The sequence below is a fragment of the Arachis hypogaea genome, chromosome 10 (assembly GCF_003086295.3).
Source record: "Arachis hypogaea cultivar Tifrunner chromosome 10, arahy.Tifrunner.gnm2.J5K5, whole genome shotgun sequence".
In the NCBI taxonomy this organism is placed as follows: Eukaryota; Viridiplantae; Streptophyta; class Magnoliopsida; order Fabales; family Fabaceae; genus Arachis; species Arachis hypogaea.
The window spans coordinates 20103469-20175557 of NC_092045.1; the positions used below are offsets into that span (position 1 = coordinate 20103469).

At 32.3% G+C, this 72089-nt stretch overlaps 2 long non-coding RNA genes and 1 pseudogene across 13 annotated transcripts; 2 read left to right on the forward strand and 1 right to left on the reverse strand.

The window, feature by feature from the left end:
- The first annotated feature begins 10881 nt into the window (after positions 1-10881).
- Positions 10882-11865, forward strand: LOC112718206 (uncharacterized). The gene is made up of 4 exons (XR_011866283.1): positions 10882-11003; positions 11214-11451; positions 11540-11561; positions 11654-11865. It is a non-coding gene; the product is annotated as an uncharacterized lncRNA (long non-coding RNA).
- A 6009-nt stretch (positions 11866-17874) lies between these two features.
- LOC112715342 (uncharacterized) lies at positions 17875-22847 on the reverse strand. Of its 12 annotated transcripts, none has more exons than XR_011866504.1 (9): positions 22363-22732; positions 21790-21900; positions 20657-20751; positions 20055-20133; positions 19856-19948; positions 19605-19693; positions 18829-18913; positions 18482-18574; positions 17875-18077 (listed from the first exon to the last, which is right to left on the reverse strand). It is a non-coding gene; the product is annotated as an uncharacterized lncRNA (long non-coding RNA). The 12 variants fall into 12 exon arrangements; XR_011866500.1 differs by having other exon boundaries at positions 20032-20133; XR_011866501.1 differs by lacking the exon at positions 21790-21900 and adding an exon at positions 20289-20429 and having other exon boundaries at positions 19856-19907; positions 20032-20133; positions 22363-22717.
- Positions 22848-37782: 14935 nt separating this feature from the next.
- LOC112717400 (receptor-like protein 44) lies at positions 37783-38595 on the forward strand (annotated as a pseudogene).
- The last annotated feature ends 33494 nt before the right edge of the window (positions 38596-72089 follow it).

A 72089-nucleotide genomic window follows, 5' to 3' on the forward strand; every position in this document is an offset into this window, starting at 1 on the left:
AAAGAAGCCGACACAATAGAAGGCGTGTGCTAGAAGGGACACAACTCGACCTAAAGAAAGCCACGACCTCACCAACTCACAGGAATTCCATGAGAATACTAAAAAGAATAGTCAAACAAGGCTAGCCTCAAAAAGTCACTTCGACCAAAGCAGGAAAACAAACCAACTTACAGGCAATCAAAAAGAGGTTGGACAGCAGAAGGCTCCAACACTCTTAAGATTCTTGGAAAGTTCTAATAGCGGCAGACAAGCATATCACAAAGAAACAAAGCTACCATAAAAGACTCAAGAGGCTACCCGAAAAGTCGACCTTAAGAGCTTAAAGAAACTACTCTGTTTTTCTAAATAGAGTTGATAAAGAAGAGCAACTAAAATATCCAAAGTCAAACAAACCACCAGTTACAAAAATTAGAAGTCAAAAGACCCACAAGCCGGGCCGTTGAGATTCGAAAGCAAAATCAACAAACTACAAGGGATGTAAAGACTCCTCAGTAGCAGCATCCCGAGGTGAAGGAGGACGAGTCGCAAGAGGGATGGCATCAACTATCCCATCTGGCCGAGTCAGGATCTGAACATCAGGATCAGACTCGGGACAACTAACCTCAGATGTAAGAGCTGGGGAAGTCGGGGGAACAGAAGCTTTAGCAGATGGCGCAGGAGGAGGATCTACATCATCATCATCATCATCTGGGGCAGGGACGATCTTCCCATCTTCTACAATATTGTCCAAACTGAAGAGAGTCAGGTCAAGCTCGGGTGCAAGAACTTGGACCTGAGCCTTTAAGTTCTTATAGGCAGAAGTCACACTGCCCACAAGATGGCCCTGGAGCTCGGCATAATCAGATTGAGCAGATCCCAACCTCTCTCTGAGCTCTATCATCTCACTATAAGTCTGGACATAGCTATCCTTTTGTTTCTGCGCCATCTCCTCAGCCAGATTTGCAGAAGCTACTGCAGCAGTAGCCTGAGTTTTCTCACCTTCCAACTCTTTCTCCAGCTTTGCCACCTTCTTCTCAAGTTCCTTCTTCAACCCCTTAATCCTATCATACTCCAACTTGGCCTCCTCCATGAAAGCCTTTGTTGCATGAACCGAAACGTCCTGAGTAGTCCGGAACAAGACCGCTCCCATATGCGCCATCTTAATGCTATTTCGGGTGATAAAATCCAAATGACGAAGAATGAAAACATCATCCGTAGGCACGACACCATAAGGAGCAATTTGATGATTAACAAACCCCACAGCATCAAAGTCGGAGACATCAAGGTTAAAGGGCTCAATCGTCTTTTCCTTTTTCGGTGGAGGACTAGTAGTATGAGAGGAAATAGCAGCATAACTTCGAGGAGGATCAACTAAAGGAACCGGAGGATTAGGGACAACCTTTCTCGGCCTAGACGTGTCCAAAAAGGGTTTCTTAGAAGGGACCTGAGAAGATCCTTCCCCCCACAGCCTTGGCCGAAATATTCAGATTGGTCGTAGCTTTCCTCGCCTTTTTAAAGGGCTTCATGGAGTCATTGTTCTTTACCATCTCTGAAAAACACAGTAAAACCCAAGTTACAAAATTGGAAAGAAAAGAAACAAAATCAACAAAAACAAAACAAAGCAAAACAAAAAGGAAGTCGGTTACTACGCAGCTCAGCTCGGAGAAGTGAGGGATCCCCTAAAAACCTCTTAGTATCAAGATGTGGAGGCTCCCCCCAGTTCCCCTCCAACACATGTACTAGAGCCTGCTCAACCTCATCCAACATCTTCCAAGTATATCTGGAAATAACTACATTCTATTGCCACTCTAAAGGAAAGGCGGGCTCACCATTTTCATCCAAAAAGAAGAGCCGAGCTCCTTCAACAGCTCGGACCTTGAAAAAATAGTTCTTGAAATCCCTAAAAGACTCATCATACATGGAAAAAACTTTCTTTCCCTGGGCAGCTCGAAAAGATACCCAAGAAGCCTTCTTCTTAGCCACCCCAGGTTTAGTCAAAACGAAGAGGTAAAGAAAGAGGATTTGAGATGGTGTAACATCCAATTCTTGACACAGTAATTGAAAGATTTTAATGAAGCCCCACGAATTCGGGTGAAGCTAGGATGGAGATACATTGCACGACCACAACAAATTGCTCTCAAAAGGAGTAAAAGAAAAGGTAATGTTCATCTGGCTGAAAAAATAGTCATAGGCATAAAAGAAGGGACGTTCCCCCTGGACCAAAGAAGGAAAACAAACCCTCTCGTCAGAATCAGGTGCTACTAACTCATAATCTTTCTTCTGCTTCTGATTACTACAAATCCTGTGATGTTTTCTCAGCTCCACACAGTACTCAGAATTTACCATAGAAACACACATCAACACGAGGGAGTCCAGCCAGTCCGACATGCCTTCGGGAACTTTGGAAGAGGTCTCGACAATATTTTTGCGAAACGACATGGGTCAACCAAAGTCCTACAACAAGAAAAAGGAAAAGGGGTTACTAATCAAACAGCTTGGGTAGTTCAACAAGAGCAACTCGGGCATAAATGGATACAACTTGGACTAAAGCACGCAAAAGTTAAGAAGTCAGATATAGCAACAAAAAGGAAACCCCAGGACTCACACCAAAGATCCAGGGGCATCCTTTGGAGGCAGTAACGGAATAAGGACTCAGAAAAAATCTACAAGTCTACATCTCGACATCTCCCAACAAAGAAAACTACCCTCTTTCAACAAAGCAACACTCCAAAAGAAAAGTCACAAATCAGAAAGTCATCAAAATCGCCACCTTTTTTATCTATCAGCAAAGGGAACTATCATGCATCAAACATGCCAAAAGGAAAATCATCAAAAATGCAACCATTTTTCAGAATTAAACAGTTCATCACTCGAAAACTTCAAATGCGAGGACACAATCAGAAGCAATAGCAACATTCAAAACCCTAGAAGCATCAACTACCAGGAAATAATGAAAGGTCCTACAAATTAAAAGGGCCCTAAAAAACAGCACACATGGCAGAAGCAATCAAACCCAACAAGCAAAGAAAAGATCTAAACTTTCCAACTTTTCCAAACAAAAGATCAAAACTTTCTCAAAATAAGAAGAATGACATAGGAGAAAGAAGACCAACCTGTAGCAGGGAGATAAACGCTGAAGAGATTGAAGCAACAACGAGGCCACACCAGGCGATCACCTTTTCGAACAAAAGAACGAAGCACCAATAGTCACCTCCAAAAGCAAGGAGAAGCGCGAAAACGAGAAAACTTGGGAGCAAATGAAAGTGAAGAGTCGTAGACGCAAGAACAGAAAGGTAAAAGATGGAAGCAAGAGAAGAAACTAAAAGCAAAGTCTTTTGGCAAATTCAAAATGAAAAGAGGGAAACGGCAAAAAAGAGTTGTTAATGGGCTTTAAAAACCCTCGCACATTTCCAAAGCAAGAAACACACGTTTTAAACCAAAAGGAGTGAAGGAAAAATGCTTCACATTCAAGAAGACACAGATAACCAAGATGCTCGAGTTCGGCTTCTCCGAAAAATGACCAAAGTTTAAAAGACTTGACCTTACAAAGACCACACTCAAGCAGGGGCACTGTTCATGCCCTAGGTCGAGCTGAATAACCAGGGATGATTGAAGACGAGTCGACCGACCTCTTCAGGTCAGGACTATCCGACCTCTTCTCAAAGAGTTTGGCCAAATCGCTGCAGAGGCCCAAGTAGGCCCGAAACAAAGGAACACGGCCCAAGTCTAAAGGCGGCAAAGGCCTAGAAAGATAAGGTGGTCCCCCTTTAAATACACTAGAGCACTGGAGCACCCAGGTATAACTCATACTCTGATTCCACTAAAAACCTGCTTAATACCCTTGCTAACTTAAGCATCGGAGTCCCTTGTAGGTACCACCACCCTCCGGTGACGAAGGATTAGCACCACCACCAAGTCCAACAAGTCGGACACGGCGGCTCCGATCACCATCATCAAGTCGGACACAACAGCGCCGACCAACATAGAAGATCTCGTCCGAGATCGACCTACAGTTTCAGGTAACCCTCGGAACAGGAACCATTTGGGGGTCCGGAAGCCAAGTTATGAGTCGCCGAAGTTCGGCCAAAAATCAAATATCACGAAAGCTTCAAAACCTCTTTTCCTTGAAATTCAGTTTCAACCTAATGTTTCATGCACCAAAATTAGCTCAACATCACATTGCCATTACCACAATAATCCTCCCATAACTACCATATTTCAACCCCACGATATCATATATCAACCTATCTACACATATATATACATAACCTCACACCAAACACTTATTGCCTAGTCTACAAGATTCATCAATCAACCACCTCAAACTCATGTTCTTCATCACTAATTCCAATAAACTCATATTCATCATCATACATTAGCAACATCATTAACTCATCATCATTAATTCCAACACCAACATCCCCATCAAACCAAAACCCAACCTTGTTCAAGATGTATCAATAAAGCACTAACCCATTCACATATTCAAACATTCATTCGTATCCTATGGTCATCTAACCTAAGTTTTCATAGAGCATTATATATTAAATACGAGAAACCTAAACCATACCTTGGCCGATTTCCACGTATTATCCAAGACAACCCACAAGGCAAAATTGTAAGCTTCAACCACCAAAATCCAGCAACTAGAACTCACTCCAAGCTTCCAATTAAGCTCCCAACATATCCAATTGCTTCATATCACATATTTACATGCACCTAACATAATTATCACTAGCATATTCCCAAAATTCAATACCCAAAACACCAAATTAATGAATTAATTAAAGTTCTAGGATTCTCACCTTACCAACAGGAAATTGGGATGAGTCTCAGTGAGTCCACAAGTTAATTTGATCCTAAACACCAAAATTGAACAATTTTCAACATAATTGCTCATAAATTTTTGAAATTGGAGGAAATTGGCTGAGAAGAGAATAGCGAGTTACCTACCAAATTGTTTTGTGAGTTTTGTAGTGCTTGTCATGGTGAATGCGTAGTCGCAAACAGTTCGTCAATCGGAGCTCCGGATCAAAAGTTATTGAGAAATGAAATTTGAGTGAGGGTTAGGCTTTGCTTTTGTTCTTCTCCCTCCATCAAATGTTTTCCAGCGTAAATGATGAAGAATAAGGGAAATAAGAAGATGTGTCTTCTTTAATGGGTTGGGTTCAGTTGGGCCTTGGGCCCATTTTGAGTTCGGTTCAATTGGTTCGGCCTGTCCAGCTCAATCTTGGGCTAAATTCTTTGAAATTAGTGTCAAAATTTTGGTTTTGAAGAGCTATATCCTATTTTAATATAATATTTATTTTTTTAATTTTTCTTATCAAAATTTAATTTATTGACTAATTATTCGCTAATTTTACGGGGTTTACAAAATTCAAGACAAAGAATCATGAAATAAAATATTATTAGTTTTTTCTCTTATTTTGTGTTTATGCAAATTAAAATTATACTCAAGATGTTTAATATTATATTTATGGATTATATGTATGGTTATGATATATGACTATTGATTGATATATAAATGAATTATAATTTACAAATTATGAATTATAAATTCTAAAATACCTCTATTGTTAATTTATTATATTTTTAAATTTATTGTTTTGAGTTATAATTCATAAAATAAAATTTTTAAATAAATATATGAATTTATCGGACTTTAAGCAGGTCGAATTCAAACCTTGAAAAAAAGTTTACAAGAGATAACAGATCTAAACTGTAAATCCCGAGCAATTAGTAAATAACTAACCAATAAATTAATTATTAATCAAAGTGATTAGAAAATATATTTGATAGTTTAATGTGATAGAAAAAATTAAAACGAGAATTTTGACACTAATTTTAAAGAATTTGGCCTAAAATTGGGGCGAATGGGTCGAACCAAACGAACCGGGTCCATAATAGGCCCAAGGTCCAACCCAATTCATATATACTCATGAGATTCAGCTCATTTGCTTCTCATACATAAGAAATAACGCTGGAAAAGAGGGAAGAACAAGGAGGAAACCTAAAACCCTCACCACAAATTCAAATCCACATAACTTCTGATCCGGAGCTCCGATCCGATTGACAAGCCGTCAGCGACCATGTGTTCTTCTTGAAAAATTCTCTACAAAACCCATTGAATAATTTGGTAAGAAACTTTGTTTTCGTGCCCAGCCTTTCCCTTCTATTTAGATTTTGTTTTTGGGTTAATGGGTATTGAGGATTTTGATGTATTAGGATTGAATTAACTTGAGAAAATTGATTGGTTTGGTCTAAATAATCTGTGGGTAAGGTAAGAAAACTCTAAACCATTGTGGTTATCCAATTATGTGAACCCTAGTTATTAATTTGGTGAATTTCGTGGAATTAGATTGAGTTTATGTTAAATTAGAGATTTAATCGGTGAATTGGAGTGCTTGAAATCAAGCTTTGGTGGCTGGACCTTGTAGCACTTGAATTGGAACCTTGGAGGCTTGAATTGAGGAGTTTGAGTTTGGGAAGAAACCAGCCAAGGTATGGTTTTGGTTTCTCGTATTTAATATATAATGTCTTGCGAAACCTTAGGCTAGATGACCATAGGATAGGAATGAATACATGGGTATGTTGAATGCTTGGTAATTGTTGATATAGATTGTGTAATTGTTTTTGTGGTTGATGTTGGAGATGAAATGGAATGTTAAATGATGACTTAAATGATAGCTGGTTAGGTGATGAGAATAAGTATGTATATGTGATGAATTATTGATGATGTTTGATGTGATTAATGATTCATGATGTGAATGCAACTGTGGTTGATGAAAAATGATTGATGAATGATGATTTTAATGATGATAAATGAGAACGAGGGTTGAGGATATATGAATGTCAATGTATTGATAAATGTGTTGGTAGAATTGAGAGTCTTGGTATGAAATAGTTTATATTGAGGTGAGATTGGTTATGAAGGGATGTGAGGCTGTGTTGGTTATGATAGGGTGTGTTTTACTTTTGGGTATGGCTTATAAATGTGGTTACTGAGTTATAAATTTGGTGGAAATAGAGGTTTGAGGAACTTTGTGAAAAACTGATTTTTGGCCAAATTTTAACGAGCCATAACTTGGCTTCCGAACTCCCAAATGATTTCAAATTTATCTTATATGAAAATTGGGTCTGTGAAGTTTACGCCGTTTGAAGAACAGATGAAAAATAGTTTGAAACAAAAATGTTATGCACGTCGGAAGTTTGGGGTTCAAAACTAAAGTTCTGCAGATGCGTATGCATACCCTTCCTACGTGAAAGGTCGATTCTGTCCAGTGTGTATGCGTACGCTGACAGGTGTATGTGTACGCATCCTGGTCCAAAAAGAGACCTATGCGTACGCATACCTATTGCATGCGTACGTATAGCTTTGTTTTTCAGCAAATGGAATTTTTGTATTTTAAACCTTTAAACTTTTAATTTTCATTCTTTTGGCCCATAAAGATTAGTTTAAAGTGTAGTGATGAGATTAGGCTATGGAAAGGGAGGTTACTAGGAAGTGAAGAAAGGTTTGACTTGTGATATGACTGAGTTGAGGGGTGAATGTTGAGATTGGCACTGATTGTGTGTGGCCGGAATGGTCGAGATGTGTGTGTGGCCGGAATGGTCGAAAGGGCAAGATTTGGATGCAATCTCGCTTGCTCGTTAACTTGAAAATATATTCGGATGGTAAGTTGAGGACAGAAGTTCCCTCTCTTGTCATGATGAGGGTGTGGGGAAAGTGGAAAGGCACTCTCCTTCGTATTGTTTCTCCCACATTTTTCTCTGGTTGCAAGGTGGAAAGGCACGCTCCTTCGATGTGGAAATGCACTCTCCTTTGTATATCCTCCAGGAGAAGGTGGAAAGACACGCTCCTTTGATGTGAAAAGGCACTCTCCTTTGTTTATGATCCTCCTGGAGATGCGCAACCTAAAGACCAATGTTTGGATTAGCTACCAAATGTGTCAGGTTCTGGCGATATAACCGACACGTGAGGTCATGGTTAGTAGGACAGTCATGCATCATGTTGCATTTATTTGCTTTGTTTGGGTGTGCATAATTATTTTGGTTTGTCTATCTGATAAATTCTGTTTAACTGATAACTGTGATACTTGCTGTCAGTGGTGGAGTTTAGTTCAGACAAAGGGGGCCATGGCCCCCCCAAACTTTTTATAAAAAAATTAGTAATACTTTTTCAAAAGATAAAAAATAGTTCAATTGGCTTACATACTTTACTATGACTTAAAGTACCCAATAAGTTCAATAAGCAACACTCTCTCTACATTTAAGTTCAAATAAAAAAATTAGATATTTTTTATTTATTTAATTTAATATTATTTTATATTTTACTATTTATTTAATTTAATTTTTATATGATAAAAAATAATAGAATATTCAATAAGTATTAATATTATTGTATTTATATAAATTGATAAAAAAATTCAATAAATATTATAAATTTTAATATTTGTCCCTCTAACTTTTTCTTTACATAGTATAGGATATATATTCCAATTTTTATATAAAATAATAATGAAAACTCAAAGAATTTATGTAATTTTTAAGAGGAAGGCTAATATTTAAGAAGAAGAACATATAACTTTTACAATATCAACACATGTAGATAGTTCTTTTACTTTAATGAATCACGAAGAAAGTGAGATACAACCTTCAAAAGTTCAAAAAGTTACATATGATGAGTTTGACCTTAATTTTTTGGAACGAGACCCTGAAAAAGGCTTTAAATTTGGCAATATCATCCAAATCAGAGAGATGAGATTAGACGAGCTTATCTTAAATGGGTCTATATCAAAAGTTTTTTGACAATTATTTTTTATCTGGCCTCCCAAAATTTTGTTTCAAGTTCCGCCACTGCTTGCTGTAACTGTTCTTTAAATGTGTTTGCCTTGTATTTGCTTGTTTTTGTGATTGTCTTTCTGTTTTGAGTACTTTGGTGGTGGACGGGTGATAATGTTGATTTTATTTGAAATGGACCAGAGGCCGGATTGAGTTTATTTGGACCGGAGGCCGAGCTGATTTTATTTGAGCCATAGGCCGTGACTGGTTGGATTAGTGGTAAGGGTTAGAGTTGAACGAGACAGCGAGTGAATTGTAATTTGAGAGATTAAGTTAGGATTGGGTTAGAACCTTAAGAACCTTAGATATCTGCTCCTGTTTATGGTTTCTATTTTAGTTCCTTAAGAATTATAATCTGAGTGACGGCGTTCTAGGATTGTCTTTGACTTTTTCGGGACCTTATTTATTATATATGTAGGCACTTTAACCATACTGAGAACCCGTGGTTCTCATCCCATACAATATTTGTGGTTTTCAGATGCAGGTTAGGCGATACCTCGTTGAGTCATGCTGAAAGCTTCAGATAGCAAAGATCTTTGTCCTTTTGGGTTTTACTTTTGGCTATATATATATATATGTAGATACTTATTATCTCCACTATTATGTATATCATGGCCGGTGTATCTTCGCAAACCGAGTCTTGAGTTCTATCATTTGTATCTTGGAACTCCTTAGTATATATCCATGTTAGTGTGCTCTATCCTGTTTCGTTTATCTTATCGTTTACGCGAGTGTTTGTGCTTTTCGGTTTAACGATTTTGTTTTACCCCTTTTTTTTTCAAGGCTCTTAGTTATAAATCTTTTTTTAAACTATATTATATATATTTTATTTTTAGAGGTCATAATATCTTGCTACTTCAATTTTATGACTTAAGCATAAGACTCTATATGGTAAGATATTACATAAACTTAGATTATATACTTAAAATCAGTGGTGGAATTTGAATAATATTACTAAGGGGCAAAACTTTTTAACATAAAATTATATAATGTTATTTATATTAATTATTTTTAAATTTGTTATCAGAAAAAAAAGATATATAAAAAAGTTATAATTGTACCAAATTTAAATATTATAGCGGTGAAATATATAAAAAAATTATAATTAGAACAATAAATATTAAAAATTATAACATTTCTTGAAGGTTTGAATTTAAAAAAAAAAATCAATTAAAAAATTGATTAAATATAAAATGATACTAAATTCAATAAATAAAAAATTATTAGACTACGAATACAATTAAATTAATAAAATTGAATGCGGTTTATTGTGGTTAGAAACATACGATGCTAGTCAATTTAGCGAATTTCATTTTCTGTAAAAATGCTACTAATACTTTTGTAAAATATTTGGGAGTCAACAGTCACCCATTGCCAGAGAAAAGTTTCACTTCTACTCGTAACACGGACAAAATTCGTCTAAAATAAAACTCGGCCTATTTTCACCACTAATCACGTACCCCTCTCCTGACACTGAGTATACCACGTGTCCAAAACTTGGATTAACAACAATTCAAAAAGAATAAGGTGTGCCAACTATCTCGAGTAGGCTACAAGCAACTTATTGAAAACTTAATACTAGCGTCAGTAAATCGATAATTTTTTTTTTAAAAAATTATTTTTTAGTGTGTTTAACAAATTTTTAATAATAAAAATAAAAATATTAAAAAATTTTAAAAATTATAATTTTTTTAAAAGATTATTTTTTTAAAAAATATATTTTATATATAATAAATAAATAAATAATATTTTTATTTTATTTTATTTAAATATATTAATAAATAAAAAATATTTTTATATAAAATATCCAAACATAAAATTATTTTTATTTTTATAAATTTTTTTTTAAATATCATTTAAAAAAATCTTAAACAAACCCGTAATAATATTGAAAGAATTTCAAGGGTGGCAAGTACTTGGTGTACTTATCTGGTTGCCTTGGTCCATTAATCTGTTGAAAAATAAATTAATTTCATGTAAATAAGATTCACTTCTCCATGTGAAAGACGATATTAAAGAACCATTCTCTTACAAATCAGATTCACTTATTTTAAAGTCCAATATAAACTTCCATGAGAGTGAACTTGTGGTCCAATAGTGATTGACTGATATGCACTTGTTAGCTACTATTCACGCTCTCTTTCTCTCATTGCCTGCGAGAACTTGTTTCGTCTTCCTCTTCTGTATGTTATTTATTCCCTTCTCGCTTAGGGTTCATTGAATGAACAAGTTTCAATTTTCAACCTTTTAGGTTTAATAATGTGTTTTCTGGAGGGGAATTAAAAAAGATCTTGAATTTTGGTGGTTAGATAGTTTGAATAATGTTGTAAAAAAAAATCAAGTTTTTGAAAGATTGATTGAAGTTTCTAGCTTTAATTTTGTGTAAAAATCAGGATTTGAACAATGGGAAAGAGGAAATCATCAGCAAAGCCACCTCCAAAGAAGTGAATGAATAAGCTTGACACTGTCTTCAGCTGCCCTTTCAGCAGTGTCGAATGTCGAATGTAAGCGATTTCAGGATTTCCTTGGAGGATTAATTGTTGGGATTCTTTTGAACAGTGATATGAAGAACTTGACAGGGGAAGCTTCTTGCAGGATTTTGCCAAGAGAGCTTTAGCACTACTGTCACAGGTTTGTTTCTGAAAACATCAAAGTTTTAACCGATCATCTGAACTCATATTCAAGTTTATTTTTTAAATCTGCTGACGATCTTTTGCAGCTTTATCTGAACCAATAGACATGTAAGTTAAATATTTATATAGCAAATTTCTTCGCTTTGTCTTACAAACACAACCACTTGATTGACTCAAGAAGCTTCATTTGAACAATGCAGATATAGTGAATGGATTGATGAATGTGAACGGGTGAACAACCCGGAAGATGATGGAGCTTAGTAGTGGATCGAAAATTCTGTATTTATGTCAGCTCCTACTGGTGCAGCTACCTATATATTACTCTTTAGTCTTTAATAGAGTTTGTAAAACTAGATGTACACTAAAACAATGAGAATAATTGCTATTGCAATGTGTGTTTGTCTCGTGTCAATTTTCAATGCGCAAATAACTAATTATGTTTCCCATTAAGGAAAGACAAGGTCTTACATGTTACGATTGTTTAATAAAACGTAGTTCTAAAAGTGTATCATTACGGACGAGGTTTTCCGTATTATCCTTGTCTTTTGAATGAGATTGGCTATATAAATTAAAGATCATTCTAGTATATAGATCTTCTTTGTATAAATGTTATACAAACCTTTTTAGATTTTTTTTTGTAGTTATAACTAAGGACACGTGACATTTTTTTTTGAACATTGACCACAGTTTTAAAAAAAAAATTATTCTCCACGTACAAACATTTTTCCATATAAGTCATACAAATCATTTACACACACATCGTTTTCACGTTTTTTTTCTTCTTCTTTCTCCGTGTCTCTTCTTCTTCTTTTTTCTAATTTTTCTCTCGTTTTATTGTCGTCATCAACACCACTCCTTCCTCTTTTTTTTTATTGAAATTTCTTCTCCTATTTTCGTTTTCTCTTTCTCTTTCATCAAAATCACCAGAAAAAACGAAAAAACATTATTCAAGGTACTGTTTTACTGTTCTTCTAGATTTTTTTTCTAGATTGTCTTTACCATGGACCTCATCCTTAACCAGCAAAACATTAAAAGATTTCAAGAAGAAATATATTGTCTCCCTCCTATATTGGGTGTATTTCTTAATTCTTTTGGGTGTATTTTTTAAATTCTTTGGGTATATTTTTGTAATCCTTTTGGTGTATTTCTGTAATCGTTTGGTTTATTTCTGTAATTGTTTGGGTGTATTTCTGTAATTCTTTGGATGTATTTCTGTAATTGTTTGGGTGTATTTTTATAATCGTTCGGGTGTATTTCTGAAGTTTCATCATCTTCAAAACAATTTCAAAACTTGATTTCAGAAATCATGAAAATCGAAAAAAACAGAAGGAGATCGAAGACAAAGAGAAAACGCACGAAGGAGATTGAACAAATTTGACAAAAAAACTCGAAAAAAAAAAACAAAGATAAAACACACGAAGATAGTTCAGTGACTCGCGTGTTGGATTTGGCCCAATTTATAAAATTTGTAAGACAAAATAACTTGTTATATATGTAGCACTCCTCTTAAAAAAAAAGCTATAATTCAAATATTTAGCAGTTAGTATATTAAATTAAATTAAACCCTTGAGATTAGAATGAGTTAAAATTTGTGACATACTCTTAGTTGGTTGACGAAAAACTTGTGTGCATACAAGTGAAAATAAATAGATAAATAATTTTTATATTTATTTATTTTTTAATTATTTATATTTTCACTCAATAACTTCAAATTTTAATGGGTTATAAATGAATTCAAATTTTAAATTTTAAGATCTTTTGTAATTAAAATTATATCTTATTCAATTTTAAATTTTTTATTTTGTAATTTAAAAATCTTTCAAATGGTTATATTTCTTCAATCAAATTATAATAATTTAAATTAGATTAGATTAAAAATTAAAATAAATTTAATCCATACAATGTAAACTACAATCGTATTAATCAATTATATTATATTGGAAAACAACATCAAATCGATACAATTTAAATCATAACAATTATATTAATTTTATCTTGTAAATCGATCTAAATAGTATTATAAATTTTTTTTATTTTTCAGTACTTTGATGCTTTTGTCACTATAATAACATTTTTATCAGATATACACTAAAATTAATCATTAAAATCTACTAGCATAATATTATATATTAAAATATAAAATACACATTAAAAATTAGTTAAATAACACATATATTATTTAAATATAAATAATATATAATACCTGATTTTTATAGTTAAATTTAGTGTAGATATAACATTTTTGTTATAATAAAATACATAACAATCGTTTAAGAAAGGCATATAAGTATAAATATAAATTTTAATTTCTTTATTTTTTAAATTTGTTTAAGTAAATTTATATCATAATACTATAAAATTCATGTTTTACATATGGGAAAACATATGCTCATATCCCAAAAAATGTAATTTATCGTTGCTCTGTTTTTATTTATTTCTATTTCAAATTATTAAACTTATATAATAGACCTTTGTTCTTTAAAAATAACACAACTAATATAAGAGAGTGCATTGTATATATAATCAGCTATCTAATTGTTTGATTGAGTTTTTAATTTTTTGATTAAGGTGATCAATTATCAAACATTTGGATTCACAAATAAAAGAAAAGAAGTAAAATAGAGAAAGAATGAATAATAAAAGAAGTTGTAATAATTGAAATAAAAATAAAGAAATTTAACTTTCTAAAACTTTGAAATTAAAGAATATAACCAAAGTGATAATAAAGAAGAAGAAAATGAAAGTAAAATAAAAAGTAAGACTTAAGTCAGTAAGAATTTTAATATATTAAAGTGAATTTTGTTTGAAAAAAATACTTGAATATTAGAGTATTTATAGAGTTGTAGATTAAACTTAGATTTTTTTTGTGAAAGTAACTTTAGATAATTATGAGTGATATTTTTTTATAAAGTAAAAAATTACCTTATGTTTAAGGCCGTTATTACTTTAATAGTGATAATTGAAATAGTGGAATCTATCTGATGTGCTTTTTAAATTGGATTGGATACTTTTTAAATTAAATATAGATTATGATAATCCATATCTAAATTGATATATATAAATAAGATCATATAATTAAGACTTGTTATTTGATCGAATAAAAAATAATTTAATTTAAAAGTTATTTATCTCTTAGTAAGCTTTTTTTAATCGAAATATTCTTGAGTCTAAATATGTATTTTAATTATTTAAAAAAATAAAAAATAATATTTTAAATTATTATTTAATATTTATTTTAGACTAATTAGTTTTTAAAAATGATAAATTAGTCCTTAATGATTGTGTGTATATATATATAATAAAATAAAAAGATAAATCGTATTGTAACACTTTTTGAAATGCGACAAATTTCATATTTTTTTTAAATAATATGATAAAATAATTAAATTATCTAAAATTTGAAAAGACAAAAAAAATTAATTTATCTTCTTTAATTATTTAAAATTAATTTATCTAATTTTATTATAAAATATCATGAACTATTATGTCAATATTATTTATTTATTAACTACTAATTTGTTTGAAGCAAACTTATTACATAATAATTTGGAGTATTAATATTGCATATTCATCTGCTAGTTAAGATAAAATAAATTCAGTTAATATTAAAGTAATATTATTTTCGTCAATTATTCCTTTTAAGTTGTTCAAATAAATTTAAACAATATCTTAATTATTTTTTTAAAAATATATTTAATTTATGTATGCAGTTATTTTGTTCTAAAAATACAAAGTATTTGATTCATTTTTTCATTGTAATAAATAATAACTGACTTTGTAAAGGAAAAAAATACAATAAACTATATTTTAATAAAAAATTTCATATTTTAGATACAATACCAACAATAATTTTAACATAAAAAAATAACGTAAAATATAAATAGTGCATCTAATATGAGACACTGTCTCATTCTTCCCTTTCACAGACTCATCCTCAACATGAGAGTGAGTTCTTATAGTTTCGTTTTCTTTTTTCCTTAACAAAAACAACTATCCATAATACACATCAATTATAAATTTTATTTTCTCTTTTTTACGTTATCGTTACAATACGTTGTTTAGCTTGTGAACAAAATAGTATCTCTGTAAATCTATATATATTTATATCTGTACCTTATAATTCTTTCTATAAATTAAATGATATTATTGTATCTTATAATGCTCATCATGTCCAAAATAAGTACATTTACACTTAATTATCTTCTGATCATCTCATACAAAAAATTTTTTAGGTTTCTTTTTGTCCATGACTAGTGATCTATTATCATGACCAAATGTTCTACAATTTCTTGCGGTTCACATCACGTCTAACTTACCTAACACGAAATTCCACCATCATTTTGATAATAAATTCCATTACACAATAAATATTATCATCTTGAATGTTCATTCTTTATCATTTGATCTTCTATTTCCATTCAACATAACTAATTTAACTATAGAAGGATAACATTTAATGATAATCAGATACCCCTCTTATCTGTCAACTTTAGTCTCCATTTTTTTTTTTTATCTCAAACCTATTGTTAAAAATGGATTTTTAAACAATAAATTTATAAAACCTAAATGTTTCATAATAAAAGCCAGAGCAAATTGGCGAAAAATTGCCAGAGAGATTATCATGAAATAACTTATGTACCAACAATAATACAAGAATAATACAAAAATACAGTACATCATTTAGTGTTATTCATTATTTTAAGCCCACAAATATAATATATGTTAAAAGAAAAAAAAGAAAGACTAATAATAACAACGGGTTTTGTTTATCAACCAAAGTCTAGCATTACAAGAAAATTGAGTATTTGTAATAAAATTCTTTTCAATAATTTCATTCAGTTTATACTCATTTTAATAAAATTACAAGAAAATAATTGAAATAAAATGTCTTTCAGTATAAGAGCTAAAGTATAAAATGAATACAAAATATAAATACTAAATTGAGTATAACAACTTCTACGAGGACTTGATCACAAACATCTTAAAATCTTACCAACATAATTACAAAATTTTATATCATAAGAACCTATAAAAAATTAGATAAAATTATAAATAGGATTTACTACTATCTATCTATACTCACAAAAAATTGTAACTGATCTTATACATAAAAGAAAAATTAGATTTTAATAGACAAAACTATCAAATTTTAAAAATTTATCCAAAATTCCTAAACTATTATTAACACCACCTCAGCCCTCAACTTCCAACACTTTTTACACCATGGAAAGCTAAATTTATTGATCGGACAGTGTTAAAAATAAAAATTGAACCATCTCTTCATCAATTTTTATATTCAAAGACAATATAGTGGTAACATTTATAGAAAATTCTTCCAATAATAGTAAAAAAATCTTGCAAAGACACCAATATTTGTACTTGCGGCGTTTAGAACTGTAATTTCATTATTGTTGAAAAACTTCAACGAGGATCAAGTATATATATATATATATATATATATATATATATATATGAGAGCATCTTATAATCACAAATCTAATTTCTATCTTCTTATCAATAAAAGAGCATTAGTATATTAAATTGAAATAGCTAGTAGGATGGAGCATGCAAGATCTGATTAATTAATCTATTGTAAATTGTAATTAGGAGTTTTAAGTGCTTCCTTAATCTTAGTGAGATTAATATTTTTTTAATAGAAAAAGGCTGTAAATTCAGATTGTTCAATAAAATAGATCTAAGAATCAAGAGAAGGCTATTCACAGAGGAGGAAGAAGAGTGGTTACACTACAACATTTTTAGGTTAAGACAATATTTAAAACGTGTTGCCTAAAGGCTGATAAAAAGTTGCTTTTGCTCTATGGCAACACTTTTGGACATAAGGCAACGTTTTTGGGCGGCGTTGCATATGCAGCCTTTGCCTTAGATCAAAGCAACATTTTTTGGTTTCAAAAGCGTTGCTTTTGAGAGCAACAAAAGCAACATTTGATAAGTGTTGCCTTTGGTTAAAAAACAACAACACTTCAAAGGTGTCTTTGAGACAACACTTTTACAATGTTGTCTTTTCTCATATTTTGACCACTACTAAAAAATATTGCCTATTTGCAATAAAATTCAACCCTTTTATATGTTGCTTATAAGTTTGAATTTGCAATACTTTAAAATGTTGCCTATTAGTTTTGAATATGCAACCCTTTAAAGTATTGTCTTTTCTTTAAGATATGCAACCTATACAAGTATTGTCTTTTTTTTTGGATATGCAACCATACAAGTGTTGTCTAATATTCAAAATATGCAACTAATAAAAGGGTTGCCTTTTTTATAAAAATAAAAGTTACTTTTGTAATAAAAATACAAAAATTAAAATTTACAATAAAATTTTTTGTTCATACATATGTAATTATTTTAATTAATAAATAAATTTGTGCACAACAGAAAAAATTTATAAAAAAGACAAAATAACTAATAATAAAGTAAAAATTAAAATAGATATTAAAAGGTTCAATTAGTATTTTAAATACATGTTCATCAAGAATTCTCGACAAAATAATAAAATTCTTATCTAACAATAATTGTTATAACAAAATAATAATTAATATTTGTAAAAAAAATGTCAATCTACTTGCATATTTTATATCCATGCTTAACTTGTCCCATATGCTAAATCTGCAAATAATACACAACAAAAAAATAAATAACTTATCATTAAAACTAAAAAATTATAATAATAGAAATTTTTTTATGATATTAAATACATAGATATAAAAGTAATAAATAGCTTGCCTCAGATTTTATTCATGCAAGACACGAAATCACTAAATACCAAATACATAAATTACTAAATTAAAACAGAGCTAATGTGTGAGGAGAGAATAGAAGACAGAGAAGAAGCTTCAAGATTCTGCTATATGTAAAGTGAGATCTCAATCTTCTATTCTTGCCACTAACTAAACTAACTTCTATATAAATATAGAGCTAACTAACAAAGAGATATATTACAAATTTAAACTTCATAATAACTCGGTATATTCAAGGTTTTTTTGCAGAAGAAAAAAGAACCAGAAGCTAACCATTATCTCGTCAGTTGCATCTTTCCTTTCAGATGCACCGCTTTCAGCAGCTTCACAGCTCTCATCTTTTCCTTTGTTTTCATGTTCTTCATCCTGGTTATTTAACCAAAGCATGGTGTCACTTTGTACGAATAAAACAACAATCATATATCAACATTAAAAAACACAGAAATGAACAACAGAGATGAGAAGGAAAAACACAGGCAAGCTGTTCGACTGTTTCTGTACTAAATATTAGATGTATTCATTATTCAAATTTAATTTTCAAAATATAGTTAGCATACTGAGAAGTTCACACATATCTACTTTTCACCATCTATTATGTCAAAATTATCCTTTTTATATACCTGAAGAGGGATTGATTCATTCAGGTATTTCACCGAGTCAACTTCACTATGAGTTTATTTTAGCCTCTGCTCCACCTTCAATGAACTGCACATAAATTTGAAGAGCATTAAGAAACAATCAAAAGCATGACAAATTGACACTCATGCGTATAAATAAATTAAATTAAACTAATCAATAAAATTTCAAATATAATTAAGTACCTCAAAAACATAATTAAATAGAAAAATAATTCTAAACTATTCACAATAATACATAACATATAAAAATATATATATATGGGCTGGATCAAATACTCACTTATCAATAAATGGTTTGCTAAGGTCCCTATTAAGATTCCCTGAGCCGAGGCATGGATTAATGGATTAATGCATTGGACGTAGTATCAACTATTCATATTCATAATCAGTAGTATATATTGGCACATAGGACATATCTAGAATGTTTCTTTCTTTTTGGAGATTAGAAAATTGAAAACAAAAACTTCAATTTATCGAAAAAAAACCAAATGCTCCAAAAAAACAGTTTAGTGTCTTGGGTAGTTTTAGCATTAACTGCTATAACTCTTGCCTTCTGAGAACTAAACTGGTGATCACCAGCTGTGAATGAAGGACATAGATGATTGTTTTATAAGAATGAGACTAATGGCAGGACACAAACTCATGATGACAAAAATGGATGTTATATAGATTAAGAGTTAGATCATTTTCCAATAAAAAGAAACAAGAAATGCAGAGTACAAAACCATAGTCTTGTTTCCTCGTATCAAATCAAGTACCTTTACAAAGTTTTTAGTCCATACTTAAGACCCTTGGAACTTTAATATACGGCTCCTCATAGCTTGGAATGGCACCAATCATCGCATCCCTGTAAACCAACACATTTGAATCAACAATTTTTCAACTATGTCCAATTGAAACATAATGATTAATGGATAACTTTATTTTCACCTGTGCTCAAATGTTAGAATCACTAGACTATTATCAAAATACAAAAATGCAGGTATATAATAATGTATATAACAGATACCGTAGCGTAATCATTGGCTATAAGATGAGCCGAAAGCAATCCTCCAAGAACTCTGATTGTCGTCTCAAACAAAGAAACAATTTTGTTCTATAACTGACCAAAAAGTAATTAAATTCATCCTTAACTCCAAATTGAGTACAGAAACTTGAAATTCAGCTACTTAGCCATTCACTCACAATATCAAAGCGAATATTTTTACCAATCCATTCAACGGAAGCGGCAAAGCGGTCACAGTCACCGAGTAGAGCCAAAGTGTCCAAAGAATCAATCAATAGCACCTATCACAATTATCATCAAAATTATCTTATATTAATGAATGAATTAATTAATTTTGGTGATTTTACTTAAATAATATAATTTAGTAAAGCCACTAGCAGCAATTAAGTAATGGGGCATATTCCTGATCAATTTAAAAAATTATGAAGAGGCCTACTCCTTGTAAGTTCCCATTATTTCCAATTCTAAATCCTTAGTATTCCTGTAAATTGGAACCTTCATTAACCAAATCACAGAAGTTGCCACCTAAGGTTTGAAGCTCTATGAACAACGACAAAGTTTTGCTAATATCAACAATCTGCCAAAATTCAAATAAAAAATCACTAAAGCATCACATTTTTCACAATTACAACAATTCAATTGGCTCCACATTTATGTTTTGATCACTAACATGAATTCAAGTATACTGAGAGTTGAAGAACTTGGCAAGAAACTCTCTTGAACTTTGCTGAATCTATCCATCTCTTTCTCCATAAAAAAATAAGTTACTTACATCCTGAAGCATCAAATAAAAAGAATAGCTACCTCTTAGCATTCTATAAAGCCTGTGCTGTCCAAATCATAGAGCTTAAATGAAACTGCAAGAGAATTGCAAAGCCTGTGCTGTCCAAATTATAGATCTGCATGCAGTAAAATTCTAATGTCAAAAGGATATCCAATTAATTGAAATGACTAATACTTGGAGATACCATGAAAAACAATGAAATTTATTACTAAGTAGCAACTAGCGAAGACAAAAACACTGATTTCTATATGAAAATTTAAACATAAAAATGCATGTGCTTTTATATCTAAATAAATACTAACCTCTAACTAAATGGGGAGATTACAATGCAGTGATGAGGTACCTAGGTTTTTTAATTACACTTAATTCAAATGGACTTCCCCCCTTAAACTAAATCAATAAGGCACAAACACACATATGATATATAATGAACATAAATACAAAGTTATGCAATGCATGTCTGTATTGTGTATAGTTCATCAAAGTTGTGGAGGCACATGTGCAATGTGTAGCTTAACTTTATGAACCATTTTTAGGTTAATTTCCATTAACATACATGGCTTACTTCTCGCCCCAATCTGTCCATACATATTATTTAGTAGTAGATGAATCACATGCCCACAAATTAATGTTTTAAATTAAATAATTACAATTACTAATGGCTTAAATTAAAGGAGTATCTATCTATGCATGTGCAATCTCAGGAAGAGCAAAAAACAAATGCAGGCACGGAACATTCTGATTTGTACCAATACTTTATATTTAAATGGGAGACACAATTTAGCTAAAAAAGGAAATAGAACAAGACTTGACCCTACAACTACTCAGCTAATCAAATAATATATAGATTACAAAATACTAAACAACATCATATATGTAAATTTCAAACTGATCAGTGATCACATTGAGCAGCCTTCAGGTTGAAGTTAAATTATTTTTTATAAGTTAAAGTAGTAAAACAAGTTTTTCATTGAAATAGCTATTGCACACAAAATCCATCAAGCAGCCAAACCATTGTTTACAACTTTACAAGATAAAATCATTGAAATAGCTATTGTACACAAAAACCATCAAATGTTTAAGCACTTGAGGTAGCTCTAGCCAAGACAAAGCTTCCAAGAATTCCCCAAATATTGTAGCTATGAAAGCAAACCTAATTTGCAAAGAGAGAAGTAGAAAAAAGAAGTGAACGTAATTGGAAGCATGGCGAAAAACTTAGCGCTAACTCAATTGAACTGAAGGAATTCCCAACCAACTCCAACATCTACAATAACAATGAATCCACTGTTAAATTCCCAAATTGAGATTCCACCAACAATAATTAAATTTCAATCCCTAAAATTGCCATCATTCAGTGATTAAAGCAGCAACAGATAAATATATCATAACAATGAAATATTGTAGCGATTTTACAAGACCAGAATTAATTAAGCAGTAGGCAATGAACAGATAGTGACGCGAGGAGGGACGAACCCAACGGCGAGGCGAGGCAAGCAGCGACGAACACGACGGAGACGCCAACAGCGACGCCAGCAATGAGGAACACAGGCAATGACGAGGAAATCGAATAGAGAAGAGTAAATTGCAAGCAGTGACAAGGAATGCGAAGAGAAGAGTAAATCTCACATCAATCAAAATTCAAAGTGGTTGGAGTAGTTTTGTTATTTCAACAATTCAACCAAATTAACCACTAGTAAGTAAAATTTGAGAGAAATTTTTGTCATACCTGAGAAATTTGAGAGGAAGATGTGAACGACACCACGGCGGAGCAAAGTGAATGTTTCAAAATGACGTGAGCTGAAGATCGAACATGGCGGAGCAGAGCAGAACACGATGCGAGAAGAAGCACATGACACGAGCAGAGCAGAATGCGATGCAAGCATAACACGACGCGAGCAGAGCAGTGAAGAACACCACAACGGCGAGAGAGAGGAACGCAGAACGCGAGTCAATATCGTGAAATTGGGGAAATTGAGCTAGGGTTGGGGTTAGGATTTTGATTCTAAAATGGTATGAATTGAGTTGTGTTTCTAAGTGTACTTGACATGTTAGTAAGGAAGGTGATGAATTAATTATTGCTCGTGTTTCCTTTTCTTGTTTTTGGTTTAGGAGCGAAAGTAAATTCTATTAAAATATTTGGAGGGAATTAAAATATGATGAAAAATATTTAAGCAACGCTTACCACCACAAGTTTATTATATATCTTTAAAGGCAACTCTTATAAAGTGTAATATATGAATATTATAAATGTTGTTTTTTTAATTCACTAAAGCAACGTTTTTTATATATTCTTTAAATTGATCAAAGAGAACACTTATTAATAAAGATTTGTAATAGTCTTATTTTTTTGCAATAAATTTTAAGTGTTGTTTTTGACTATTATAAACAATATTTTTTAAGTGTTGTTTATAGCATATGTTGCAATAGCTTAAAAATATTGTAGTGTTATTAGCAGCGCATTACATTCACAACAATAAATGAGTCTTCGTAACGAGACTGTTCTCAGGAAGAACAAATAATGTCCTTAAAAATCACTGGCATATCATAACGGTATGAAAACAAAGAGAGCATCTAAGTTTTGTGGGAAAAAACCCTTCAAAAGACATGATTTTCAATAATAAAGGCGGAGTCACATGAAGCTGGGTGGTAAAGAGGAGGCAACAGTAGCAGCGAAGACAGTAATTAACAGTTAACAGGATGAGAGTTGGATGAGAAAGAATTTGGGTAGCAAGAATAAAATGTTGGAGTTTGAAATTAAAGGTGAGGTAGGTTATAAAAAATAATTTAAAAATTTTGAATAATTTTTTAGAATTTAAATAATCTTGTTTATTAAAATTTCTTTTTCATAAATATATAGTCAATTATAATTTTTTATTGATAGATATTGAATATTTGTAAGTAAAAATAATAATTTATTTTTATAAATATTTTTAAAATATAATCCAAATTAACAAAGACAAGTTGAATGATCGAAACAAATAAAGATTTAAACAAATGAGAGATTCTATATGTAGTATGGATGGTATAAAATATCCATACCTATAGATTTTAGGTGTATCACCTCTTTGTGCAATGCGTGATTAAAACTTGTGAACACAATATATCATCAGTTTGATGAAACAAGACAGCAATAATACTTTTTTAAAATTATTTTGTCTTAGATTTTTTTAAAAAAAACCTAAGATAGGATTGTATTTATTGTAAAAATGAGTAGAAAGAAGTTTTTTACAAGACACACAGAAAATAGAAAGGATCATCCAAAAGTCAGATAATAAAACAAACATTAAGAGAAAAACGAAAATTTTAGTGCTACTAAATTAGCTAGGTTTTGAAACGATATTTTTCATTAAATTTCACTCCTTCTTTCCATACATCTTGAGGTGTTATTTTCCTTTTTTTAAAAATTTATTTGTTTTTTACTACTCATATTCTTTATAGTAGGGTTGCTACTAAACTACTCCTCATTCGAGTATTAAATCTTCTGTTTGACCCCTTATAACCTCCTTCTACCATGTGCGAAAAACCTCATCATTTTTTTCTCCAATTCCGCCATACATGTCAGCAAAGTGCCAAATAAGTTTCGAGTGTGGGTAAGAGACAAAGCAGTCCATAATTGACTCTGGAGCTTGGTTGCAGCAAGAATGACGAACGGATTCTTGCGTGGTCTAGAATTTTACAAATAAGTTCTCGTTGCAAGTATAGTTTCTAAACCAACAAAAATCCTTTCGTACAAAAGTTTGGTTGTCACAAGTAACAAAACCCTAATAAAATTGATAACCGAAGTATTCAAACCTCGGGTCGTCTCTCAAGGAATTGCAGGGAGGTGTTCTTATTATTGATTATGAGTCATGTAATTTAGAGTTTTGGGTTGAGAAAAAAGAAGAGAAAATTGCAGAGAAAATAAATAATAACAATAAAAAGCCTTGACTAGGAGAAGATTAATCGGAAGTTCTATCCTTGTTGGACGTTCCCAAGATCAGTTAATAATTGATTGTTGTTTCTACTGAGTTATCCCTTATCTAATAAAGGAAAGTTAAGTAGGGAGCCAACTTCTATTCACAAGTTCTAATCCTCTCCCTCGAGAAGGATTAGCGTTAGTAACTAGAGTGCTAGCCAACAACTTCCACTTACCAATTAATTCTTGAGTATTCCAACTCAAGGGTCTCCTCTTAATCAACTCCCAAGTCAAGTTGGGAGTCTACTCTATCAACAAGAATACCATCTTCCTTGTTATGAAAAAAGAAGTAGAAAAGAGACATGATAATTGGAATAAAATTAGAAGCAATTAAATAAATAATAAAATTAAATTCATAAAAAAGCAATCCAATTGTAACTCTAAACAAGGATTAAGAATATGGAAGAGTAAGTGATAAGTCAGGAAACAAACTAGAATGATGAAATCTTCAATGGAGGTAGTGACTCTGTAATATTCAATTCAACAGTATAAAACTAGGAATCCTAAATTCTAGAGAGAGGAGAGAGTCTCCCTCTCTAAAAACTACATCTAAATTATGAAAATTGAATAATGAGAAGTCATCCCTGATTTTTCCATTCTGCAGCCTCTAATCTGTATTTTCTGGGCCAAAAACTGGGTCAAAAATAGCCCAAAAATCGCCCCATACGTACAGGTCGCAACTCTGTCACGCGTACGCGTCGTCCACGCGTACGCGTGGATTGAACTTTCGCCAGGTCACGTGTACGCGTGCGCGTCATCTAATCGTAAGGCAACTATGACAAATTATATATCGTTGCGAAGTCCCGAATGTTAGCTTTCCAACGCAACTAAAACTGTCTCATTTGGACCTCTGTAGCTCAAGTTATGATTGATTGAGTGCAAAGAGATCAGGCTGACAGCATTAGCAATTTCTTCAATTTCCTGTATTCCTTCCACTTTTGCATGCTTTCTTTCCATCCTCTGAGCCATTCCTACCCTATAAACCCTGAAAACACTTAACACACATATCACGGTATCGAATGGTAATAAGAGAGGATTAATATTAGAAAATATAAGGCCAAAGAAGCATGTTTTCAATCATAGCACAAAATCAGGAAGGAAGATGTAAAACATGCGAATTGTATGAATAAGTGTGAGAATAATGGATAAAATTCACTAGATTAAGCACAGGATAAACCCTAAAAATGGGGTTTATCAACCTCCCTACACTTAAACATTAGCATGTCCTCATGCTAAGCTCAAGAGAACTAAAAGAGTGAAGAGGAATGGTAGAGTATGAAATACAACCTATCTATGTGAATGCAACTACATGCAAAATATTTCTACCTACTTGGTTGAAAGTAAACAAATCCTTCAAGAAGAATTATGAACTGGATCTCACTAATTCCAATCATGAAATAAGGTAAAAGTAAACTTGCAAAAGAAAATAGCTCGTAAAAGCCGGGAACAAGGAATCGAGCATCGAACCCTCACCGGAAGTGTATACACTCTAATCACTCACGTATTTGAGGTTTGATTCTCTCAATTCTCTACTAACCTTGATTTCTAAGACTTGCTCTTCATCTAACAATCAACAAAGAATTAATGCACAGATACACATATCAAGAGATCTTTTAAGGATTGTAATGGGGTTAGGGTCAAGGTAGGATTGTATTTGGTCAAGTGGACTAAAATCTGAATCCTTAATTAACCTAAACTTCTCACCTAACTTAAGACAATCCATATAATCATAATATAAAATCAATAACTACCCATTAACTGTGTTTACTACATATTCGTGCATCTCAAATTGAGTACAGTACACATGCATTGCTATCATCATTTACTTTGGGGCATTTTGTCCTCTTTATTATTTGCTCTTTTTCTTTTCTTTTTCTCTCTCTCTCTCTTTTTTTTAGTTTTTCCCAATGCATATGATTAAGGTGTTGAATGCACAAACATGCCCTCAATATTTTTCACATTTTCACAAAAAGTCTAACATACTCAATTCCCAAACCAAACGTTTCCAAACCCGCTTTTCCCACACTTAATCCATGAGCACTCTCACTAATCTAAGCTAACCAAGGATTCAAATTAGGGACATTATTGTTTTCCGCTTAGAGTTAATGATGTGCTAAAATAAAGAATAAAGGGGTAAAATAAGCTCAACTTTGGTTTGCAAAAGATAATGAAAGGGTAAGGCCATATGGGTATGTAAGCTCAATGAAATAAAGGCCTCAATCATATAAGTGCATGCATACATTAAACAATGGAAATATAGAATTAAGCAAGACAAATATCACAATTTTAAAGAGAACAACACACACCAAAACAAAATATTAGTTGATAAAATGCAACCAATCAAATAGGCTCAAAATCTCACAGGTTTTGTGTGTTCGAGCTCTAAACCATGTTCCAAAATAAAATTTCTTCAAACAAATTTAACAAAAATTTTAATTCAAATTAGTAAAATGCTATAACAAGTTTCTTGAAAAAGAAAATATTATTTCAACCAATTAGTGGTAAAATATGCACAAAATGTAACAAACATGCAATCAAACATGCAAATGCAACAATGAACTAACAAAGGAAATCCCACATTGGTGTTGAGAAGGAACTAACTAACCCGCGGAAGTTGGTATTGACCTCCCCACACTTAAAGATTACATCGTCCTCGGTGTATGCAGAGATGTACGAGTGGACGAGTGGCTCCAACTGATGTTGTTTCTCCAAAGATTGTGCGGCAGACTTGTTTATTGCCCCAGTTAGAAATTTTTTCTTCTCCCTCTTGGTGGCCATCCTGAAAGAGAAAAAAGGAGGAAAGGAACCCACAAGCAAAGATATGTAAAGAAATAAAATATATGTGGGCTAGTGCCAAATAATAAGGTTCTCAACTACATAGTAGCTACAACATGTAAGTGAGAAAATAATAGAAGCACAGAGCATGTCAACTAAATAGCAAACAAGTCAAGGAGCACCCAAAATAATGCAAGAATTATGCAACAGTTGAGCAAGAAAATTCAACACCAAAGAAAAGGAGAAAGAATAAGAAAGGAGAGAAGAAAGAAGTAAAATGGAGAACAGGAAGCGACGCGCGCGCAGGTCACGCGTGCGCGTGAAAACAGGAACAGCCATGTGACGCGGACGGGTCCAGTACGCGTACGTGTGACCGTAATGGTGCCAATTGCGTGAGTCCAGCCTCGCGCATGCACAACTTTCTGTTTGTTTCGCATTGGGGCCAAAATTGCATACGGCGCGTGCGCGTCAGGCACGCGCACGCATGAGTGGCCAGAAATTGAAAATGACGCGCACGCATCAGGGACACACGTTTGCGTGAGCTATTTTGGGCCTCTAGCACAATACCAGCATCAAGCCATCATAACTTTTGGGCAAACACCTTTTTACGCCAATTTTTAGGGTTACGCGTGTGCGTCATTGACGCGTACGTGTGACATGCAAAAATCCCAAGTGACGCGTACGCGTGGTGATGCTTGTGCGATTGGCACACTTTCTACACTGCTCCCACGCAACTTTCTGCCATTTTTTTATGCAATTATGCAGATGTAAATGCAGACTATTTGCAGAAATAGTGAGAATAGTCACTAAAAATAAAAACTAAGAAGAGAGAAAAGAACAATCATACCATGGCGGGTTGTCTCCCACCTAGCACTTTTAGTTATTGTCCTTAAGTTGGACATTTTGGTGAGCTCCTTGTCATGGTGGCTTGTGCTTGAACTCGTCTTGAAACTTCCACCAATGCTTGGACTTCCAATAAGCTCTATCAATACCGGGTAAATTCCTCAAGCCTTGATGGAGTTCTTCACAAGCTTTGAGCTCCCATAATTGATCCTCATATATTCCTGGATCCCAAATATTGTTTCTACACCCGTCTTCAAGTGGATCATGATGATTCCATCTGGGTGGTTCAGCCTTGGAATTCTTATTTAGGTACCCAAACATCCTCCTAGACCCAATTAATTGAGAATTATACCAACCCTTGCAATCAGGCATTGAGCTTCCAACCACAACGAACCTAGGATGGTGTTGCCAACCACTAACCATATCCCTTTTACTCTCAATGCCACAAAGAGCTCTAAGTTGACAATCTGTCTCAAGTAAACCATATTCAAGTGGGAAAGTAAAGGTTAAGGATAAGAATTTTACCCAGTTGAATGTTGTATTAGATGGTAATGGGTTTGGAAGAGGTGTTTCTAATGATCTTGCAAGCTCCACTCCCTTGTGCTCTTCTTTGAATTCTTCTACCTCTTTGCAAGCCTCTTCAACTTCAACATCTTCCTCTTGGTAGCTTTCTTTCAATTTAATCTCTTTTTCATTGCTCACCAAGGACATGGGAGGTTGTGCTTCTTCTTCTTCAATCTCCATGTCAAGTCCAACGGGAGATGATTCAATCGTAGATAAGGATTCATCAATGATTGAATCCATCTCATGATCAACCTCCTCCAAGTCTTCAACCATGATATGCCTTGGAGGTTGTACACCCTCCTGAACATCAAACTCAAACGTCTTAGAAGGAGACTCTATGACTTGACTTTTCCATGGAGGTTTCGCATCTCCTAAGTCTTCAACCACTTCCTCTTCTTCAGCTATTACGGTTTCCTTCACTTGCTCCAATACAAAGGCATGTTCCTCATTGTCCACTGGAGTTTCTAGTGTCTCCTTCGTGCTACGCTCTTTTATTGATTCTCCACATGTAGCCATGGGAGCACTTTGAGTGTCAAAATGCCGAGAGGCTAAATCACCTACTGCTCACTTCAATTGATGAACGGCTGCTTGAAATTGATCCAGTGTCTCCTTGAGACGATCCCTTGACTCTTGTTCCGCTTGGATATTATAAGTAGGGTCATAAGCTCTTGGATTGATGGATATGGCCATGGTGTATATGGAGGTGGTGGTTCTTGGGAGTAATTGGTTCAGAATTGGGGTGGCTCTATATATGGTTCATATGGCTCATAAGGTGGTTGGTATGGTGGGTATGAGTTAGGTTCGTATGGAAGTGTTTGGTGGTACGGGGCTTGTGAATATGGTGGTTCAAAGCTATGTTGAGGAGGGGGTTCATAGACATGTTGTGGGGGGTATTGAGTGTCACGAAAAGGTCCACCATAACCATTGTCTTGGTTTGCATTATGGAATGGTTGTTGCTTGTAGTACATTGGAGGGGGTTGTTGCCAAGAGGGTTGATCAAATCCTTGTGGCTCCTCCCATCTTTGATTGTTCCAACCATGATACATATTTTCATTATAATCTCCTCTTCCTGCAACATAATTATAACTACGCTCGTAGCTAGAGGGGTGAGAAGTCATAGTAGAAAAGGAAAACAGAAACTAATAAAAAAGAGCAACTAGGTCCTAAAACTAACGAAAACTATCAAACAAGCAAAAAGAAAATATTTACGATAACCAATAATAAAGCACACGTTTACAATTTCCCGGCAACGGTGCCATTTTGACGAACGGATTCTGGTCTAAAATTTTACAAATAAGTTCTCGTTGCAAGTATAGTTTCTAAACCAACAAAAATCCTTTCGTACAAAAGTTTGGTTGTCACAAGTAACAAACCCCTAATAAAATTAATAACCGAAGTATTCAAACCCCGGGTCGTGTCTCAAGGAATTGTAGGGAGGTGTTCTTATTATTAGTTATGAGTCATGTAATTTGGGGTTTTGGGTTGAGAAATAAGAAGAGAAAATTGCAGAGAAAATAAATAATAACAATAAAAAGCCTTGATTAGGAGAAGATTAATCGGAAGTTCTATCCTTGTTGGATGTTCCCAAGATCAGTTAATAATTGATTGTTGTTTCTACTCAGTTATCCCTTATCTAATAAAGGAAAGTTAAGTAGGGAGCCAACTTCTATTCACAAGTCCTAATCATCTCCCTCAGGAAGGATTAACGTTAGTAACTAGAGTGCTAGCCAACAACTTCTAATTACCAATTAATTCTTGAGTATTCCAACTCAAGGGTCTCCTCTTAATCAACTCCCAAGTCAAGTTGGGAGTCTACTCTATCAACATGAATACCATCTTTCTTCTTATGAAAAAGGAGTAGAAAAGAGACATGATAATTGGAATAAAATTAGAAGCAATTAAATAAATAATAAAATTAAATTCATAAAAGCAATCCAATTGTAACTCTGAACAAGGATTAAGAATATGAAAGAGTAAGTGATAAGTCAGGAAACAAACTAGAATGATGAAGTCTTCAATGGAGGTAGTGACTCTGTAATATCCAATTCAACAGCATAAAACTAGGAACCCTAAATCCTGGAGAGAGGAGAGAGCGTCCCTCTCTAGAAACTACATCTAAATTATGAAAAGTGAATAATGAGAAGTCATCCCTGATTCCTCCACTCTGCAGCCTCTAATCTGTGTTTTATGGGCTGAAAACTGGCTCAAAAACAGCCCAAATATCGCCCCCAGCGATTTTTTATATGTACAGGTCGCGGCTCTGTCACGCGTACGCGTGGATTGAACTTTCACCAGGTCACGCGTACGCATTCTTCACGCGTGCGCTTCATCTAATCGCAAGGAAGCTATGGCAAATTATATATCGTTGTGAAGCCGCGGATGTTAGATTTCCAACGTAATTAAAACTGCCTCATTTGGACCTCTGTAGCTCAAGTTATGATCGATTGAGTGCGAAGAGGTCAGGCTGACAACATTAGCAATTTCTTCAATTTCCTGTATTCCTTCCACTTTTGTATGCTTTCTTTCCATCCTCTGAGCCACTCCTACCCTATAAACCCTGAGAACAATTAACACACATATCACGGCATCGAATGGTAATAAAAGAGGATTAATATTAGCAAATATAAGGTCAAAGAAGCATGTTTTCAATCATAGCACAAAATTAGGAAGGAAGACGTAAAGCATGCGAAATTGTATGAATAAGTGTGAGAGTAATGGATAAAATCCACTAGATTAAGCATAGGATAAACCCTAAAAATGGAGTTTATCAAAGAACATATTTCAGAGATTGTAGTTACTCTTCTGTGCAGTTTCAATCGGACACGGAGTTCTCCATGAAGCGTTTTCCACATATGAACCTTTACTTTTTTTTTGGAGTCTCCAAGCCCCATACAGAATTCCATAGAGTTTCGTTCTTAAATCTATCAGAAAAAAATTCAATTAGAGGATGGTATAGTTGAAAAGCAATTTCATAACCTGAACTGACTGAGTAAGCTCCTTTTCTTTTCTTGCTCCATATCAATTTATCATCGTCTTCATATATCTTGACTCTGTGAATTGATTGTGCAATTTCTGTTGAGAAACAACTATTAATTAATTGGAAATTCCATTCCTCTGAGTCTGTCATCAGTTTAGAAACCCATATGAAGTTTGGCTGAATTTGAATGTGTTACTTGGCTATTAAAGGCCCTTCTTTGTTAACCCAATTTGCTTCTCAAATGTTTATTGAGCTCCTCTCCCTACTTTTCAAATTGCCTATTGTTTTTTCTCCCTTTCAATAGACATTTTCACGATCATGAAGGATTATTCCCAACACATGCTTTTAAAAAATCACAATGTCTGAAATACTTGCTCTTAAAGACTCTTGTAACCAGTGAATAAGGCTTTGTAAGAAATCTCCATCCTTGCTTTTTTAACAATGCAAGATTGAAAGCTTTGAGATCTTTAAAACACATACCTCCTTGATATTTTGGTCTACACAATGTATCCCAACTGATCCACTGTAGTTTTCGTTCATCATATTTTTGACCCCACCAAAACTGCATTAATTGTCTTTAAATGTCCTCTATGAATTTTTCAGGTAGTTTGAAACATCCAAAGGTGTAGATAGGGATGGCAGCTCCAACAACCTTTATCAGCACCTCCCAACCGCTTACTGATAGTAACAATCTCTTCCACTATTTTAGTTTTTTTGCCACTTTCTCTTTTACATAACTAAATGTGGATGTTTTGGATCCTTGTACAGTTGTAGGCAGATCCAGATACTTGTCTTGTGTTCCTATATTTGGAACTTGTAGCAAATTTGCCAGTCTTACCCTATCTTGTTGTGGTGTGTTACAGCTAAAGAAAACTGCCGACTTGGCCAGGTTAATTTCTTGACCACTTAATCCTCCATATATCTGCAAAATATTTAGTACATTCTGACAAGAAGTAGAATTTGCCTTTGTGAATATGATTGAGTCATCAGCAAAAAATAAGTGGCTTATAATAGGACAATTACTGTTGATTTTTAAACCAAACAACTTATGATTTTGTTCTTCTCTGTGGAGCAGATGGCTTAGTCCCTCTACGCAAAGTATGAAAAGATAGGGAGAAAGAGGATCCCCTGGCGGAGACCTCTTATAGGTTTAAATAAACCTTTAGGTTGTCCATCCACAGTAACAGAATAGGAAACAGTCATCACACACTCCTTAAGCCAATTAATGCGCCAGTTACAAAAATATAATTGTTCCATCACCTTCCACAAAAAACTCCATTTCACTTTGTTATAAGCTTTACTCATGTCTAGTTCAAGTGCCATATCCCAATCTCCATTTCTTTTATTCTTCAAAAAATGCATATATTCATGGGCAATCAGTACATTATCTGTAATAAGTTTTCCTTTAATAAATGCACTTTGATTGTCACTAATCACTTTATTCATAAGAAATTGCATACGATTCACCAATATCTTCGAAATAATTTTGTAAAAGACCAAACTTAGGATAGTTCGTCATACCTAGGTCATTGTCGTAGCATTAGGAATTTTTGGAATTAGACATATATGAGTATGGTTGAAGGATTTGAGCATTTTTCCACTTGAAAAAAAAACTTTGCACTATTATAATTGTCTCTTCTCTAACAACATGCCAGAAAAATTGAAAAACTTTTCCTGTAAATCTATCTTCTCCTGGGGTTGAAAATGGATTTATTGAGAAAATTGCTTTCTTGATTTCAATTTCAGTTACTTGTCTTGTAAGCAACCAATTATTCTGCCATGTTACTTTTCTTCTCATAGTGGAAATAGCTGTTGTAGGATCATGTACATCTTGCGAATTGAAAAGAGACTCAAAATAATGTTGAGGTACCTGTCTAATACCTTCTGAATATGAATGTATTGCTCCATCTTTACCTTCCAGTTGCTAAATTCTATTATATCGGTTTTTGATCTGCGCTTTTGAGTGAAAAAAATTTTGTATTTTGGTTTCCATAATTGAGCCATTGAACCCTTGCTTTTTTTCCACCAAAACCTTTCTTCTTTTAAGTATGCTTCTACCAATTCCTCTTCTAAAACCAGAATCTGATGCTTGTCTGCCTGATTGTCTTTACCTTTCTCTTCATCAATTAGCTGTTTTAGATCATTAATTTGTTGCAGCGAGTTGCTACTCTAGCTTCGTTGCCACTGAACCAAGTGATGACGACATCTCTTGAGTTTGGTGAATAATTGAAACATTGGAGACCCTTGCACCCCTTCTTTCCATCATTCTTTAACTATCCGTCCAACTTCTTCTTCCTCACACCATCTCTTTTGAATTCTAAATCTCTTTTGATCCTTCTCTGCTCCTCCTCCATGATCAACAGAATAGGCCTATGATCTGAACCTTGATCATTTAGGTGCACCACAGCAGATCTAGGGTAGGCTTCGTACCAATTTGATGTAGCCAAATACCAATCAAGCCGCTCTCAGACAAGGTTGCCTCCATATTGCCTATTACTTCATGTAAATCTACACCCTTCAAACCCCAAATCCACCATACCACCCATGTTGAGAAAATTATTGAGACCTTCAATAGATGAGGTTGATTTTGATCTTCCCCCCTTTTCATGATATGCTGTTATAGCATTAAAGTCTCACATTATCACATAATCACCTTCCAACATTGCTACTAGATTTAATAGCTCTTCATATTACTGATTTCGTTGATTTTCATCATTATAAAGGTGAACTCCCGCTATATGCAACTTTAAATTTCTTATTGAATTCTCCCACCTCCAATGAATAAAGTATTCTCCATTATTCATCACTGTAATATCAGTAGTACTTTTCCAAGCTAATGTCAAACGTTCTGCCATCCCTTGTGGTTCCACACAGTATACCTTTTCAAAACCAAATTTCTTACAGTGCATAGTTACCATCGAGAAATTATTTTTAGTTTCACACAGAAACAAAATCTCAGGGGAATGAGATCTTTTGATCTCTTTTATGTTGTAAACTGTCAGGGCATTTTCCAAATCCCGACAGTTCCACATCACTGTCTTCATTGTCCGTGGGGTGCCATTTTTGGGTTGGCACCCACCCTGTATTCAACATTTCTTCTTCATCATTGCACTGCTTCTTCGTTGTTACTCCTTTTTCTTCCTCCTTTTGCTTTCTTTTTTCTCCACTCAATTTGCTGCTACCTCCCTCTCCCATCTTTCTCGTCATATATTTAATTTTAACAATTTTTTGTTTCTGATTTTTTACACTGGATGGTTTGCTAATGTGAAAATCATATTTGACAGCATCTTCTATCTCTAGTAATTTATTCACTCGTTGTCCCTCTTTTCCCTCATAAAGCGCTACTTCTATACTGGTTATCTCCTTTTGAACTCTAACTCTATCACCTTGAACCCGCCTATCCCCATCCTCCGAGTCGCCTTTATTTTCCTCATTTTCCATCCCCTCCCCCCCTCCCATTCGACCAGTTGATATATAATCATCTAACTCTTTTCCTCGACTACTCTTTTACATGGGCAGATTAGCAAATCCTTTAAGCAAACTTACTGGAGTTGGTTTGTGTGATTTCTCCCTCAAGCTTGTTTCAACTTTAGGCATATTGGGGTTACAGTTCTCTTTTTGCTCCAAAATTTTTCATCCGATCTGCTCTGCCGTTAGCCAATTTTTTCACCTTTCTTTCATAACATCTCTTGTCACCGAGTCCTCCAAAAAACTTTCACGGATCCTAACTTCATGACCTAGGTGTCCCCAGTAGTTATAGAAGCACCCAATCATTTTATATTTGATAAAGAGTTCAATAATTTTTTGTTAGGACCAGCAATCCTCAATGATCTCCTTAGAGACTTTGTGACATCCAATCTGATCTTCACTTTCAAAATACAATTCTCTTTGCTTTTCATCGAGAAAAAATCTACGTCAATCACTTTCCCCATATTACCTCCTATTTTCCTCCCAAGCTCCTTAGTTTTATAGTGTTCAGGAATCTCCCATAATTGCATCTATATCGAAACCAGATACAATTCATTATGTTCAACATCAATATTTTTATACCACTTCTATAGATTGATTAAGTAGTTCTTAAATAACTAGGGAGCCCCTCTTTCAATTCTTATCAACTCAGTTTCTTTCTCAAAAAAGAATTGAAAGATATTTCCTCCTAAATCCAACACCTTAAAGCCATCAGGTTGAGACCAAATTAATCTCAATGCTTCTTCCATTATACCTTAGCTGAACGATCTGTCAACAAGAATTCTGCCAATTAGATTTTTGCACAGGTCTTCGAACTCTCTGCCACCACCGTTTCATCAAAAAAATAACTCCCTTCTCATCTATCTTTTATCCTAACCTCCACTTTTTTCACATTCTTTTTTTCGTCTGGAGTATTTATTATTTTCTGTTGGAGTACAATACGATTTGAATTTTATTAGCCAATGTAAAATCAACTGTGATAAGAGAATTCTGCCAAATAAAAATCCTAACAGAACATTTTTAAAAAAATTCTAATGGAACATTTTTTGGAAAATTTCAAAAGAACACAAGCTTTATTAAGTTGTTGACCCCATTTTGTCTTAAATTTAATAGTGCTAACGAGACCTGCCTAATAAAAATGTTAGTTTAATATTTTTGCTAATGGGTTTAATGTGAAATACGAACAGTTTTGATCTAATAAATTTTAACAATTTTAGTCTTTTAAGCATTAATTGAAGTGAAATATTAATTAGAATATTAAAGAATATATATATATATGGGTTGTGTTATAGTGGTAAAAGACATTTTTTTCAATATGTGCTGAAATGTGTTGGTAACATGAAGAGAAAGACACGTATTTATATTGTTGGGACATGTGCAGACAAAAATTAGGTAAAAGCAGAAAGTTATCAGAGTGAAGTAAAAGATAGTGAAGTGAAAGACAATTACGCAGTGAAATTGGTAAATTGTGAATAATTAATGTTAATTTTGATAACAATTAGGCCGATCTTTTTTATTGTATTTGGGCCTCTTTTTAGCAACTTATACCAAACTGATAATATGATCAATTCATATATTTTTTCAGATAATAATAATAATAATATAACATAAACAAAGAAAAAGAGAGTTATGATATGAAGGAAGAAAAATGAACTTTTAATAATCATGGCAAACTCTCATTCTTGTCACATGTAGCATATTAAGCAAAGATTCAACCCAAATAATATTTAATAAAATAACTTTGATTACCAATAAATTTATCTAAATTATTAAATAAAAGAAAAAAATTAAATACCACTAACATTAACATCAGATTTCATAATATATAAACGTCTTTATCGTTTTTAATAATAAAAAGAAATACATTTTATTTTCTAAATAAAATAAAAAATTACTATAACTAAAATAAATTTTTCGTAATTATCTATTATTAAGACAAAAATATAATACTAAATCTAAAAAATATAATATTTAATTTATTATTAACATAAAAAATATAATAATAAAAATAAAAAATATCATTTATTTGTTATTTATACTTTATCACAATAATTTTATTATCATTTATTACCAGCATAAAATAATTTAATATTAAACATAAAAAATTAAATATAAAAAATATGAAAAATAATTTATACAGTAGCATAACAGATTTATTATTAATATAAAAAGTATGTAAAAGATATTTTATATATATATATATATATATTTGTATAAAACATTGGTATTTTAGTAATCAAAATCCACCATTATACCAAAAAGTCCATCTCCAAAAAAACACATTCAACTTATACATAATTATCATTAAGACTTAACACTATTAATTATCATAAAAAATTAAAAATTGGTCAACCATTCTCTACAAACTATTATTTCACTCTGATCACTTCTTGCTACCATTCAGTTCTCGTTTACGTGTGTGCTAGCAATACAAACACGTGTCTCTCTCTACATGTCAACAACACAGTTCAGCATCTGCTGAAAAAAAAACTATCATTTCTACCCATGAATTTTGCGAACACTGACAAAAGTATTCATCAAACAAGAAAATTAACGTTGTACCCATGAAAGATGGGTTCCGCCGTGTGACAATAGTACCCAAACCGTGATTTTTTATTGACTTTTTAATAAAATTTTCAAATTACCCCTTCTATCTTCTTCCCCAAATTCCAAATTTTACAACCCTCATCCTTCATCTTCCTCCTACTGCCAGCCACCTTGTGGAACGACTACTATCCAACCTGAAAGGGGCAACCTGCAACAACGGCCGCATCTTGAGGCTCTCCCTCAACAACTTCTCTCTAAGAGGAACCATCTCTCCCTTCCTCTCCAACTGCACCTACCTCCAATCACTCGACCTCTCCTCCAACGTCCTCACCGGACCCTTCCCTCCCGACATCCAGTCCCTCGTCAACCTCGCCGTCCTCAACCTCTCCTCTAACCAACTCCAAGGCCAGATCCCGCCATAGCTCACAATGTGCACCTACCTCAACGTCATTGACCTCCATGATAACCTCCTCACTGGTCCCATTCTCCAGCAATTGGGCCTCCTCGTCAGGCTCTCCACCTTTGATGTCTCTAATAACAGACTTTTCGGGCCCATACCGCCTTCTTTGTCCAACCGGATCGGTACTCTGCTCCGCTTTAACGCTACCTCCTTCTTGGGGAACAAGGATCTCTACGGCTACCCTCTTCCGCCCATCAAGACCAGCGGCCTGTCTGTTTTGGCCATTGTTGGGATCGGGCTCGGGAGTGGCCTTGCCAGCCTCGTCCTTAGCTTCACTGGGATTTGCATATGGTTGATAGTCACGGAGCACAAGATGGCTCTGGATGAAGGCAAAATCAGTCAGCTCATGCCTGGTGGCTGGCAGCAGTAGAGGAGGAAGACGAAGGATGAGGGTTGTGAAATTTGGAATTTGGGGAAGAAGATAGAAGGGGTAATTTGGGAATTTTATTAAAAAGTCAACAAAAAATCACGGTTTGGGTACTATTGTCACATGGAACCCATCTTTCATGGGTACAACGTTAGTTTTCTTGTTTGGTGGGTACTTTTGTCAGCGTTCGCAAAATTCATAGGTACAAATAGTAGTTTTTCCGCTGAAAAAAATGTCTTTCAGAAAAAATGTCTTTAGTACCATAATATTGGCCTATAGATATAGCACATATAACTAAAAATTTATCTGTTACTAGTAGCTTATATAGTTGACAAAGAAATTTTGTATTAGGTCCTAGATTTCATTTAGGATAAATTCAAATAATTTTGTCATTAACAAAAATACACTTAAATTTTATTATCGATGAAAATATTTTTTAATAATTAAAAAATGCTATAAAAATATCTAAAAAAATATTTAAATTTTTTTTTTGAAAATAACAAATGACTTTTGTATTTGATTTCTATGATTTTTATTTTATTTTTTAAAAATATTATTGGTTGTTGACAAAAAATTATAAATATATATATATATACTTAGTTTTAATCATCAAATTTTAAAGATAAAAATATTTTATTTTTCTAATTATGCTCGTAAAAAAATTGCATCAAAATTCAATCATAAAAATTATTTTTTAAGAATACATATTTAATGTTGTGTATTTTTATTATATTTTAAAATTATTTAAAAGTATTTTTATTGACAATCAAATTTGAATATATTTTTTTAACAACAAAATTATTTAAATATATTTTTGATGTTTACCTTTTCATATGTATAGATACATGTCTTTTTTTAATACAACAGAATAAATAGAATTAAAAATCAACTTTACCAGTTTTTTTAACTAAAGATAAAAAAATTTGAATCTATAATCTCTTAAATAAGTATAAGAAGATTATATCGTCATTTGAATTATAATTTATTGGCTAATGAACTTTGCCAATTATTCATCAAGATTTCTAAACATATATTCGGATTTAATAGGACTATAGGAGGGTTATCTGGAATAACTGAACATAATATGACGAATATGAATGTCATACATTATTAAACAGATATTATTATGTTATATTAAATAACACGTATGTGAGTTTATTATATTTAAGGTTATTATTTAACTTATTTATTTTATTATATGCATATTTACTCTAAACTTGTTACTCATCCACGATGACGATGAAATAATTACTGCCAAAAAATTACTAAATACATTTTTAATAAAAATCTTAAACAAAACCAATCTATCTGACAAAGACTTCAGGCCCAATTTATCGGTGTTATCCAAATTTTTATTAGGCATGTTTCATTAACATATTAACGATTTATAGATGAGACAAACGGTTCAGAAAAGTACCGCTCATTCTAAACTTCTTGTTCCATCAATTAATACTGCTTACTGTATTCTATCCACTTGTTGCACAAAGAGGTGATACACCTCGAATCTATAGGTATAATGTTTCTACCATTTATTCCATAGAATTTTCCCAAACAAAATGCGTTTTGTTTCCAATTCCAACATTCTACTTTATTTATGGAAATGTTTTTACTGAAAAAAAGAATAATCAAGAGTTTAAAACATCATATAAAAAAATTTTATATCAAGGACTGGAATAGTTACTGTATAATAATTGTTGATAATACTAATTTTGACCTAAATTTATATGTATTTATAAATTGGTATAACATAGTTTAATTAGATTAATTATTTAATAATTAATTTTTTTTGGATAAATTGGTTTATAATTTTTTTTGTTAAACTTTATCACATAGGTTATACCTATAACCCACACAAAGATAGTTCGTAAAAACACAACTTATTTTTTCTTTCTTAATTTACCGATCAATATCATAAATAATTTCATATTATTCGCTGTGTAATTTTCTGCTTCAGTTATTTTTTTATAAGATTTTTATTTTTCTTTTTCTTTTTATGGTAAAATAAAATTAAAACTTGTACACATTTTTGTTTTTATTTATTATTATTATCACTTTTATTTGTTAAAATAAAGCACATCTTTTTTCTATCGTTGCATATTTTTTTTTACTAATAAAAATTAAGTTTTTTATTTTTTTACATTATTATTTGACTAAAATAAAATAACAGCTCTATGAACGAGAAGTAGTGACTTCATTCTTCAACAAAATAAAAATATTTAATAATTAAATTAATTATTTATTATTTTATATATATAACATATTTAAAATCATAAGATAACATATAAAATATTTTTGGTATCCACTAATATTATTAGTCGTACAACCTAATATTATTAGAGTCATTTTTATTAGACTTATAATTTTGTTGTTGTTGTTGTTGTTGTTGTTGTTGTTGTTGTTGTTGTTGTTGTTTGTGCACGTGGACAATGACATTAGCATATGCCATATTAATATACTCTTTTCATTAGAAACAAGTAAGGTGAATAATAATACTCTAAAATCCAAATTAAAACATTTTTTTTAATACAAACACCTTTTTTAAAATATGATATCTTTTGATTATATTAAATACAAAAATATCAACTGATTTCAACCTTAAATCTCTTATATAATAATCTCTAATAATTTTATAGAATATTATTATTATTATTATTATTATTATTATTATTATTATTATTATTATTATTATTATTATTATTATTATTATTACACAATAATACTATACCATAAATTTTTGTATTTTTTGGACAAAAATAATAATAAATTTAATCATATTATTATTACACAATAATACTATACCATAAATTTTTATATTTTTTGGACAAAAATAATAATAAATTTAATCATATTATATATATATAGTTTCTCAATAATAATAATAATAATAATAATAATAATTTTATTTTATTTTTTTTGGATAGAAGGCTGTTATGTCTAACAGAAAAAATATTAGAAATTGATTTGTATATTAATTTTTTTGGGACTAAATTGTCCGTTTTTAAAATTTTTTGGGACTGATTTGGGTAATTGTTCTGCTAAAAAATGAACGGAAACTGAGTTTATCTGTCGAAATAAAACTTTAGGGATTAATATGTGTATTAATTATTTTTAAAAACTAAAATGTCTACTTTAAAATCTTTAGAGATTGATTTAAATAATTAAAATGTCTACTTTCTAAAACTTTAGGGACTAAATTGTCCGTTTTTAAAATTTTTTGGGACTGATCTGGGTAATTGTTCTGCTAAAAAATGAACGGAAACTGAGTTTGTCTGTCGGAATAAAACTTTAGGAATTAATATGTGTATTAATTACTTTTAAAAACTAAAATGTCTACTTTTAAAATCTTTAGAGATTGATTTAAATAATTACTCTTAAAATAATAGAAATAACATTAACAATTGTAATAATAAGAATAATAGCAATAATAATTTTAAAAATTAAAATAATACTAATTCTAATTATAACAATAATAATGATAACAGAGATATTATAATAATAACAGTAACGATAATAATGATCCTAATGAAAACAATAACAACAATAATGAGTGAAATAATAATTATAACAATAATAAAGAAGAACAGTATAATAGACCAAAAGAAAGACCAGCGTAAAAGTGGAAGTTATTACAAAAAAAAATAATATTAGCTATGACCATAAAATTAATTTATATTTAAATTTGTTCCAATTACTATAATTTAATATTTATGAACCGATCCTTATATTTTTTAGTATCTTTATTTATTGGCTAATTTTTCGACATCTGAATTATACTTTTTCCACCGAAAAAAGCTCCCTACTGCATACCCTAACCAGCTCATGAATTTCAGATATAATTCATAGTGGTTGGGGAGTATACTTCAGTGTTTCACATGCTCACAATATGGTGATTCTTATTTATTTATTTATCTATTTATTATTATTATTATTGTTATTATTATTATTTTCAGATTAATGGTGATGGCGGTTCATGATTGGTCTTCGTACACCTTCTTGGGCTTTCTAGAAGATCTGTTGGGTTCTCCTCTTGCTTTCTCTCTCTGTATAGTTTACGGTGTTTTAAGTGTAAAGGCCTTTCTCCTGACCAAAAAAAGTGAGATTGTTCGAAGCCTTTTTAATTAAGTACCACATCAGTCTCCATCAGGTTTCTTTCGGTGGCTTTTCAAAATGTATTTGGAAACAAAAGTTTCTGGAATTAAATTGTGAATTAGTTATTGTATTTAGGAAAAAATATAAAATAAAAACAAAATTGATTAAAAATTAATTTTTATGTTTAGATTATAAATTAATAAGAATCAATTGATTTCAATATCATATTTTATATTTTTTGTTATTTATTCTTAACTTATGCTAATTACTCTTTTCTTATACTAATATAAATGTAAATCAGTCTTTTTCATTTTTTTAGAACTTAATCAATTCAATTGTATCCAAATAGTATAAAACATGAGAGAATTAAAACTAGTTTTAAAGTAACTTCATGAAATTTCTAATCAAATCACTTTTTATTTTTTATTATTTATCTATCTCAAACAAGAGAATAACAAATCAAATCGATTTCAATTTTAAAAAATTTTAAATAAAAAATTATTTTTTACATTACAAGCAAATAGTTCTCTCATACGTCTCTACATACACTAACTCCAAATAATTTCATATGGACTTGAGTTAAATTTTTCTTTATCCGATCTACATTCCACGTTAATATTTAAAGAAAAGTCTAAAAACCAGTAATTTCATTAAATTTTAGTCAGCATATAATCAGTAAAAGAAAAATGAATAATTCCACACTATTGAATGAAATTTCACACCATTACATCATTAATGGCTACTTGATGATTACAAATCACAAAAGTTATTGGCCCCTAACACTCCTCAATATTTAATTAGAGTATTTGAGTCGCTCATTCTAGCTAAGTAGTAATTAGTAAGCTAAGTTCATATATTTTTTGTCTAATTGAATTATTAATGGTAAATAATGAAGTGTAGTGAAATGAGAGGAAATCTATTATTTTTGTGTAAGTATCCGATTCCAAAGTATAGCTTGTTCTATTCAATGCCTGAACCAACTTCTCCCTGGAGTGAATAAATTATACGTTGGCTCTTTTAAGAACGGCGGTGGTAGGTACCTGCAAAAATACTTCAACGCTCAAGTCACTAAGAGTGTAAAGTAGTAGAGATGATGTCTTGAGTGAATTACGTACCTTCACCAAATAGGTCTTGTTGTGTTTATAAAGTTGTTGTGTTAGTGAATGGTTATTGGTATCTCCATGATGTTAAAGAGTTTCGGCTAATTATTTGGCAATCATGTCTTAGTGGTCTGCTGGGGTTGTTTAGAAATTTCTGGGGAGAGATTCTTGCACTTGGTTTAGGTCGGTACGTGGTTATTTGCTTTGTTCGGATTTCGAGTTCATAGGTTCCCGTTGGGTTGGATTATCAGTAACGGATCATAGTCCTTAAGTTTGACCTGTGAAATTGTTTGACTATAAGCAAGTTGAGCTTCCGATCTATAACTCGGGATCACGATAGTGACAGCCCCTAACTCGACTTGTTCTTTTAAAATTTTTGGAGACAAAGAAAAATTTGAATTTTAGCGAGAAAGTATCCCTGTAAAAATGAATTTGGGATGTGTGTGCGTGTGTGTGTTTTTTTAGAAATGAAATAAATAAATGGAATAAATAGAAAAAAAGAAAAAATAATTAAAAATACACATGTAATGAATGCTTCTTGGAAAGTAGATGCCGTTACCAATGTGAATATGACCAGTTACATATGCTTTGGGCATGATTAATGGTCCCGATTGGTTATAATTTTAGTTTGGTCTTTTTTAAGTTGTGAATGTGGTGGGTTAGTGGGTGTTGTAAAAAATTGGAGTTACAGTGTTCGTTTGGTTTTGGTTAGTTTATTGACGTTTGAGTTTTTGCTGAAGATGAGCAAAAGAGGTTATTAATTTTGCTTTTGGTTTTTTTTTTTGTAGTACATTTCGTATTTTATTGTGCTTTTGAAATGGAAAAGGGAAAGGGTATATCCAAAAGGAGTTTAAAGGGGTGAAAGAATAAAATGATGGTCGAAGAAAGTGATAAGATTGTTGAAAATGTATACGTTTGGGATTCAAATGATCCTTTTGCGTGGGTTGAAGATTCTGTGAAGAAATGGGTATTTGTTCTTGATGATGAGCATAACATCTCTCAATTAGGTCCTGTATCGTCTTGGGTTAGGGAGGGAAAAGTTCTAAAAATTAGGTTTTTGCCATGTGTTGCTGTTGATTGTATATATCATCGGGGTGATGGTTTTGAATTTTTCTTTATGTATAAATGCATATTTGTAGAGCTAGGTATTAGGTTTTTTTTTTCAGAGTTTAAATGTGGGGTGTTAATGCAGCTGAAGTGTGCACCCTCACAGTTACACCCTAATTCTTGGGCATTTATAAGGACGTTTGAGAGATTGATAGATTATCTTGAAATAGATCCTTCGTTAAAAGTATTTTTTGTTTTATTTCAGTGTAAAGGTGTAAAGAGGGGGGTTGGCTGAATTTGGCTAGTGCTTCAGGCTGTGTTATATTTAGTCTGTATAAGTCATCTTTGAAAGGGTTTAAATCGATGTATTTGATGGTTAGTGTTGCTGGGGATGAGTTTCTGTGGTATGTAGATGAGTGTTTATTAGAGAGATTTTCGTTATATTATTGTACAAGACCTCAACAAAATATTGGATATGAAAACAATGGAATATAGAAATGAGATAATAGTTGAATTTTTGGTAAATAATATTTTATCTTCGAATTTGTTATTTGTTATAGAGCTTCTTGAATGGAAATCGGATAGGAATACAGTATCCAAGTATATAGGTAATTAGACTTTATTTTAAAGCGTTGTTTTGGTAAGTATAGTATGTAACATATGTTAATTGATTCAGTTTGGTTAGAATGATTTCAATAAAAAAATGAACCTAATCAAAATAATATAAAATCGAACGAAATTTTGCTAAAAAATCAAACCAAACAACAAATTAAATACTACTATAAAACATTTTTTTTAATAAAATAAAAATTTAATAGTACATTATTTAATAATATAATAGATAATTAATTCAAAACATGTAGGAATGACGACATAGGAGAATGGAGGCGAAACACAATCCCATACATCTAATATCACATTATAAATTGAGTAAAAAATGAGAAATTCTCAAATTTAAAATAAATTATGCAATATAATTTTAAAGATAAAATAAGCATGGTAAATGTTATACAATTTCCATTTGAAATATCAAGTGTTAGCATTTTTATTATAAAAAATGTTATAAAAATTTGAATTTTATTTAAAATACCTAATAATTTAATAAAAATGAAAAGGAATTTTTATTAAATTAAATAATATAAATATAGACGTGTCAATAGTCATTTTCCTCTTTAGCGTGGCTTAAGATTTTGCTTTATAATTTCAATGTCTAAATATATCACTTCTTTTATATACAAATTTCAAAATAAAATTTAGTTAATATGTATTTAAAAATATATATTAAAAATTTAAATTTAATTACATTTTATAAAAAAATTTAATTGATTATTTTAACGTATATTTTTAGAGTATAATTTTAAATCACTCTTTTATTTTAGTCCATGACAACAGTAAAGAAATCTCACTGCCTACAAATTCAGTCAAATAAAATATATATATTCAGTTATCATTTTAACCTTTATTATTTTATCTTATTTTATTTTTATCTTATCTTTTATCTTTCATAGGCAAATACTCTGTATATATTTAGTTTTATATTCATAAATTTATTCGATAAAAAAATAATAACAAAATATTCATTTTTTTGTGTACTCTTTATGTACTCTTTCAGTTTTATTATGGTATCAGAGCTCCTATTGAGCTCTGCTGACATTCATGGATAAACCAACCAATTTAGATCCTAAAACCCCTTCAATCCCCTCCCACCATGAATAATCAACCTTCCTATTTAGCTCAAGATACAACCAATCCCTATTACATTCATCCAAGCAAAAATCATACTGGTGCAAATTTTAGGAATATCCACAACTGAATTGGCAAGTGCACCGGTTCGTCCAAGTAATACCTTAGGTGAGTGAGGGTCGATCCCACGAGGGTTGTCGAACAGAGCAAGCAATGGTTATCCTGTTGAACTTAGTCAGGCAAACAATAAAAGAGAATTGTTGTTGTAAATGCATAAAAATAATAAACAAGCACGTAAAGAAAAGCAAGTAAAGGTTTAGTGAAAAACAATTATGAAAAATCAGTTAAGGTCTCAGAGATGTTTATCTTTCCGAATTAAAACGCCTTACCAACTATTTTAACAATAAATGATTCATTTTATGGCAAACCCTAAATGATTAAACCCTAATCCCTTAGCGATTTAATCTCCTCTAATCATTATCAAACTCCACTCCCGTGGTCACTCAATTCAGATTGGAAGGTGAAGTTCAGAAAATTAGTTTATACCACAAAGGCCCTAATCACCCCAATCCCAGCTGAATAGATGTTGCTTATCCCCATCAGGTTGTGTGATTAGCCGTCTAGGAGAGTATTTTCAAGCCGTAGTTTAAGCGAGATAACTCTCCCAAGAATCACAAGAACTCATGTAGAAAAGGGTTATATGTAACACCCTACTACACAGAGTTTTACACTTATGTCATAGAACAGAGGTAGTATGGTGTTACGGATCTCTAATCAGAAAATATTTACATATAATAGTCGGAAGAGATGATATACTAGGAGCTTTGAAAAACGGATAAAACAAAATCGTAAAATAAAAAGCGCAACACTCAAGAAATAGAATTACTTGCGCGCTAAGAAACCTAAAAGTCAAGGATAAGAGTAAGCGATATAGTCACAAGAGCGCCAAGAATATAGTGAAACTAGCTCCTGACTCATCCTGTGAAGCCAAGGCTGGTCAGAGAATATTTACATACCAAATACCCAAAATACATAAACAAGTCCCTAACTCTCCGGTAACCTCTATGAGGAACAAAATAATGAAGTTTCTTGGAGAGCAAGCTAGTACATATATACATACATATACAAACTAAAAACCCAAAATAACCCAGGGACTACTCCGCTTCAGGGAAATCCAGACGCCTAGCGAGGAGCCTTTCGACCTGCATCTAAACAGCAACACAGTATGGGGTGAGAACCGGAGGTTCTCAACATGGTAAAGGTGCCACGCGTATAATAAATAAGGTCTTGGGAACGCCAGAGGCAATCCTAGAACTTCATCACACAATTATAAAACTTAATTTCTAAGCAGAAGCCATAAAAGGGTAGGTGATCTAAGTATCCTAAACTTACTTACTTACTTTGAATCCTAGCATTATCTCATCCATGAATCAGCAGAGACAAACAAACAAATAGTTTTACGCACAAGTAAAAAACAGGTAGTGCAAATAGCAAATATAGCAGTTAGCAGGGTATATATTCAGTTAGGCAATCCCAAATAATGCATAGCAGACAAAACAAATAAATGCACATGATGCATGCCTGTCCTATGGCTGATGAGGCTCATCTGTCGGTTATCCAGCAAACCCGACAAGTCCAAAACCCTTAGACTGTCCCCCATTGCGCATCCCCATGGGTTTATGCATAGATTTCACATTCATTCATCATTCAAACATTCATTTATATATCACTCAATAAGGATATCCATACCGGGAATTTATACATGCCCGATCACCCTTACAACGTAGGGTCAATAGAGTATCGAGATTAAACCTGGAACACGTAGTGGCAAGCCACGGTTCTGTTACCCAGGGAAGCTCGTATCTCAGATAACATCATTCATAAGCCATTTCATATTCATAATCATTGTTTAATCATTCATCAAGGCCATAGCATCATACTTCAATTAACATTCACATTTCCTTCCTCATAACTCATCATTTTTACCTCTTTCTTCATCCCTAAGTTACCTCAAATTCCTACCTTTCGCTAATTACTAGACTTACTAATAAAATCTAGAGTTAACAAGGAAAAAATAGGGGTTTAGGGGTTCAAAACCATGTTTAGATCATAAAAACATAGGTGCTGGAAAACAGGGTGTGTGCGTGCGCACTCATGTGTATGTGCGCACAGCTTAAAAGAAAATGGAACGTGTGCGTGCACACGAATGCGTGCGTGCGCACACCAACTAGGAATTACTTGGTGTGCATGCGCCTCACCTGTGCTAGCGCTACCAATAGAAAGCCTATCCTGGTGTGTGCGTGCGCACAAGGGCGTGCGTACGCACACTTTCTGAAAAACACCAGGTGTGTGTGCACACAAGGCGTGCATACGCACCGGTAAACTTCTGCTTCTGTTGGGTGCGTGCGCACACACCAGAAAACCTGATTCTGCTACAACTTCAAAAATTTCAATTTTTCGCACCGGATTTTCCGGCATCCATAACTTCCTTTACAGAATTCGGTTTTCTGCAAACCTTATATCAATCTAAAGCTTATCAAACATTCTTTTATTTAAAATAAACCTCATTTTCATCCAAAATTTGAGGAGCAAGTTATGGACTACCAAAGTTCATCAAAAACTACTTTTTACCAAATTACACCCAAACCTCATTTTTACCAAAACCACATTTTCCTTTCAAAACTCATTTCCACACATCTTAACATACCATAACCATCAATACAACCAGCCCTTAACCATAGCATAACAATTCTTGCAACCTTAGCTCAATAACATCATATGTCACGCAATTTTACAAGTTTTAGCCATAAACCAACATATTACTATACATACACATTTTATCATCATCATGAAATTCTTCAACTATCGTTCCAACATTATTCATCATGTCAACACCAACAAGTCCAAATAAACACAACTCAATCACAACCATATCTTTACATTGCCATATTCATAAATCCTTCATCCATCATCATTATACTAGTATATGTATATGTACACATTCAATAATAATAATCAAATCTCAAGAAACATCGTAAACTAACCATATTCCTCAACACACACTCAACATCCACTTATCCATCAACATAAAAAAAACTAATCATTTAATGCATTTAACCATTTTAACTTATCTTATAATGCTCTAGCCTAAGTTTTCACAAAACCTTATATATTAAACGCGCGAAACCTAAACCATACCTTGGCCGATCACCGCATTTGGTCCAAGGCAGCCACACTAGCTATACATACAGCCCCCACAAGCTCGAGAAATCAACCACAATCTTAGCACCAATCACCACCAAGCTTCTAAAAGCCCACAATTCAATTCCAATGCATAATTATATACTTAATTCACACCTAATACACATATACACTTCAATTTCAGATTTCACATAATAAAATCAAAATTGGATTAAGATTTAGGTGATCCTTACCGCACCCAAACGCGTAGCAACTCAAACCTGATAAGCTCCGCAAGCTAAATCGAACCTAGAACACCAAATTGGCAAAATCTCACTATAAAGGTTCATTTCAAGAATAGAAAAGGAGATAGAAAATATGAGATGGAATTGGAGCTTATAGATGAAATTGATTTGACAGAAATATAGAGCTCGACGCATTGGATGCGTGGCCGCAAACGGTGTGGCGATCGGAACTCAAATGAGGAAGTTATGGTGGATAGAAGGATTGATGAGGGTTAGGGAAACTCTCCTCTCCCCCAATCTGTTCAGCGTTCTAATGGCTGAATGGGGAAGGAGAAGCCCCTCCTCATTATAAGTTATGGGTTTGGTTGAATCCACAGGTCTGGTTCAACCGGTTCGGTCCATCCAGTCCAATTTTGGGCCAAATTTTTCGGAACTCAAAGTAGCATCCAAATGTGATTTTTGCACTAAAATCAAGTAAAAATAAATAAAATTTAACTAAAAACAATATGAAAATAATGCCAAAAAAGGTATAAGATGTTCACGCATCACATACCTCAGTCTTGGTTATGCGTGTTCTCACAGAAAACAACTACCATTCATGGAATCATTCACTATGGCTATGATTTCTAAAAATAAATATGGATTTTTTACCGGTTCTATCTCCTCTCCTCTACCTGGTGATCCTCTTTTCTTGACTTGAGAACATTGCAATAATTTGGTCTTATCCTGGCTGTTCCATTCTTTGTTCCCTTCTATAACCTAAAGTGTCATTTATTTTGTCATTGCCTCCTCTGGACCGATTTGAGAAAACGATTTGCTTAGAGTGATCTTTTTCGAATTGCTGAGTTGCAAGAAGAAATTTATGCACTCAAGCAGAGCATTCTATCTGTCACCGAGTTCTACATGTCACTAAAGTCTCTTTGGGAGGAACTCGTTAGTTCTCGTCCTCTCCCGGTCTATTCCTGTCCAGCAACATCACACAGATCACAAGATTTCATAATTCACTTTTTTAAGGGATTGGATGAACGGTTCTCGGTGGTGCGATCTCAAGTACTTCCCCTCCGGCGCGGAATGCGATGGTTCTTCTAAGTTCTGCACGCAATGCAGTCATAGTGGCCACACGATTGAAGTCTGCTACTCAAAACACGGGTACCCACAAGGGCATCCACATCACCCTAGTCGTCCACATCACTTCGCTGCCTCTGCCAATGCTGTCTCCATCACTCCTCCGTTCATGGTGAGAGGGCAGCCCTAGGTCACGTTGAAAGGCAAACCCAGCAGCTTAATTCAACCCCCAATTTTGGACCTCTCACTAGCCCAACAATAAGCTCACATAACATTTCTCAAAAAGGCCGAGTCTCCCTCTTCAGAATATAGAGATAATGGTTCATCAAATCAAAATGGGTGTTTGCCTGGTCCGAGTACTCATTATCTTTGTTTTTTAAACACATTTTCTATTTTAAATAATTTTTTCAACAAAAATACCTTTTTAAATTCTTAGATTATTAATTCTGGTACCACATACCATATTGCATCAAATTTATCTTGATTTATTTCATATTGTAAAGTCTCTCCTATTATTATTCACTTACCGAATAACACTAAAATTACTGCTTCTTATAAGGGTGTTGTGCAATTTTCTTCATCCTTAATCCTTTATGATGTTCTTTATGCCTTATTTCAATTTTAACATTATTTTCATATCCAAAATTATTTTCAATATTCAATGTCAACTCATTTTTTCATCTACTTCTTGCATTTTACAGGATAACCCTTTGAGAATGATTGGTTTGGGTAGAATGAGAGAAGACTTGTATGTTGTTGAAAGTCCTCTCACTCACAATCCATCAATTTCACACTCCATTCATACTATCAAAACAAAGTCAGCCATTACACCATCCAACCTATGGCATTTTCGTTTGGGCCATCTTTCTGAACAAAGACTTAATTATTTACATAAGTAATTTTCTTTTATTTTCATGCATCATGATAAAACTTGTAATATTTGTCATTTTTTTAAATAGAAGAAACTTTCATTTTCTCAAAGCTTTAATAAAGCTAATGCAATTTTTTATTTATTACATTTTGATATTTGGGGTCCGTTTCGACAAAATTCTATTCATAATCATAAATATTTCTTAACTATCGTTTATGATTTTAGTCTCTTTACATGGGTTGTTTTGTTAAAATCAAAAGGAGAAGTGCAAAATCATGTAAAGAATTTTATTACTTTAGTTGAAACACAATTCAACTCTAAAATCAAAACTATTCGTTCTGATAATGGACCGGAATTTATTTTACATGATTTTTATACTTCAAATGGCATTATTTATCAACGTAGTTGTGTTGAAACCCCTCAACAAAATGAACGGGTAGAACGCAAGCATCAACATATTTTAAATACAGCTCGTGCTTTTATATTTCAATCTAATTTACCATTATCTTTTTGGTCTTATACTGTTAAACATGCTGTTTATTTACTTAATAGAGTTCCATCATATGTAAATAATTTTAAAATACCATTTGAGATTTTTTTTAATCATATACCAAATTATCATGACCTTAAAGCTTTTGGATGTTTATGTTTTGTTTCTACCCTAATGACAAATAGATCAAAATTTGATCTAAAAGCTAAAAAGGATGTTTTCATTGGTTTTCAACATAATTTTAAAGGATATATCATTTATCTTTTAGATGACAAAAAGATTGAAATTTCTCAAAATATTATATTTTATGAATTAGTCTTTCCTTTGGTCCACACAAATGGCCCAATTTCTCTTTCCAACCCAACAGCAAATTCTGAACCAAACAATTTTGTTAACACACATAACACAAAAACACCAACCCTTCCAATTAAACTCTCACTAATACCCATTGATCCAACTCCATCTAATTCTTTATTTTCTCCAACAACCTTTCCTTCTTTTTCACTGTCGTGTCCTAACCAATTTGAACCTATGAGAACCGAATCTCTTTCGAGGCACACACCCTCCTTTCCTTCCGTACTAGACACTAGTCCACCATCACATCCTCATCCCCCGTTACCTTCTTCACCACCTGAGCAACTCCATCTTTGTCATTCTGACCGATCTCACTGAACTCTAGCATATCTTTCTAATTACTTGTGCGATTCCTCTTTCACCTCTAAAAATCAATCTCCCTCAAAGTGCAGGTATCCTTTATCTTCAGTCGTGTCTTTTTCTTTTCTTTCATCTTCACATAAAAAGTTTTTTTTTTATCTTTACATTTTGACGTTGAGTCAAAGTTCTTTAAGGATACCAATCAACACTCTAATTGGCGTAGTGCTATGAAAGATGAATGCTCTTGAGTTGAACAAAACTTGGCGTCCTGTTGATTGTCCTGCAGGTGTTAAGTCGGTTGGCTGTAAATGTGTCTATCACATCAAACGCAAGATTGATGGTTCAGTTGATCGATATAAGATACGCCTGTGGCTAAAGGATTCACCCCTTGGAAACCTTCTCTCCTATTGTCAAGTCTGTCACCATCAAATTAGTTTTGGCATTAGCCTCTATGAAATATTAGCCCATACATCAATTAGATGTCAATAATTCTTTCTGAAGATGTTTACATGACTCTGCCACCCAAATTTACATCTCCTCGACCAAATCAATGTTGCAAACTACTAAAGTCATTGTATGGTTTACAATAATCTAGTCGTATGTGGTATGACAAACTTTCTCATCTTTTGCTATATCATGGATATCAGCAGACCTTATCTGATTATAGTCTATTTGTTAAATTTTCTAGTGCTCAAATTTTTATACTTCTAATCTATGTTGATCATATCGTTCTCACAAGTAATTCCATTTCTGAACTTGTTGTCACTAAATCTATTTTACACCAACACTTTCGAATTAAAGACTTGGGCCTATTAAAATATTTGTTGGGTATTGAAGTTACTCAATCAACAAAAGAAATTCGCTTATCTCATAAAAATATTGTCTTGATCTTTTGGAGGATTATGGTTTATTAGGTGCTAAACTTGCCTCTATTCCAATGAATAGTACTACAAGACTATATCAAGACAAAAGTCCCCTACTATCTGACCCTTCTGTGTATCGCCATTTGGTTGGGCATCTTATCTATCTTACCACTACTCGACCAGACATCATATATGTCACTCAACAATTAAGGCAATTTATGGCATCTTCTATTGAATCTCATCTTCAAGTTGCCAAGCATGTGTTACGATATCTGAAAACTAGCCCCAGTAAAGGACTTTTTTTTTCAAAAGAATCAGAAATTCAGCTTTTCGGCTTCAGTGATTTTGATTGGGCCCTGACACTTGGCGATCTTTAACAGGCTATTGTTTCTTTTTAGGCAGATCTTTAGTCTCTTGGAAGACCAAGAAACAAACTACCGTTGCCCGCTCATCCACTAAAGCAGAATACCGTGCACTTGCCAACACAACCTGTGAACTTCAATGGATACTAAATGTGTTATAATTTTTACGCATCTCTCCTATCCGCCCACCAGTTTTATATTGTGATAATCAAAGTGCTCTTCATATTGCTGCTAATCCGGTTTTTCACGAACGGACCAAACATTTAGAGGTTGATTGTCACTTGGTTTGACAAAAGGCTCAGGCTGGAGTGATGAAACTTCTTCTCATTCCCTCTTCTAGATAATTAGCTGATATTTTTACTAAGCCTTTGTCTCTTCAACCCTTTCATCTTAATTTCAATAAGCTTGGTGTTCTTGACATCTTTCATTCTCCAACTTGCGGGGCGTATTAAACCACTCTTTCAGTTTAGTCTATGACAATAATAAAGAAGTCTCACTGCCCACAAATTCAGCTACATAAATTCAGTTACAATTTTATCCTTTATTATTTTATCTTATCTTATTCTATCTTATCTTATCTTATCTTATCTTTTATCTTTCATAAGCAAATACTATATATATATATATATATATATGTATATATATAGTTTTATCTTCATAAATTGTAATCAATCAAAAAATACATAACAAAACGTTGTTTATTTTTGCGTACTCTTTCTTTCGGTTTTATTACATAAATTAATTAAAATTTATTTTTAATTGCTTATTTCGTATAAAGTAGTATTATTAGATAGTCTCACATCTATAAAAGCTATCAAACTTCTAATTTTAAATAATGTGACACTACTTAATCAATTCTCTTAAGTTACAAACTAAAAATACTGATCTCTTAGTTTTTTTTAACTAAAAATATCAACCAACTGAAAGTGGCATGCATGGGAAAATCTTGAATTAAAAGAAAAGAAAAAAAAAAGAAAAGTATTATATATGATGAATCTCGAAAGCATTGAGCATATCATTGGTAGAAAAAAGTATGCATCTCGAAAATGAATCTTCATAACCACGATGCTCATTAAATGTCAACGTTGGAGAGCTCATGTTTTTTCCTTCTAACATGGTGAGATGTCTGTTTCTTCACCAATATTTTATTGTATGTCTCTCTTCAAAGTTTGTGATTTCGGTAAAAACAAAAACGACAAGCTTCTCAGTCTCATCTTCCATATTGGTCTCACCTTCCGAGGGATTGAAGCCAAGAACTTCTAAATGTACTTCGTTCGTAGCTTCTCTTTCAATCCAATGTCATAGATGGACCACGTCCAAATGCATTGAAACCATATATAGGACTCTTATTTCATATATTATAATTAATTAAATAAAAAAGGTCCCAATTCTTGGATTATTTTTGTTGCTATATACAAATTTTAAATAGATTCGACGTGATCATCTAAGGGTTATACCCAAGTTAGGATGGAGAGCATGTCTCAAGGCATTTTGACTCTTACACTTGCGACCTTTATGTTATGAAATCGATTTGTGAGATTTGAGTCTAAAATCAGCTGGAGTGTTTTTGGAGTATATTTTTTATATTTATAAAAAGTTAATTAATTTATAATTAAAATTTATATTAAAATAGATAGATGAAATAAAACCGATCTTATTTTAAAGAAACAGTATGGTTTTAATGGAGAATTAACAAACAAAGAGTTAGGATAGAAGATATTTCTAAAGATATTTTGTAATATTTGAGTTTTTTATTAGTTTCAATTTTTTTAAAAAAATATAATATTATATTATGGTAAAAGAGTTTTAAAATATAGCATAGGACAAAAAAAATTAATATAAAAATTCACACAAATTAAAAAAATATTTATATAAAAACGTATTAAAGATATTGTTCATACTTGACCCAAAACATAGCCATGCTCAAAAGTAGAAAAAGCTCAAACTACAGCTGCCTATAACTGATCTCTTTGCATGTCGAATTGAAGCGCGACATGGTAATCTCTTCCCTTCTAAAGGAGTTATAACTAACCTCTAATATCTCTCACCCACTTCTAGAAGTGAAACTACTTCAACTGTGATTATTAGCTCATCTCTTATAAATACAGTAACAGTTTAAGTATATTTAAGTTTCAATACACTTAAACTTACTAAAGTCCCTGTTGACTTAAGTATTAAAGTATTTTGCAGGTACTACTTCTCACCTTCTCACAAATATTTAGGATTTCGTTAAAAAATTAGGCCTCGCATATAAATCTAAAAGCAATTCTATTTCATATGATTTTCAAAATATATATAATTATTTATATATATCTTTTTATCTGTTTAAACTTTTGAGAAAGAATATTATCGATTTATCATTTGCATACAAGTAAAAAGGTTTCTATGATGAGAAATTTGAATGAAAAATAAAAGTAGGTAAAACAATTTTTTTTTACTGTCGTCTGAAACAACAATATTACAGTGTTGACGCAGCTTCAATATTGTGATTTTAAATATCGCAATTGCAGTGTTGTACGGTCCATAATTTAAAACAATGATATTAGCTATTTTTAATTATTCATGGATTAGTTTGATTTTAATGAGAAAATTAATTTAGACAGGAACTTTTATAAAATGATTAAACCAAATATATAAGATCACAAAATCTCAGTCATAATATCACTTATTTCAAAGTTTAAATCATCATATAAAAATATACATATAATTATATATCTAGTACATCTTTTATATAAAAATCTCTTTTAAATTAAAAATCTAAATTTTTGTATAAATGTTTTTGTATATATATATATATATATATATATATATATATACTGATATTTTTTCTTTTGGAACGACAACAATGATCATAACTTTTAAATTTTATTTTGTTATAAGAATTTAGATAGTAACTACTTATCTCAAAATTATTAAGTGATATATAGAGAGAGATAGATGTTAACATTATCTCCATGATTTTTGTCTTTGAACAAATTTAAATAGGACTTTGCTAACTAGGAAATAATTGTTTTGGTATTTAATTTATCCAAAAAAAAGTTAATATTTAATTTAAAAATAAAAATAAATAATTTTTAAATATTTAATATTTACTTAAAAAATAAGTTTTGTAAATTCGGCACCAAAATAAAAAAGACTAGCTTAGAAAAGTAGCAAAAAAATGGATCACCACAACCTATTGGTATAGGAAGGCTGACTTTGGTGGGAAAACTAGAAACTGGGAGCTTGAAGCACCATGAATTTTTAATATATGAATTTGTCATGTCACTCCTTTTCAAAGTTTAAATTAAGAGAAAAAAATAGATAAATAATTATATCTTTAATAGTTTTTTAACAAAAAATTTTTTTAGATATATTAAAATTTTTTTAAACCTCTTTCTTTTCTTTTGTCTTTTTCCTCCTGATGCTAGAAATTTTTTTTTGGTTTTAACAATATTCGAATTTTAGATATTTTGATTATAGAAATTTTAGTAACATATCATAACATTACTTTTTTAAAAATTTAAATTGATAAGATAAAACACATGAATAACTATATATCTAATAGAATTGATGTAAAAAAAAAATAAAATCATAAATTTATATATCCCAAAACTTGCTCAAAATTTCAAAAACTACCATGGAGGTTCGAGCTCCTATCGAATATACTTTCCTCACAAAACATTTTTGAAAATAAACAAAGATGATGAATGCATAGAAGACCGTAGGTAAAATTGTGAAAAGAGAGGTGTTTTATTTTGAAAGCCATGAAATGTAAGCTTTGAATCATGTGAGGCAATTAATGCAAGAAAGCTTAGGGTTTCTATATATCACACTGCAGCCTGCAGGCTACTCACATCACCAACTCATACAAGTTTCAATACTACTACCAGTATTCTCCATCGAAATTAGCTTCATTTATAATAATCCCTACAACTTAATTGCATGTCAGGAATCTCATTAATGCCTTGGTGGATGCCTGTGTTTCTTTGGTTTTCAGATCATTGTATATTTTTTGATAGAAAATTATGTAGGAGATGTACATCAGGACATGGGATAATTATTAGTGGGTTTCTGTATCTTTATCCATTTATTTGTGTAGCTTTTTACTCATTTTTGCAAAATATATGGCTTATTTGATCAAGTAAAATTGTGATACATTTATTATGCAAATATTAATAAAAATAAGAAAAAATTTTACTTTTTTTTCTGAGAGATGTTAAAATAGTATTTTTGTCTTTTTTATTTATAAAATATACATTTATTTTTTTATAACTTTTAAAAAAATTTATCTTTAATTAATTTTAAATTTTTATATTAATTAATATTAATTTTATTTATTTTTTAAAAAAATAAATTATTTTTTACAAAAATATTTTTTTAACAAAAATTTTATTTTTTTGTCATTTAATTTTACGTACCAAAATATTTTTAATTAACTATTAAATGGTATTTTTACCAAAATATTTTTAAAATAATTAATAATTAATTTTTTTTAAGATACCTTTCAATAATTTTTTAATTATTAAATTATGATTTTATCAAAATTTTTATTAATAATTATTTTTATATTTTATTGTTAATTTTCTGATATCAATATATTAATTGTTATGCATATTAACGGTGGTAAGATTTTTTTATTTAATGTTAAAATAATATATATTGATATCAAAAAATTAATAGTAAAATATAAAATATTTGTTAATGAAAATTTTGGTAAAATTAAAATTTAATAATTAAAAATTATTGAAGGGTATTTTAGAAAAAAAATTTAATTATTAAATTTTTTTAAAAATATTTTGGTAAAAATACTTTAATTAATAAAAAATAATTTATTAAAAGTTATTTTGATAAGTAAAATTTAATGACAAAAAAATAAAATTTTTGTTGAAGAATATTTTTATAAAAATAATTTATTTTTCTTAAAAATTGAATAAAATTAACATTAGTTAACACAAAATATTTAAAATGGATTAAAAAAAATTAAAGTTATAAGAAAGAAGAATGTATATTTTACAAATAAAAAAATATTATTTTAGTATCTCTCATAAAAAAAGAGTGAAATTTTTTCTAAAAATAAACATGATACAAAATTGTAATATGTTTTTTGTGACTAAATAAAAAAAAAAGTAAAACAGAGACAAAACCAAATAATTGGCTAGGTTTATATCTAAATCTATTAGATGTTGAAACTCACTCTATGGTTGACTCCAATTCAAGTGAATGTCCGCGTCAGGAGCAGCTGCTCTAGCCATATAATCTGCAACACTATTTGCATTCCTTTGAATTAAAAGAATAGAGACTCTTCAATTTCAATTCATAACCTCTTATATATGCTTTGCCATATCCCATTTTGAAATATCCTTACCAAGCATTCTTTGGTTTACCAAGAAAAGAGTTTTTAAACAGTCTGTTTTACAAATAACCTCACGAAATCCACTATCTCAAGTTAGAAGTAAACCTCTCCAAATCGCATACAATTCAACAAAAAAAATACTATACACTTTGACTTTCTCAGTACAACCTTTCAACCAACATCTATCAGAATTGTAAACGATACATCCAAAATCAGTATAGCCAAAAGAAGCAAAATAACTAGTATCACAATTTAATTTAACAGAATGAATTAAAGATAGAATCTAATACAAATAAAATGAAAGAAAAGACAAAGATTAAATGCATAGTAAAAATAATGTAAAACTCCTTTATTAAACTATAAATCAAATTTATTATTTTACTAGTACTTAGCTTCAAGAATTATCTATATTAAATAAGTTATAATACAAAATTATAATATGTAACTTCTTTTAATATTTTCTTTTTAAATAAATAGCTTCAGGCACTAAATTAAAAACATAAAGATTGCATTTATACATCAGCTAATCATTATATTTTCACCGTAAAAATAGTTGTGTCACGTCATCACTCCGACTATTGATTTACTACCATAAAGGGACATTGGAACGATTATAGCAACTGGAGTTTAATCTCAAAGATTTTAATAGTGCAATTGAGACTTAAGAATTATTTTGTTGCACAAATTTAATTTCAAGAACCACTTTCAGATTTTAGCTGATTCTAAAAATTAAAACTGAATATGATATTTTTATGCATGCTTAAAAATAATATTTTTACTATTTGAATTTAGTGATTTTAAGTCAATTAAATGTTTTACTTTTGCAAATTTTAAATTTTCAACGCATATGATCGAGTTCAGCTTTTCTTTTTTTAAGAAAATGAAAAAAATTCTTGAAATTGAGTTTTGTCCATTTTTTGTTTGCATTTCTTAAATAATTTTTGAAAATTTCCAAAACTTTGGATTAAATATACAAATATTTATCACTTGTAAAAGAATAGTGCATTACATCGGACATATATAATTAATCTTTAAGAGGCTACAATAATATCACTTATATCTTTTTGACGTATTTTTGTTAAAAAGAAAAGAAAAATGGAACTAAAATGACGATTTATTTTTAATTATTAAATTTGGTGTGGAATATATATAGAAAGTGAGTGAAAATAAAATATTTCGTTGTAAATTTAAATAAGGATAAGTATTGTTTTGGTCCCTAACGTTAACGGTCAAAATCGAAATCGTCTTTAATGTAATTTTTTATTTAGACTCACCCTTAACGTTTTTTTCCGTATTAAAATCGTCATTTTTCAATAAAATTTTTAATTTTATTACTAAATTATCGTTATTCTAATAAATAAAAAAATTATAAGATAAAAAAAAAACAAAAGAACGCGAGGGGCCGGGGAAGGCGAGGGAAAAAGGGGAAGGCGCTGTTGGCAAAACTTGGAGTCGCCGTTGCCATCGTCGAAAGAAAGAAGAAAGGAGAGACAGGCTGCGACGGGGGAGAAGAGAAGAGGGAAAGGAGATGCGCCGGCGCTACTAGGGCTTGCCGCCGCCGTCGCGTCATCATCGAGCCTTGGAGGAAGACCACGTCGCTGAGCCGTCACTGTCGATTCGCCCATAAGCTGCCGTCGGGGAAGTACTGATGGTTCTGCTTCGACTTTTGCATTTGCTCCTTCTTCTGCATTTGCTTCCGATCTACTTCTTCTTCTGCTTCTTCTTCTGCTTCGCCTTTTGCATCTACTTCATCTTCTGCATTTGCATTTTCTTTTGCTTCTGCATTTGCTTTTGCTTTGTTTCTGCTTCTGATTCTGTCTCTGATTCTGATTTTGTATGTTGATTTTATTGTTGAATTTGATGTTGTTGATTTTGAATTTGATGTTATTGAATTGGATACTCGTTGATTTGATGTTGTTTCTGCTTCTGAATTTGATTCTGATTTTGATTATTAGTATTTGATGGGAGTAAGGGAGGTGGTGGTGGTGGAGTAAAGGAGATGCTGGTGGTGGTAATGGTGCTGGTAGTGGTAAAGGGTATTTTTATCCGTAAAAAGTTAAAAGGACGATTTTAATAAGAAAAAAAACATTAAGGATGATTCTAAATAAAAAATTACGTTAGAGATGGTTTTAATTCTGACTCTCAATATTAGAGACAAAAATAATACTTATCCCATTTAAATATGATAATGATAGAAATGGGCTGTCAAGACTAGTCTTCCTACCATTACAATTCTTTGTATGAAATAAAATGTGATGTGTTATAGGGTTGGAATTTCTTGGTATGGAAAATTCAATATCAACCAATTCAAAGTTGCCCATGAATCCACCGAGAATATCAGAATACCATTAAATATCAAATGTTAAAACTATGGGTGAGGCTAGATAGGCCTATGAATGTAAGCATGATTATTCATGAACTTCAGAACTCGGAAGAAATAAAAAACAATAATTTGTTTTTAGAATCTAACTTCAAACAAAAATAGTTATATCCTCTAGCTACCCAACAAGCAAAGGAGATTTCAATTGCTATTATTATTAGACCGAAAATGTTGCATGTGATTGAATGTGTGAACGTGTTGGATGTTACAACGATATATGGATGAGAATGAATGCATAGATGCATGGACAAGCAAAGTATTATACATTAGACTAGAAAAGATTAAGATAATAATCGCATGAGAGAGAGAGAGAGAGAATGCTGCGCCATATATAGATAATAATCGCATGAGAGAGAGAGAGAGAGTGCTGCGCCAATTATATATGAAGAAAATGTTAGATTATCATCTCATATCAAGTCTGCATAATTGGATATCTTGCTTGGAAGATCTCAAATGTTGGATTGTTCGAATACTCTTTAATGAAAAGATATTTAGATTTTTTTATGAGAACGTTTTTGTCATTTTCATTAGAGATGGATTTATTTTAAAATTAGTTACTTTTATCACTTTTTTAAAATTTTAGAAGATGTTTTTATCATTTTTATTTTTAATATTGTTATTTTAGTAGTTTACTCTAAATAATATCGAAGAAAGTTTGTGATTTTTTTATAATATTATACAAATCGCAATATAATTGAAGTAATGCTTTAAATGGTTCTTGAAATTTTTAATTTATTTTAAATTAGTCTTTCACTTTTTAAAATGACTAAAGATATTTTTCATTCTCAAAAATATAAATATTTGTTAGTCCAAAAATCACCAGATATTTTAACGTTACTGATGTATATAATTAAGTATTAAGTTGACAGTTAACTATACGCTGATGTGAATACACAATAAATTTAACTTAAATTAGTGTCTAAAATTTGGTTAAATTATTCAAATTGATCCATTCATACTTAGTATGTTCTCTTCTCTGCTGTTCATCATCTCATCTCTAAAATTTGTCTTATTCGCTCTTATGTGCGAGTCATGAATAGGTGGTAGTAATAGAAGTCAAGAAAATTCAAATAAACTTCAGTGAAAGAAATTATAGTAGTAAGGTTTGGAAAATTAAAAATTGAGAAGAAGAGAAGCTCATTGACCATCACCTACATATTGAATTTAAATTATATATAATGCAGGCCATAAAACTTCAATAAGGATTGAATTTGAGATGATAGTTAGAATCATTATTTCAAAGCTATAGTTGGTATCGTATTGGAATGATAGTTAGAATCATTGTATTGTATTTAGAATTTGAGGGTGACCATTGATGCTCCTCTTCTCTTTCATTGCTACTTTATTTGAAGAAGAAAGACCAAAACACAATATGACGTCGTTTTTTGCAATTAGGTCCTTTAACTTGAATGACATTATTAAACAAATTTTCATAATCTCTGACGACCATCTCTCTGGCGGCTGAAAGTGTCATCCTTCTCTATTATTATAGCAGTGAATTCTACATCTGAGAGAGCCTTCGTTTTCGACGAAGGAGAGTTCCTAGTTCCACACCCAAACTAGTGAGAAGTGGTGAACTGCGAAGGGAGACTCAAACCGGACCTTCAGAGGTGGAGAGCGGATACGATGAACAACTGCAGCAACATTACTATCGTAGATCAGAGAAGTAGACCTTGATCTAATTAGGAGTCATCGGACGGGTTTGTGAAGTGCAACGTGGTGCAACAGTTGGAGAAGAGAGAGCTGTCAAATCACAGCGAAGCACGTGATGACGAAGTTGGAGCAACCAACAGCGTGAAGAGATTATTGGAATGGGGTTTGGCGAAGAAGACATCTTCAAGATGTGAATTGGGTGGGTGGGCTTCAGGTATTTGTCGGGTCGATTTGGCTACCCATGACCCAAAAAAAAAAAATTGCTAACTTGACACTTAATTGTACACATCAGTAATGTTAAGATGTTTGGTGACTTCTGGACTAACGGAAATTCACATTTCTGAGAGTGAAAGATACATTTTGTCATTTTAAAAAGTGAGGGACTAATCTAAGGCGAGTTAAAAATTTTAAAGATCATTTTGAGCATTACCTCCAATATAATTTGTAATTTGAGATGCAGGGAGATTTAAAAAAAAAACTATATAGACGAATAAATTAATTATAAATTATTTCATTTACCTTAGTCATAATCCGTTTTTGATCCAATTACTTAGGTCGTAGGTAAATGTAAGTTAAGAAATTTACAAACCATTGATAATTTTTATATTTTTTATCTTTATATTATATACTTCAGGATTTATCATTATAAAATCGTAAGAAGCGTATATAAAAGGGTTGAATCGTAATTTGACTTCTTATTTAAAACAAAAATATAGAAGGTTTTTAATCTTTTGGACTTGTATGCAGCAGATATACACTTTTTTATTCTTTATATTGAATGAGTGATGGTGTATAATCACGTTATGGTGGTACAGGGTTCTTGACGAGAGTGTGACAGTTAGAATTAACAAATCGAACGAACCAATTTAAAAAACAGTAATCAGACGATCCGATTACTGGCTGGACAGATACACAAATCGAACCGTTCGATTTGTACCCCCAGCCACGTGTCACGCATGCAGTTGGACCAACTCCCACCAAGATGTATACACTCCCAAGTCTCACGAAGAATGCCCCCATTCCCTTTCACTTTTCCTTTCATTTTCATTCATTCATTCTCCTCTCCTCCAACCCCACCACCAACTTCATTAATTCTCCATTGACGAAGCTTTGAGTAAAAAAAATTGGACCACACATTTTTAACGATGCCTAGAAGAAAAAGAATAAAAGATGTCAATCGTCTGGAGCTCCACGTTGCTAATTATCTTGATCATCTTAATTATGTAAGTTTTTATTTTAAAAAAAATTATTTTAATTAAAATAATAATTATAATGTTAGAAAGTAATAATAGTTTATTATAGTGATAATGTTAGAAATTAGTGGAGTAATAATTTTTAAATATTTTAATTTAATTAAAATAATTTTAGAGATTATTAATAATAAATTATAATGCAAATGTTAGAGATCTAGTGGATTAATATTGTTAAGAAGAAAGAATTATGTTACATTATAATAATAAATTAATTATTGTTATTAATAGAATAATTGCAATAATAATATTCTTAATAATAATAATACTACGGTTATAAAAAAAATGGATATATGATAAATAGAATAACTAATATTAATTTTTATTAACGAATTTATTGTAATAATAATAATAATAATAATAATAATTGTTATTATTACTACTACTAGTAGTAGTCTAATAGTTTAATTATCATTAGAATATAGTACTAATATTGTTCTGTTCTGTACGTGTGATAATAAATAAATTAATTAGTTTTAATTGATAATGACAAATAATTTTTTTGTAGTAATAATGTTTATTATTAGTCGTTCGTACGATAGTAAAATAAATATTATGAATTAAAAATTATTGAATTAATTATTTATGTTATAAGTTTAATATAAATATTCAATAAAAGATTATTGATTGATTTATTATTGTATCTATGTTGTTAGAATAGAATAGAGTAGTCATTTGAGTATTAATATATAATATAATAGTTATTTTTATAAAGTATTTTTATTATTATTATTTTTATTGATTGTGGATATGTTTTACTGGTTATTCGATAATGAAAATTTTATTCTGTTAAATTTAATTTGTTAATTAATTAATATTATATTTGTGTTTAGGGTTCTAGAATGCTGCAACGTGACCACTACATACCGCCGAATCGGTACAATCCAATAGTGGAGGGGTATTTACGGGACACCGGCTTTTATCATGTTTCACAGATTGGAGTTGTCCAATATCAGTCGGCATTGGTTAATGCTCTGATCGAGAGATGGCGCCATGAGACTCACACATTTCATTTTTTGGTTGGTGAGTGTGCCGTGATACTGGAGGATGTGGCGTTAATTCTTAGTCTTCCAACGAATGGTTTGCCAGTTACGGGACCGATACTGAGCAGTTATGAGGCGTTAGAGGCTGGATGCTTGGATCAATTTGGTGTTGCACCTAGGAAGGCAGATTGCAGGGGAAGTTTCATCAAGTTGACGTGGTTTCGAGCATTGAAAGATCGATTAGTGTTGGTTGATGATATTCAGATTCAGAGGTACGTGAAGTGCCATATAATGTTATTGTTTGGGACCATTGTGTTTGGAGATAAGTCTGGAGCAGGGGTGCACTGAAAATTTCTGCTATTACTCCGTAACTTTGCCGGGATCATACAGTTTAGTTGGGGATCGGCCTGCCTGGCACACCTGTATAGAGCGTTGTGTAGGGCAACTCGTGTCGACTGTAAGGAGATTGATGGTCCGCTGACACTCTTGCTTACTTGGGCTTGGATCCGTCTACCATTCATTGCGTCGATTCCTAGCAATCCTCGAATCTTTCTGATTGCAAATAGGTAAATTTAATTACTAAACGCTTTGAAATAGTGTATTTTAAATTGTATTGATAAATGTAAATTAACGAATTGTCTGATGTCAGGTGGCATAACTGGGAGCGTGAGAATTGGCCTTACAGATTTCGTACCCTTATTCACTTTAGGAGAGATCTGGATGTTCTGCAAGAAGGACAGGTTTGTTGTAATAAATAAGTAGTTGTTTTCGTTTAGCTGTATTATTATTCAGTGTGTAATCCTCGGTTACTTGCATAATGTGTGCAGTTTGTTTGGGAGCCTTATGCAATTGGTCAGACCGATCCAGACGTGATTCCTCCTAACATCTGTCAGCATTCGGCTATTTGGAGTGCCACAGTTCCGTTTATATCTTTTGAATGTATTGAGTGGCATGCATCTGATAGACTGAGGAGGCAATTTGGCTTGACTCAGGGCATTCCTCATCAAGAGCGAGATCTAGGTGAAGTACACGGCGAAATTCTGACAGGTCCGAAAAATCAAATTGGTCTGGAACCTACTCATTCTGGGTTATGCATTAGATGAATCGTTATAGTCATGTTCTTGTCGAGCACATGGTGCCCTCACAGCATCAGGCAGATATCTACTTGCATTGGTACCGAGGTACATATGGTGACCACTTGCATCTATCAGATCTCGAACCGCAAGAGAATCAGCACGGTGATCCTATCCATAATGAGGAGAATCAACAAGTACAACCACCGCCACCACCGCAACCACCACTGCCCACCTTACAAACACAGGCACAACAAGAGCTTGAGCAGTTCACACCATACATTCCTGACACGCGTTCTGCGGATTACTTCACACCACCAATACATCAACAATATTGGAGTGTCCCGCACAAAGAATCAGGTGAACAGGGTTCGTTTACCCAGCTGCTTGGATTCATGGCTCATGTGCCAGGTTACTCATATCTAGCTTACGGAGACATTCCCACTGACCAGAGGGCCCAACCGAGTGGGATTGCTCCAGGTAGATTGTCATTGGATATGAGGCCTCGACAACTCACTTCTTCTGGTACTTCCGGAGGTAGACTTTCTGTTGACTCAAGTAGGAGTGATGATGCCACGAGGGGGATCATACAAAGCAGGAATTCATGTCGTGTTCCAATGGGTCTAATTCTGGAGAGCTACCAGGCAGTTGATGAGGACAATGATGACTTTCTGGTTGACCATCCAGAAGGGGATGAGAATGCGGATGAGGATGAGGATGAGGACGATGATGAGGATGAGGAGGATGGTGAGGATGATGATGATGGGGGTGATGGTCCGGATGATGGTTCAACGCCTACTGCAGGTAAAATAATTTGTTGGTTAGACTGGTTTAATTTGATTTGATTAGTTGGTTATGGAATTAGTTGTGTTGATAAGATTTGATTACGGTATTTGATTAGTTGGTTATTGATAATTTAATTTGATTAGTTGATTTGATTCGTTGGTTATCGAATTAGTTGATTTGATTAGTTGGTTATTGAATTAGTTGGTTATTGATTGTTTGATTTGATTAGTTGATTTGATTAGTTGGTTATTGAATATTTTCATAGGTACAACCACTAGCGAAAAAGGAAAAGGATACAACTTTAGAGCTGATCCCCTCGTCGGAGCGCTAGTCGATATACCCCATCCGCTTTTAACCGGGTTGCAAAGAAATGCAAAAAATTATACAAAGATGTAAAATGGGCGATGAGAAAATGATGTATGTATTGAACCTTGCTATTTAGAATGTTTTTGTTGCTTATTGTTTCCGCTTTGTTGAATTTATTTATGTAGAATGTGTTGGACTTATTTATTTAGAATGTATTTGACTTATTTATGTATAATGTGTTGGACTTATGCATTTAGTGGACTTATTTATATGATCAACTATGCTACTTTACTTTTCATCAGCACTCAGATTAAATATCCATTATATGAAAATCCAAAAGTCATACAATAACATCACACATGAAAGTCATACAATATATTATATATTGAAAGTCATACACTAAATCGAGTGAGCAATATGGCTGGAGCTCTATTGGGTGGTCGCACCCAGATTACTTGCAACACCACGTTGACGAAATCTACTACGGCTGTGGCCCTTGACCCCGCATTGCTTACATCGCCTAGGACCACGCAACATCCGAGTGTCCATCTCATTCAAGAAACGGGTCATCCTTGGCCAACCTTTGGATACCCGTCTAAGGAATGAATTACCTACAAATCGAGGTCCATGATAGACAGGCCATGTTGTGGGATTCCCGAGTGGCCTAAACCTATCCCTATATACTCGTCGAACCTGGTCCATCATGTAGACATCATCTACACACAGTTGCCAATCCAGCCATTGGTTTGCACAACAAGAAAACACATGTCGACACGGAAGTTGGTCAACTTGGAATTCACCACAGTCACACCGTTGTCGACGGAGGTCCACTGTATACTCCACACCATTAGGACACTCGCGCACTTCAAATACCTCATTCTGTCGGTCAAAGCAACTAACTTGGATGTTACCCGCTGCCCACTGATTTGCATGCAGTTTAGAGGTTACAAGCTCAGAGAACACATGTCCTGCATTAATTCGAGCCTCAGCCTCGGCTCTTTTTCAGGTGAACAATTTATTAAGCCTATAAAACGTTGCCTTAACAAGTGCAGTGATAGGAAGATTGCGAGCCCTTTTTTTGTACCGAGTTGATGCATTCCACTAGATTGGTGGTCATATGACCCCATCGATATCCCCCATTAAATGTTAAAGCATACTGCTCACGTGGAATCCGATTGACATGGCAAAAAATGGCGAGTTAAGAATTTATTAATAGAAATACGTTGCAAGTATAGTCCTTAACCAACCGAAAATCCGCTTATCAATTTAAAAGGGTTGTCACAATATTGAAAATAAAATACTGGGAGTACGATTAGTTGGAAGACCTATTCTTGTTGAAGTACTCTCAAGATTAATTAATAATTGGAAGTTACTCTGCTTAGTTATCCCTTACTAGGTAAAGGAAAGTCAAGCAAGTTGGAAAGCTGTTTCTAGTCACAAGTCCTAATCCTCTCCCTTGGGGAGGACTAGTGTCAATGATTAGAGGTTGATCCAACAATAATTCCAATTATAATTTCTCTCTTGAGTGATTCAACTCAAGGGTTCCTTTCAATCATCTCCCAATCAAGTTATGGAACTACTCACTCATCATAATTATAAACTTCACAGAATTAATGGGGAAAATAAAAGAAGACATGATGAATAATAATGAAAGGGATTAATTGAAAATAAAAATAGTCTATATTAATAACTCATGAAAATAATCCAATGTCAACTCTAGGGGAATTAAGAATATGGAAGAATAAATGAAAAGTAAATAACAGAATATAATGACTAGTACCGGAGGTAGACTCTTCTCAAAAGCTAAAGCCAAAACCTTCAAAATCCTAACTATGACCGTTCAAGTGAGTAAAACCTAAGGGAGGAGCAATTTCAGATCTTGAAATTAAAAATTATGCGGAATGAATGTATGTATGTTTCTGCATGTTTTCTGGCTCTAATATTTGTTTTTCGGCCAAAAACTGGGTTGAAATCCGGCCCAGAAACTCTGCAATGACTTCTGAAATTCTGCAGATTGCGCACGTCACGCGGCCGCGTCATCCTTGCGTTCGTGTCACTCGGCGTTTCTCGTACCACGCGTGCGCGTCGTCCACGCATTCGCGTCGTTCATGCAACTTCCAATCCGTGCGGTTGCGTCAGGCACGCGAGCGCGTCACTGTTATTTCTTCCAACTCGCACGGTCGCGTCAGCCATGCAACCGCGTGACTTCTCGCTGGTTATCTCCTCAATTCTTTGTGTTCCTTCCATTTTTGCATGCTTCCTTTCCAATCTCCAACTCATTCATGCTCTATAAAGCCTGAAACACTTAACATACATATCACAGCATCAAATGTAATAAAGGAGAATTAAAATACCTAATTAAAAGTCTCTAGGAAGTAAGTTTTCAGTCATGTAATAATTTTAGGAAGGAAATATAAATGCATGCTAATTATATGAATAAGTGGGTAAAGATCATGATAAAACCACACAATTAAACAGATTATAAACCATAAAATAGTGGTTTATCAACCTCCCCACACTTAAACATTAGCATGTCCTCATGCTTAGTTGGAGGAGATAAAATAAATGAGTAGGAACATGTAAAAAATCATGCAATGCAATGCAACCTATATATGTGAATGCAACTATATGATTCTTGTCCACTTGATCAAGAATAAATAAGCTCTTCAAAACAATTACAAATCAAGTTCCACTAATTCAATTCTCATAAAGTAAGAACAGATAAAAATGCAAGAAGGTAGCTCATGAAAGCAGGGAACATAGAATTTTAAGCAGTGAATCCTCACTGATGATGTATGTATACTCTAGTCTCTCTAGTGTATAGGGCAATCACTCTATCCTTCTCTAATCATGCTCCCTGATTTTTGTTCTTCTCCTAACCAATCAACAACATTTAATATACTCATGCAACATCATGAGGTCTTTTCAAGATTGTAATGGGGCCAAGATAAAGGTAAGGATACATATATGGTTAAGTGAGCTTATAAATTGAATCTTTAATTAACCCAAACTTTAACATAACCTATATATATTTTATATAACTTTGGAGTTCGTACCTAGCTACCCAGAATTCTCTTTCACATTCCATACTCATGTATCAACTTTTTATTTAATTTTATCATACATGCATTGATCTTTGAATTCTTAACTCAGCATTGGGGTAATTTTGCCCCGTTGTTTATTTATTGAATATTTTTTTAACATAAACATAAAAATAAACATAGAATATCAATGCACATAGATTTTTGATTCTTATAGTTTCACATGAGTAGGTGTCCAAATTCCCATTATATTATCATGACACATTCCCTTGTTATCTTTTGTTCCCATAATTTTCCATACTTAATTAGCACACACAATTCTATCTTAAGCTAACCAAAGATTCAAATTGGGATATATAATTGTTTTTCTGCCTAAGGCTAGTAATGTGGTAAATTACAGAACAAATGGGATTTAAAGGCTCAAAGTGGCTAACAAAGGTAATTGAAAGGGTAGGCTTAATTTGGATAAGTGAGCTGACAATTAATGGCCTCAATCATATGCAGCATATAAATATATTAAACATTGGACATATAGGATGGAGCAAAATATAGATTACAATCATAGAGAAGTAAACACACAAGAATAAAACAATTATGGTTAAATAATGTAACCATGCATAAAGGCTCAAATCTCACAGGTTGTGTGTTCTTTAGCTCAAAAATCATGTTCCAAATACAACTTCAAGCAAATTTAACATAAAAGTTTTAATTAAAATTAGTGAAATTTTTGTTCCAAAAATAGAATCTTAGAAGAAACTTATTGTCTTTTCAATCAAGTAGAACATCCATGTAACTAATTATTACTATGCAATTTATCTTATTCTACAAAAGAAAAACTAACTAAATATCCTAATTTATTGGTGTTTAGGGAAGAGAAATTACCTCCGGAAGTCAGGTACTGACCGACCTCCCCACACTTAAGGATTTACACCGTCTTCGATGCCATCTGTCAGGAATAATGGTGGGCTGGTGGCAGTGTCTCCACAGTCGGGACCGTCATGGCTCCCTGTGCTGGTGAAAGAAGTGGAGTCCGGAGTGTCT